Source organism: Peromyscus maniculatus, chromosome X, assembly GCF_049852395.1.
Source record: "Peromyscus maniculatus bairdii isolate BWxNUB_F1_BW_parent chromosome X, HU_Pman_BW_mat_3.1, whole genome shotgun sequence".
In the NCBI taxonomy this organism is placed as follows: Eukaryota; Metazoa; Chordata; class Mammalia; order Rodentia; family Cricetidae; genus Peromyscus; species Peromyscus maniculatus.
In genome coordinates, this window is record NC_134875.1 from 143,377,209 (window position 1) to 143,438,156 (window position 60,948).

Consider the following 60,948-nt stretch of genomic DNA (forward strand, 5'->3'; position numbering starts at 1 on the left):
CCGTGCTCTTATCCTCCTGAATTCTTGGGCATGATGGCATGTTCCCTCACACTGACAGCCAAAATAAAACCTTCCTTCCTGAGTTGCTTATGTCATGACTTTTGTCCCTGAGATGAGTCAAGTATCTAAAATGGTGGATCTTGTTAAGAGGGTGGAAGAGCAAGATACACTGAGAGAAAAATATCCATGTAAAATAATACACGTAGAAGGTGACCATGTGGAAGAATTGGAACTGAAGTTCCCAGGAAGCAAGTCAGGGCTGTAATAAAGATCCTCCAATGGACACTGATAGACTAGAATTTCATGATTGTTGACACTTGATATGGAAAGACCAGATTCTCTCTAAGTATCAAAAAGCTCTAGAAAACATCAAAAATCTTTGTTCAAAATCTTTATAAAATATTCAGTGTCTCATAATTATGGGTATCTGTAAAATTAAAAATCATAAAAGCAAGTTGAATACTTCCTTTTCCCAAATAGAGGGCATTAGGATACTGTTACAATTAAATCAAAGCAAAACAAATAGCTGATTGCCCTGCATCTGGTATTCCTCCAGGAACTCCTGGGTTCCAAAGGACCTAGTAACTCCCTATTCTCCAGATTTGCAATCCATAGCATGCACCTTATATCTCGTAGGCTCAGGTGGCTCTACTGCACACCTGTTTTTATATTTGGTGGTCATACCATGGTAGTGGCATGTCCACTAATTTGAGGTCTCCAAAGCAAGTGGGCTGCACTTTTACAAATAGCCTCTCTTGTGCCCTTTTTAGAGACTTTCACGCTGCCAGATTGTGTCTAGATGCAATCTTTTTGTTACCCATTGAATCTTGGAGTTTGTATCTCCATTAAGGCTGCACATTCAACAAAGGATTCTTATGATCCTCACAGTCCTAAGCCTCTGATTCTATACATGTCCCCTTCATGCTTTCAAAACCAGTACCTTCTAGGAGGATAATATATATTTTTAGGTTTGTTTGTCAGCACAATGTATAGTATTGCCCCCCTCTTGAACATAACACATGTGTGATTATCCCCAGAAAACACTTCCCAGGATATTTTCCTTCAGAGATGCTGAACTCTTTCAATTACAGATGATTACTCCACCCCAGCCAAGTAAAAACAAAATGCTAACTCAAAAATTCTTCAAATTGTCCTGTTAGAATCTTTCCTTCCTGGCTAAACTTCAAAGGCCAGGCCTCCATTATCTGTGCTGCTCTTACCATGATAATCTTCCAAGATCCCATAAAACAGCACACTGAACTCTTAGCATTGAACACCTTTTCAGCATCAAATACTAAGTTCACCATAGTCTTCCCAAATAGAAACAGTGTGGTCTACCTCAGCAATACAGTGTTCTGGCACCATTTTCTGTCTTTGTTTGGATGTCAATTGCTGTAATAATATAAAACCATACACAAAAGAAACTTTGAGATTACAGGATTTCTTTGATATTACAAGTCTGGCTAACAGTCTATCATTGTTGATAATCTGAGCAGGAACTCAAGAAGGGCAGAAACCTAGAGGCAGCAGCAGAAACAGAAGCCATGGACTAAAGCTGCTACTGGATTGTGCCTCATGGCTTGTGTATCCTGCTGTATTATACACATCAGGACCACCTGCCAAGGGGTAATATTATGCACAATGATTTGAACACTTCTATATCCATCCTTACTTATGATAATGCCCCACAGTCTTCCTTATAGTTCAGTCTTATCGAGCCACTTTCTCATTTGTTAGTCTCTCTTTCCTGGAATCAGCCATACACCCACACATCAAGGTAGTGAAGAATACAGAAAGCATATGTGAACCCTCTAATGCCCTCTTCCTCAAAGGGGGCACAGATTATTTTTATGGGTTTTTTTGGAGGAACAGTAGTCAGGAGCTACCAGCAAAATTGTTTCATGACACAGACAAAAAGCTGTACATATTGGAAGAAGACACACTCTGACAGATATTGGCTGACATGCCCATTGACAGGCAGAGTTGGAGATATGATATTTAGAACGGGAATACAACAGCTACAGGAGAGAGAATAGGGACATCCTAAGGCTCTCTGACATAACATGACAGTGGAAGACCCTAAGGGCAGCTGAGAGTGAAAGTAAATGACAGATTGATATAGGAGCAAAGAAGCAGTAATCACAGAGATAAATAACAAAAGCACGAACTTTATAAGAACAGACAAACAGCTGCCATCAAGGGGATGGGAAGGCACCCCAGAGGTTGAAGTCTGCCCTAGGGCTCTCCAGGCTCTTCCCCTCAGGAAGTCATCTCCTCCATGATTGGTCCTTCCCCAGGAAGGACCAAGAGGCTGTTTTCCCCCTTTATTATCCACTAGCACTTTCTGAGTGTGACAGCCTCCTGTGGAAGGGAACATCAAGGACAAGCAACATCCCTTATTAATGGGATCTTTTTCCTTTTCTAACCATCACAAGTTCCCCTGAACCCTCTCATCACATCCCTGTTAGAGATGAAGATTGAGTGTCATTATGTTTTTCTCGGTATTTCCTCCTGATAGGAGATGAAGTTTTAAGCATAGACCAGAGAAAGGAAGGCCATCCAAGGATAGTTCTTAGTTACAATCCAGAGGGATACAATAAAATTCTTTGGTTTGCATAGATCCATGGCTCCAGGCAGTTATTTGATGACAGTGCATTATTTGATATAGGTAACAGTTCTCACCTAGAAATAGTACAAGCATTAGAATAACTATAAGTCCCGTGATTAAAAAAAAAGTTTATCTTCTTTAGAGGAAGAATAAAGGATGCAGGCTAGAAAATCATCCAAAACCCTCTACAACAGTGGTTCTCAACCTAGGAGTTGGGACCCCCTTTGGGGCTGCATATCAGATATTTATGTTATGATTCATAAAAGTAGAACAATTATAGTTATAAAGTACTGATGGTATAATGTTATGGATGGTGGTCACCAGAATATGAAGAAATTTATTAAAGGGTCATAGTGTTAGGAAGGTGAAAGTAGGTTTTGAGGTTTACCACTGTTCCAAAGGTTTCACAGAAATCAAATGACTTTGAAGATTTCCTTGTGGATTTCATCAGTTGCAAGATGTGCATGAGGAAGAGAGCACAGGTTTGATTCAAGAGGTAAAAACCTACTCATCTCCCAAGTCAAGTTGAAATTTTATCCATCCTATTGTCTGACAGCTATAAATTTCCATTGATGAACATATGCCAACAACATGATTGATGTCATGGAGAATTTAACGATTCAAATGCTTTCCTAGAATCAATGTGTATGCTTGAAGGATCAGATTTCCTGCTGCTGCAATTCCATTCCAGTATTTTGTCTACACTAAGATGTTAAATGTAGTTCTTTGCCAAAATGTCTCATCATCTGTGGTGTTGATCCTATTGTTTGTGTTAGGACAACCAAGATAAAGTGCTATACTTTGAATTCCATGAACAAAAATTGGGGTTGAATTGGCAGCCCTAAAGCATAGAAGGTGCCTGTGTGAGGACATTCGTGAGTCAATGTGAAGAGATTTAAGGCTCTGTTCCCTCTCCAGAGTGACCAGGAGAATATTTATGGTTATGTAAAAGATGTCTGTAGAGAGATTACCAGTTCTGAAAATCTAGGACTCCAGAATCTGAAGAAACCATCATCATAAATAAAACCTCAGTTGATTGACAGTCTAGGAGAGTGGATGTTAGTACATGCTGAATTTATTTAGAACTTGGGTATATTTTCTCCTCTACCATTCCCTAGTAATTAACTCAAAGCTAGCACAGGTAGGCCTTTCACCAAGAGGCCTTTTATCCACTCTTGAGATCATCAATCTGTATTCTGTTTTTACATTACACTTTTCCTCTCTGAGACCCATAAAGGAGCTAAATGGACAGTTAGACTTGTTGTATTTTTACCCTCATCGCTCTTCACAATTAGATTCCTCAGAGGCTCAGTTCTGGTATCTTTTCCCTTTGTTTTACAGTTTGTACAGTGGAAGATGTACATTAGCCTTATTCTTGGTTTTGAATGAGTATGAGCATCAAAAATAGAGATGTGGCAGATACATAGCAAAACCTCCTTTAATCCATGCTAATAACTTCCTGAAGAAAGTTACAACAAATAATTCTAATTAAAATTAGGCTTCTGTATTTACTGACTGAGAAACTTCTAGGTTGAAGGCCCTCTATGCCTTCTCCACAGATAATCATCCCAGGACCTTTTATTAATGATGAATGATTTTATGTCAGAAGATAAACAAGAGTAGTTTTTATTTGCAACAAGTTATCCCTAAGCTGTCTTTAGGGGTCATAGTGTCTAGGCTCTTACACTGTTTGTAGTTCTCTTTCCTTGTCACAGTGTCATGCTATGAACTTTGCAGGACATTTTGAAATAGACATGCTTGGACCTGAAATGGGAATGTCAACTCCCATTTTCAGAGCCATCTTCTCTCTGAGATTAATTAGCATCAGACAATTCACTAACATTTCCCATGTACAAAGGCATTTGCTTCTCTATAAATCAGAACTCCAAAATGTATTAGAAACAGGAAAATGGCTGTTGATTTTGGTGACAACTGGCTGAACACAAAGGGCATCTCTTCCTCATGACTTTCCTACCTAGAATTATATACAAGATTATCTGTATGACCAGGCATTGATAAAGGAGGCAGACAAGAGGAAGACAATTTTTCCTTCAATTCTACAATGCTTCAAGGAATGGAACATTTTTACCTCAATAGGTCAAAATCTTATCCATTCAAAGTTCTTTAGTCAATGTGTGCTTGGCATCTTGGGAAATAATCAGAAGAAGAAATCAGTTGTTAGATAGGGAAAGATGCTCAGCCTTTTCACAAGAAAGTCTCATCTCACAGACAAAATCTAGGACAACAGAATATAACTGGCATATCTTATTTAACTCAGAGTGATTCTTAAAGTAGATGGTGCACAAGACAACTCTAACATCTTTACTTTTCCTTTTCAGTTTCAGGATGGTATATTATAAAATTTAGGCTCCCTGTACAGAGTCTTTCTTTCATTTATTTGATACATTTCTTTTTGCTGCTATAGATTAAACAGCCATTTAGTAGCTTCTTATCTATATCATGTCTGGAAATACCATGATAGATTAGCCAGCACCAAAGGTCCAGACCAATCATGCCACCTTAAAATTCACCTTTTCTTTGCTGACAATTATGGTTCAGGCAGTTATGAACATTGCTTTGGCTATACTGCCCAATATAATATGTATAATCACTTTGCCTTTGGCAATTCTGTACTGCTGCCTGGTCCCATCTACCTTGGTGCCCAAAAAACAATTACATTTAATTCATCCAACTGAGCAGCAGAGTCTGCAACCCTATCTGTCTGGCATAAGAAAAATAAAGACAACAAACTTCAAATATGCTAGTGCCCCTCTCACAATTTTGTGTTACATAGGATTAGTGAAGGGCAGTTACCAGCCAGCAGGCAGGGCTCCTGTGGGAAAGCTCCCAATTCACCAAGACCCATCAGCAGACCCTGCAATCTAACACTCTGCCCTCATACCTATCGAAGAAATTATTTTGGCCACTCCACGTAGTTAAAAGGATATTTATTAAATGGCATAACTCACAAATTAAGTAATGGGTAGGTCACAGGGTCTGGGGAAGGTGTAATGCAGTCCAGCGGTGTTCTCCAGAGCTCTGCACAGTAAATCTGCACCGGTCAGCGTTCCGGCACCGAGAGAGCGCCCAGAGCGAGCGCTGGCCCATCCAGCTCTCGGGTCCCCAGGCGCCTCCCCTCGCCCCGCCTCGTAGGCATGACAGTTGCCAGAGTCTCAATGGGGGTTGGAACTTCCAGAACCAAGCTGGAATGGCTACCCACTACATCTCCCCCTTTTTGTCTAAATAAGAAGGTTCTAAACTAATACAAGACTATATACAAAGGAATGGTTATCAAATATTGTCCAGAAATAATGAGAGATAATGACCTAGATAAGATGTCACTACAACCAATGCAAACAATATCAAGCAAGAAACACATACTAAAATCCAGAGAAGTATAGAGCATAGGTAAACAGCATGTTATAAAGATCATTCAAAGGTGTCCTATCCTAAAGAACCTGAACCTAATTCTTAATATGTTCTATCTAAGATATATATACTAAGTTGTAACTATAACTGCTAGTCTTCAGTCCCATCAAAGACCTGAGAAGGAACATAATGGTCGCTGAAAAATGGTAGATGGATGCAAGCAACTTTCGGGAATCTTGCAAGAGTAGACCAAGACAGCTGGCAGCCTGGACAGTCACCTAATGTTTCTCAGCATTGTTGGTGCATTCAAATTGGCTACAGGCCTAGAGTATCTGACAGACCATTTTCAGAAGCAGGATTTCTGAAAGACCATCTTACCCTGTCTTGGCAGAGTACAGTGGTCGCTTTCCTTGTGTCCCGCTTGTCCAGAAAGGACAGCATTGCATTTGTACTGTCAGCCATCAAGGCAAGGGCAGTTCTTTGCCCAGTAGGCCATTTTGTGCCAAAAGACAAACTTCCAAATGGAAATGTCTTAGGAGCCCAACATTCTCTCGGGATCAATTGGTGCAGCCAGGAGCAATTGTGTCTCATGTCAACAGAATTCTAAGTTATTTAAATGCCATATTCTCTAGGTCTATGAAGTGTTTGAAGATTACCTGCCCATCTGACCTATGTATCTGTAAATCTGGATAACCTAACTAACGTAACTATAGAGATGACAGGCATAGGCAACTATAAATCTATAAATCTTATCTATCAAAATAACCTAAGGACTAAGGCTTCAAATAAATAAGGTAAACAGTCTATAAGCAAATGTATGGTGAAGAACGATGACTTCAAAATTGTGACAATACACAAGATATTTATAACAGAGGTAGGAATATATAGTGCGATATGCAATATGACAATAATATTAAATATATATCAATATACCGAATATCCTAAACAGAAGTAGAGCATATATAAAGTATGACAGATATAAATTTACATTTGTATCAATATAAAAATGTTTCAGCCGGGCGGTGGTGGCGCACGCCTTTAATCCCAGCACTTGGGAGGCAGAGCCAGGCGGATCTCTGTGAGTTCGAGGCCAGCCTGGGCTACCAAGTGAGCTCCAGGAAAGGCGCAAAGCTACGCAGAGAAACCCTGTCTCGAAAAACCAAAAAAAAAAAAATGTTTCAAATAAGAGTAGAAATATATGTACATTATAACAAATATAGTTCTGTATTTGTATCAATATACAAATTATCTTAAACAGGAGTATAAAAATAGTTTACATTTGTATCAACATATAAGAATCTATAACAGTACAAATTACAGTGCAAATTATCTAAGGTTGCTATTTTACTAAGTTTGTTTACTAGTATATACAATGATTTACCATCATATCTTATACCTATCTGTTCCATTTCTTCTCCCCCCACCCCACCCCCCTTTTTTTCTCTTTTTTTTACAATCCTGAGTTAATATTTTCTTCCACCCCCAACCCTATAACCGTCATCCATAACCCTGAGAATTATGAAACCTAAGGGAGAAGGGGCGTCGTTTTCTTAGAATTGCTTCCTGCCATTTAGGGGGTGATGTTATCTCTGTTGGGTACTGTGAGAAAGCTCAGATAGTTAAATCTCAGTTAGACTAACTGTAGGTTCTGCAGCAAGTTTTAGAGTAATGGGTAAGATTGTCTGAAATTCTGGCAAGAAGTGTAGTATGATGATGATTACCATGGCATCATTCTGGATTGGGTAGAGTTGTTGTTGTTGGGGCCCCATCTTCCTTCTGGTGACTTCTGAGATTGCTATTGGAAAAACTTATTTGTTATCAAAAATGGGAGGTTTGGATTTAAAGAGGACATAGCATGTAAGAAAGGATTCTGAGAAATCAAGAGTAAGCATGGAGAGAATTAGAATTTAGAAGACAATGGTCCCTTTTTATTGGTTTCCTTCTGTCTCACACCAGAGGGCTCTTCTGATATGGGACTGAAGAATCTCTTAAACTTTTCTTTTAGCAATATGCTTGGGTTTAGAGAAGGAGTGAGCCAATTCCATCTCCAAAACCAGCTTGGCTATAATTGAATTGGAACCACAACTTTTCTAGATTGATAGAGAGAAAGATGTTAGACAGTGAGATTTTACCATGTGTAGATTGGTACCAATAGATTCTTCCTTTCTGCTGTAAACATCCGGATATCCAAGGCCTTATGAGTTTTGGAAGATGGGTATTTCCATTATCCTGGAAAGACAAAAACAGAACCCTACCCCACCCTTTGATTGTTAAATTTTTCTTACAACTTGTAGAGATGTCACATTGGTGGATGATCTTTTACTAGTCTTCATCAAGGGGTTTTTCCTGTTCGAATTGAATTTTTATTAATTTTGTTGGTATCCATAGCTTTTCTTCTCCTGCAGAAACAAAGGCAAAACCCCTTCCCCAACGTAGAACATATCCAGGTTTCCATTCTGAGGTCAGCACATCCTTAAAATAAACTGGTTGGTTTAGCTTAGGAGTTTTGTCTGTTGTCCAATGTCTCTCCGCAGCTGTTATTCCTTTCTCATTAGCATTGAGAAAATTCAAGGTTAATAAAGCACTATGCAGTCTATTTCTAGGAGTCATTGTTACCTGTTGCTGTTTATTTAGCATATCCTTTAAAGTTCGATTGGATCTCTCTATGACTGCTTGGCCTGTGGGATTGTGTGGTATACCTGTAACATGCTTTATATTATAATAAGCAAAGAACTGTCTCATTTTATTGGAGACATATGCTGGGGCATTGTCTGTCTTAATTTGTACAGGTATTCCCATGATGGCCATAACTTCTAATAGGTGTGTAATCACAGAATCAGCCTTTTCAGAACTCATAGGAGTTGCCCATTGAAATCCTGAATAGTTGTCAATGGTATGATGTACATACTTTAATCTTCCAAATTCTGCAAAATGAAACACATCCATCTGCCAAATTTCATTTCTTTGTATACCTTTTGGATTACTCCCTGCAGGTAATGGAGTTTGGTTATAGATGGAACAAGTAGGACATTTTTTCACAATATCCCTAGCCTGTTGCCAAGTGATGGAGAAATCCTTCTTCAAACCTTTGCTATTTATATGGTGTTTTTTATGATATTCTGAAGCTTCTAGCACATTACCTATTAGTAACTGATCAATCTCATCATTACCTTGTGCTAAAGGTCCTGGCAGACCTGTATGGGATCTGATATGTGTTATATATATAGGATGTTCCCTTTTTCTGATGATTTCCTGCAATTGTATGAATAATGAAGTTAATTCTGTATTATCAGGAATAAATTCAGCAGTTTCAATATGTAAAACAACTCTCTCTGCATATTGAGAGTCAGTGACTATATTGAGGGGTTCTGTGAAGTCCATCAGTACCATAAGAATGGCATACAGTTCTGCCATTTGTACAGAGCTATATGGACTTTGCACCACTTTACTTAAGTCTCCTGATTTATATCCTGCTTTCCCTGATTTATTTGCATCAGTATAGAATGTGAGGACTCCAGAAATTGGCTTTTGTTGTACAATGTGAGAAAGGACCCATTCAGTCTTCTTTATGAATTCTATTCTCTTGCTTTTGGGATAGTGGTTGTTAATCTCTCCCAAAAAGTTACTGCAGGCTCTCTGCCAGTATTCATTATCTTTCCATAGTGATGAAATTTCCTCATTAGTTAATGGTACTACAATTTCTGCTGGGTCCATTCCTGTCAACTGGCAAAGTCTTAATTTACCCTTTTGAATCAAATCAGAGATCTTTTCTATATAAGTCTTTAACTTCTTATTTGGTTTACGTGGTAGGAATATCCATTCCAATATAATATCTTCCCTCTGCATCAAAATACCTGTTGGGGAATGTCTGGAGGGGAATATGACAAGAATGCATTTAAGTTCTGGATCCACACGATCCACATGTGCTTCTCGAATTGTCTTTTCTACTAGAGCCAATTCCTTCTCAGCTTCGGCTGATAATTCTCTTGGACTATTTAATTCTTTGTCCCCTTCTAGAGTATTTGCCAAATTTTGTAGTCCATCTTTGGGTATTCCCATGATACCCAGTTAGTTGGAAATGCTTCCTAATAACTTTTGAAAATCATTAAGAGTCTTCAATCTATCTCTTCTTAGTTGTACCTTTTGGGGTCTAATTTTTTGTAGCTCTATCTTATATCCTAAGTAATTAATAGAATCTCCTCTTTGTATTTTTTCAGGAGCAATTTGCAGTCCCCAGCGAGGCAAAACTTTTTTTACTTCTTCAAACATGCTTTCCAATGTATCTAACTTTGGATCAGCTAATAGGATATCATCCATATAGTGATAAATTATGGATTGTGGAAACTTTACACGAATTATCTCTAATGGTTTCTGCACAAAGTATTGACACAAAGTAGGGCTGTTTAACATTCCCTGTGGGAGGACCTTCCATTGATATCTCTTGACTTGCTGAGAATTATTATAATTAGGTACTGTGAAGGCAAATTTTTCTCTATCATTTTCCTGTAAGGGTATGGTAAAGAAACAGTCTTTTAAGTCAATAACTATTATAGGCCATTCTTTTGGTAGCATAGAGGGCAAGGGCATCCCAGTCTGTAGGGAGCCCATTGGCTGAATTACTTTATTAATAGCTCTCAGATCTGTCAGCATTCTCCAATTACCAGATTTTTTTTTTAATAACAAATGCAGGAGAATTCCAAGGACTGGTAGATTCTTCAATGTGTTGAGCATTTAACTGCTCTTGAACCAGCTGTTCTAAAGCTTGTAGCTTCTCTTTTGTCAAAGGCCATTGTCCAACCCAGACAGGTTTATTAGTTAGCCATTTTAAAGGTAAGGCAGTTGGTACTTCTGAGAGTTCAACAACAGTCGTGCTCTGTTTGTGAACAGCCTGAATGGTTGGTGACTGATTTTTATAGCATGTTATGATATTATTCCTAGAAACATGCATTGGTCTGTATTCCTTTTCTGAAAGTGTAGGAATTTTAATCTGGGTATTCCACTGTTGTAACAGATCTCGGCCCCAAAGATTTACTGCTACATTTGCTACATAAGGCTTCAGCCTTCCTCTCTGTCCTTCTGGCCCTATGCATTCAACCCATCTCGAACTCTGTTTTATCTGAGATAGGGTGCCAATCTCTAACAGTTGGACATCTACCTCTTGAAGAGGCCAATTCGGATGCCATGATTGTGGTGTAATTATAGTCACAACTGCACCTGTGTCTACCAGGCCCTCCAGAACCAGGCCATTAATTCGAATTCTAAGCTTTGGTCTTTGTTCATTTATGGAAGTCTGCCAAAATATTTGTTTTATAGTGTTCTTTGTAAACTGTGATCCAGCTATCAAAGCTGTTTTATCATCCATTGCAGTATCGGTTTTTACATTAGGCATTGGTTTATTCAGTTGTCCTGGAGAGGAATTTCTTCCACAGTGGCAGGGAATGTTCGTACTACATTTGGTTTGGGGGCCTGCAAGAGGCCCCCTGAGGCGTTTCCCGCCAGTAAAGGGTTGCCTTGTATATCTATTTTTGATCTGCACTCACTGGTCCAATGTCGGCCTTTGCCACATCTTCTACATAATCCAGGAGGTGGTTGGGGTCTCCTGTTTAGGCTATTCCTAGAAGGAGTATTGCTTCTAGGAGTACCCCATGTACAGTTTTTACTTATATGACCTGGTGTACCACACTTAAAACATTTGGTAACACGGGGCCTTCTTTCACCTCTGGGATTTGTCTCTCCTATCCAAGCCTCATTACTGTAGTTAAGAGACTGAACACCATTAGTATATTGAATCCATTCTTCCAAAGGAGCTGATCTGATCTTTAATGGTGTAAGTATTCTTCTGCATTCTGCATTAGCATTGTCAAACGCCAAGGACTCAGTTAATACTTTTCTTAATTCTTTGTCTGACACAGCTCTTGTTATAGCTCTGTTCAGTCTTTGTAAAAAAATCAGTGAAGGGTTCATGCAGTCCCTGAAATATCTTTGTGTATACCTCAGTTGGTTTTCCAGGTTCTGGAATTTTTTCCCAAGCATTTAGAGCTGCTGTACGGCATAGGGATATTGTATGCTCATCATAAGTGGCTTGTACATTCCTGTCAGGGAAACATCCCTCACCAAGTATTTGATCTTGGGAGATCACAAAACCTCTGATTTTACCTTGTTGTTCTAAATTTTTTGCCTCTTCTCTCAACCAGCTTTTCCACTGTAACTGCTGACTATATTCTAGAACAGCTGAAATTAACTGATGCTAGTCATCTGGAATGATTCTATGTGAGGTAGACCACGAATTTAACATCTGTTTTACATATGTGGATTGTATCCCATACGTAACTACTGCTTCCTTTATATTTTTAAAGTCCCTTGTTGAAATTGGTTGTAATGTATATGTCATATATGGCTCGGGGCGTGTGTCATCTGCTGGCTTCTCATGGACAATAACAGGATAAGCCATTGTATGAGAGCCATTTGGAGATGTTACAACCTCTATGGTCTTGACCTTCTGCTTATTAGTTCCCTTGTCATGTTTACTGAGAGTTCCTTCTAGGGCTTGCAAACGAGCACCTAGGGTCTGTTCTAGGGAGTGAACCTCCTCTCTTGCAAGGGACTCCATATTTCTCATGGAATCATAGAAGTTTTTATGTTCCTCAGAAACACATGATTCCATGGAACTTATCCTATCAATTAACGATAATCTTTCTTCCTTATATACTGTCTGAGTAGCCACAACTTCACTCTGGAGAGTTAGTGTTCTATCCATTAAATATTCATATTTATTATCAATAAAATCAATTTTGGGTACAAGCCTGTTTTGTAAATCCTGATTAGCAGATTCTAGAGAAAGAATCTCTTTCTCTAAGCCTTCATTGCTATCTTTGAAAGCAAATTCCAGAGAGAGAATCTTTTTCTGTAAGCCTTCATTGCTATCTTTTAAAGCCTGTATCAGTCCCAATAATGACTCATCTTTGTTCTTAAACCAGTGTTTGAACACTGTGTGAATTATTATGATGAATGCCAAAATGGTATAACCCAGATATGCCTTAGGAATGTCGTATATTTCCAGGAAGATGTCATTCATCATACAGGCAAAAAGGTTTTTAAACTCTTGTGAGGTAATGTTGTCGGCCATATTACACGAATTACTCAAAATTTGTTAGTCAATTTTAAGGTGTAAAATTATCAAGTACCTTTACTTGAAACAATATGCTTACCTTTCGTGTAGTAGCACTTTTCAGCCAGCAGGTGGCATTGGTACAGCTCCGAAGCAGGGCCTGCTGGCGATCTTGGCTGGAGTCAGAGGGAGATGGCAGAAATTGGAGCTAGCACTTTCCTGCCTCTTTCGCTGGTCTGGGGCTAGGCTAGGGAATTGAGATCGGACTAGCTGCTCCCTTTTTCGGGAATGGAACCCTGTAGGTGTTCCCTGGTTATATGGAACTTTGCAGGCGTGTTTAGGTACCCGCCAGCTAGGGAGGAGATGGCGGGAGCCGCCCAGGCCTTTGAAGTTTGCCCCACGTGAGCGCCAGATATTGGAGAAATTATTTTGGCCACTCCACATAGTTAAAAGTATATTTATTAAATGGCGTAACTCACAAATTAAGTAATGGGTAGGTCGCAGGGTCTGGGGAAGGTGTAACGCAGTCCAGTGGTGTTCTCCGGAGCTCTGCACAGTCAATCTGCACTGGTCAGCATTCCGGCACCGAGAGAGCGCCCAGAGCGAGCGCTGGCCCATCCAGCTCTCGGGTCCCCAGGCGCCTCTCTGCCTTGTAGGCGTGACAGTTCCCAGAGTCTCAATGGGGGTTGAAACTTCCAGAACCAAGCTGGAATGGCTACCCACTACACATACCCATCTGCCCAAGATCCTAGCCACTTCCTGAGGCTTAGAAACCAACCCCCATCTCTCATCGGGCTTACGGAGAGAGCTCTCATTAGTCAGAGAGCTGTCATTGGACCAAGAGTAACCTCAGGAGAGAGGGAATCAGGCAGCACTCATTAGACCAAGAGTGGCTTTCTGAGAAGTAGTATCTGCCACCTCTCATTGGACCAAGATACCCTTCCTGAAAGATAAAATCTATTGGCTCTGAATGGGCCAAGAGCCTTGATAAGACCAAGAATGGATCCATGAGTCACAGAATCAACTAGCTTGGGCCAACCCAAGAGCAGCTCCCTAAGACACAGAATCTGCCTGTTCCAATTTGACGAAGAGCTAATGTTAGACTCAGAAGGGTTCCCTGAGAAACAGACACAACAAGCTCAGAGGGGACCAACAGCAACTCGCTCAGACACAGGCACCTCTTATAGCTTTTAGAGGAGGAGAAGAACAGATGTCAAAGCAGAAGTACATAAAACAACACAAAGAACAATACAGCATCACCAGAACCTAGGCCTCCTCCAACAGCAGGACCTGAATATCACAATGTACCAGAAGCAGAAGAGAGCAATCTTAAGAATAGCATCATGAAGATGCTAAAGTCATTTCAAGAAAAAAATGAAAAATGTAATTGAGGAAAAGACAAACAAAAAAGTGGAAGAAATCAATAAAGAAATTGAGAAAAGGACAAAAAATTGGATGAAGTCTATAAAGAATAAGAGGAAAGACAAATAAAAATTGGAAGAAAGAAATAAATCCCTTTTAGAAATCATGAAATAGCTATTAAACGGGTGAGGGAAACAGTTCAAGACCAGAAAAGGGAAATAGAAACAATGAAGAAGACACAAACAGAGGGAAAGCTGGAAATAGAAAATCTGAGTAAACAAACAGGAAACACAGATGCAAGCATATCCAACAGAATACAAGAGATGGAAGAGAGGATCTCTGGTGTAGAACATTGAATAGAGAAAATGGATTAGTCATTCAATGAAAATTCCAAAGCCAAAAAAAGACATAACACAAAATGTCCAAGAAATGTGTCATACCATGAAAAGACCAAACCTAAGAATAATAAGGATAGAGGAAGGAGAACAATACCAACTCAAAGGCACAGAAAATATATTGAACAAGATCACAGAAGAAAACTTTCCCAACTTAAAGAAAGAAATACCTATGAAATACAAGAAGCCTATATAAGAGCAAATCTGAATAGACCCCCTCCCCCAAAAAAGTCACCTGGCCACATAATAATTAAACAACTAAACCTACAGAATAAAGAAAGAATACTAAGAGCAGCAAAGGGAAAAGCCAAGGTGACTTATACAGGGAAACCCATCAGAATAACACCCAGTTTCTCAATGGAGACTTTGACAGCTAGAAGGACATGGACAGATGTAATGCAAACACTAAGAGACCATGGATGCCAGCCTAGACTGATATACCCAACAAAGCTTTCAATCACCATAGACAGAATGAACAAGACATTCCAAGTCAAAACCCGATTTAAACCATACCTATCTACAAATCCAGCCCTACAGAAAGCACCAGAAGGAAAATTCCAACCTAAGGAAGTCAGATACATCCAAGAAAAACAGGCAGTAGATATCACCACATCAATAAAGCCCAAAGAAGAGAAGTACACACTCACACTACAACCAAAAGATAACAGGAACTAACAATCATTGGTCATTAATATCCCTTAATATCAATGGACTTAATTCACCCATAAAAAGACAAAGGCTGACAGAATGGATATGAAAGCAGGACTCATCGTTCTGCTGCATACAAGAAACACACCTCAATTTCAAATTTAGACACTACCTCAAAATTAAAGGGTGGGAAAAGTCTTTCCAATTAAATGGTCTTTTTTTCTTTCATTTTTCTTTATTAAGAAATTTTCGACTCACTCAACGTGTTATCCACAGACTCCTCCTCTTTTCTCCTACACCCCCAGCCCCTTTTCCCAAACCACCATGCATCCTCACATTCCCAAAATCGAGGTCTCCTTTGCAGAGTCAACAGAGCCCAGCACACCGATCCTAGGCAGGTCCAGGACATTCCCACTGCACCAAGGCTGTGCAGGGTGTCACTCCACAGGACCTGGTTCCAGAAGCCTGCCCATGCAGATCAGACAGATCCCAATCCCCCTGCCTGGGTGCCCCCCAAACAGTTTGAGCCAAACAACCATCTTTCATTTTCAATGGGCCTAGTCCAGTCTCATGGGTGCTCCACAGACATCAGTCCACAGTTCATGGGCTTCCACTATTGTGGCCAGTCATCTCTGCAAATCCTCCCTTCATGATCTTGATGCCCCTTGCTTGCAGTATCTCTCCTCTCTCTCAACAATTGGATTCCTGGGGCTCAGCCGGGTGCCTGGATGTGGATCTCTGTATCTGCCTCCATCAGTCACTAGAAAAAGGCTCTATGATGACATCTAGGTTATGCAACCACTCTGGAAATCAGTATGGTGGTTTCTCAGAAAATTCGGAATAAGTCTTCCTAAATACCCAGATATACATCTCTTGGTCATATATCCAAGAAATGCTCAATATTACCACAAGAACACATGCTCAACTATGTTCATATCAGCATTATTCGTAATAGCAAGAACCTAGAAACAACATAGATGCCCTTCAACTGAAGAATCAATAAAGAAAATATGGCACATATACACAATGGATTACTACTCAGCCGTAAAAAACAATGACATGAAATTTGCAGGCAAAAGGATGAATCTAGAAAACATCATCTTGAGTGAGGTAACCCAGACTCATGAGGACAAACATAGTGTGTACTCACTCATAAGTACATACTAAATGGGAGAGAAGGAATTGCAACCCACAAATCCAGAGAGGCTATCTAACAGGAAAAGAACCACGGAGGGACACATGGATGACACTGTGAAGAAGTGGATGAGATCTACATGACTGAACTGGATGAGGGGTTGCCAGAGGGCAAGTAGTGGGTGATGAGAACATAGAGAAATGGGAGGGGAAAGCTGGAACAGGGACAGAGTTGGAGGGTAGGGACGAAGATAACATGATAGATGAGGACATCATGGGAATAGTAAGAGGCTGGGTGCTGAGGAGGCTCTCAGGATTCCACAAGGATGATCCCACATGGGAGGCTGGCAGTGGTCTAGAGGGTGTCTGGACTGGTCTATTCTGGTGAATACCCTAACAGTCATCTTAGAACTTTTGTCCAGTGACTGATGAAGGCAGGTGCAGATACCCATGGACAGGCACCTGGCTAAGTTCTGGGAATCTAATCAAAAAGAGGGAGGAGGGATTCTGCATGCAGGGGTCATTGAGATCATGATGGGAAAACATGCAGAGATGACTGGCCACAGTGGTGGAAGTCCAAGAATTGTAGACTGGTGGCTGTGGAGCCCCCATGTTACTGGAAAAGGCCCTCTGGATACAGAGGGAAGTTGTTCGGCTCAAACTGTTTGGGGGTTACCCATAAGGGGGGATTGGGATCTGTCCCTGGTGCATGGACAAGCTTCTGGGTACCTAGTGTCTGTGGTGTGACTCCTTGCACAGCCTTGATGTAGTGGGACAGGGCTTGGAGTTGCCTAGGCTTAGTATGCCAGGCTCTGCTGACTCTGCATGGGAGACCTTGATTTGGGGGTTGTGTGCATATGGGGTGGCTTGGGAGGATGGGATGCGGGATTGGAGGAGGGGGATATGGGATCTGTGGGTGTTATGTAGAGTGAGTAGAATATTTCTTAATAAAAAAATGAAAATTGAAAATTTTTAATTAATACATAAAAAGTAAACTTGAAAAATAAAACCCTGAATGGCCAATAGCTAAGCAGAGGAGGGATAGGCAGGGCTGGTGGAAAGAAAGAGAGAAACACCAGAGCCAGCCAATGTCCAGCCAAGCAGATACAGAGGAAACAGGAAAACAGGATGGACAGTACACAGATGAGGTAAATGAGCCTCAGGGCAGCACATAAATTAATAGATACAGGTTAATTTAAATTAAAAAATAAGCTGGCTAAAAATAGGCCTAAGCTAAGGTTTTGCATTCATAATTAATTAATAAGTCTTTGTGTTATGATTTGTGCTGGCATTGCAAGAAAGCCTCCTATATTATATGTTCTTTACACTCAAAACAGGGCTGCATAGTGTGCAAGATGGTACAGGGAAGTTGATTCAAGAGGATCTCACTAGGAACACCCAGTCCTGGAGGTATATGTATAGAGCCAGGCCATATGAGGTAGAATGGGGCAGATTGCCTTGCTTCTTGGAGAACTCACCTCAGAAATCCTCCATTGGCTCCTTGAAAGGGAGCAATGGCTGGGAGAAGAGAATTGTGACAGATTTCAAGTTTCATTGGAATGTCGTAGGGAAAGCCAGTGTGTGGTCTCTGAATTCAGAACAAGGCCTGGGGCTGAAGGGGGACAGATATAGGTGGTTCTGGGGGCACTTGCCAGATAACGTTGGTGCACATCCTGCTTGAACACAGCTTGATTCCAGAGTGGAGTTTATATGCTGACAGTTGAGCATCTTTTTAGCTCACCAGGCAAGTCTGCTATGCAAGGTGTAGAGTATGGAGGGAAAGGCACCAGATCAGTTCTCAGGGTACTCAGCAGAGAAAGCAAGTGAAGTAACTGAGTCTTAACTGGCATTCAGAGCAAGGCCAATGTGTATATGCATAGCCCAGGCAGGAGAGGTTCTGTAGAACATCATCATGTAAATCAGTGCAGGATTGGTACGTCTAGAACTTGGGAGTGTGTTAATAGCATAGACAGGCTTGGCTCCCAGAGTGACCAGGGAATGCTAATGCAGGAGCTCAGTTATGGGTGCTAAGCCTCCGAGTGTACATAAGGCACTGGCATGAAAGCTAGGAGGAGCACACCAGGCAAAGCTGCAATCAGGATATCAGGACATGCTGTGAAAATGGCACAGGCAGCCTTCATTCTCAGAATCCTTTTCAGGGAAATCCAGTGCAATGACTGTGAGACAGAAGAAGCTTGACTTAGAAGTGTGGTGATATAGAGGCCTTGCAAGATCCTGTGGTGTTTCATCAGACTAGCCAGTACATACAGACAAAGAATGTGGGTCCATGATTCCACAAGTACCAGAGAAACTCACGAAGGTAACCCAAGCAGGAGGCAAGTAACCCAAGTCTTTAACTAGGACTAGAATGAGGGGTTAGTTCTTGTGGGTGTGTTTCTGGGGAGCTCATCATTCAAAACCTTTGTGCTACCTGCACACCCAGAACTAGGTTTGGGAGGATGTAGGTATTTCTGGCAGGCTTGGTTCTGTGGAACTTAACAGGAAAATCTTCTATAGGAGCTACTTGCTGGATAAGTGAAAATGGATCTAATGGGCAAATTTGTGGTCATAGGGAAAATCTGATGTACATGTGTGCATCCAGAGTTAACATTGAACTGTGGAACTGGTGCAGGTATTTTTGGTTCTGGGTGAACTCTCCAGGAAATGAAGCTTCATTAACAGTTTGAATGTGACCTGGACTAGGTCTGTGAGTGTGGAGAAGGCTCTGGCTATGTGCTTTAAATTCATGGGGCAAATCTGGCAAGCAATATGAACATCCAGAAATAGGTGTAGGGAATAAAGAAATGGTACAGGCCTGCTCAGTTTAGTTGGTATACAACAGAACAGAGAAGTGAGGGAAATCTACAAAAACAGCTAGGCTAGGAACTGGGTAGATGGTGCTGATGGGAGAGGTTCTTTGAACCTACCAGGCAAAGCTGATATGAGTCTGCCCATCTGTAACTAGACCTCAAAATCTGGGAGTGCCAGGGAGAAGCTGGAGGAAAAAGTTCAGGTAGCATCATCAGGCAACACTGCTGTGCAATCTGTGAATCCAGCTCTTGGCCTTGGATGGTAGAGATGGTGCCAGTGTTCTTGGTTCTGTGGTACTCACTTGGGAAAGATGGTTAACATGAATTGCTAAATGGTCTTAGTAATACAAAAGCCTGGAGCCAGATATTGGGGGAAAAACTGAGATCACAGGAATAGTACAAGCCACAGCCAACCTCATCTCACCAACTTCCAGAGAGAGTCACTTCCTGTTTACTCATGCCTATATCCTTTCTGTCCCTGCCATCTTACTGCCTCTCTCCTCCATGCTACACGACTTTCTCTTACTGTCCAGCTCTTTCACTTCCTGTCTGTATAGACTTCCACAACTTTATAGCTAAATAGTTTTGGAATTTAAAGGTGTGTGCCACCATGCCTGGCTCTGTTCCTATTGTGGCCTTGAACTCCCAGAGATCTGGATGAATCTCTGCCTTCCGGATGATGGGAATAAAGGCCTGAATTGTATGTTTAATATAGTGGCTGGCTTTTTCCTCTGAACATCATGTAAGCTTTATTTATTAGAGAACAAATAACACATCACCACAGAAAGCTGTTGCAAGAGCTGCATGACCTGAGCTAGGGCTGAGAGAGCAGATGACTCTGTTAAGCAAGCTTCCAGGGAATGCCAACAGGCACACCCAATCTTTGATCTATGCAACGAGTTTTATGTGTTAAGACTTTGAAGATGGTGCATGGGTGCTTGGTTGTGGAATAACTATAAGGGAAAGCTATCACCAGAGCTTCATGACACAAGGTAGATATTGGAAAAAGTAGATGTCTCTGAATGTGAGATATTGGATAACTCAACAAGCCAAATCTGGGTGCATACAGACCTTGGTATGGAGTATGGTCATCACCCAGGTTGGAAGGCTTCTTGAAGAACTAACCAGGAAAGGTGGTTCAGGAACTATACCACCAGAGATAGCCATGGGAGTGTGGTGATGTCATTGGTGGCCGAGGTTCCATGGACTTTCCCAGGTTAGACCAGTGCAAGACCTGTAAGTTCAAATCAAGAATTCACAGATGTGCTTGCTCAAGAGAGAAATCACCAGTGAAATCTGGTGTGGCATTTGTTTGGCTAGAGCTTAGCCGGGATATAAAGTGATGTTGATTGCACGAAAGGCTATGGGGAGATGACCAGAAATAGGGGGTGAACAACATAGACATGCAGACTTAGGCCTAGGAGAGTGCAGACAGCAGGAGTGAGCTTGGTTCTGGGAGTACAATAGGGAAATCCAGGGTGACCTGCTCAAGGTCTGGGGAGTTGGGTATAGTGCTGACAGGGGAGGCTAAGACTTCCTCACAAAGTAAACACTTTGCTTGATCTACACAAACTTTGCTATCTAGGCCTCTTAGTAGGCATATTGCCCATCTGGGCTTACTACTGGGGGAACTCATCAGGAAATTTGGTAAAAGAGCTGTCTGATTAGGACCAGGCTTGAAAGAGTAAACATTGCACAAGCAAGGGAATATCTGTGGACCGTTCAAGCAAAGTTGCTACAAGATCTGTGCATAGGAGGTAGGCCTAGTGTGTACAGATAGCATAGGCAGGGTGGGATGTAGGGGAACTACACATAAATAGCAAGTGCAGGAGCTGCATTATGGGACTTAGGTTTGGGATTTCATAGATGGTGCTGGCAGGAGAAGTTCAGGGAAATTCTATGAGCAAAGCTGAAGTATAGGCTTCATCTAGAGTGTGGGGGTGGTACTGGCTCTTAGGGAATTCACCAGCTACAGTTAAATGAAGGATCCATGTGACCAGCTCTGGGCCTGGTACAGTGTGGATTGGGCTGGCAGGAGAGCTTGTGGAAATCTCACTAGGTAAAGACCATATCTGAGCTAAGCATCTCAAGGTAGGCCTTTGAGGGCAGAGATAGTGCAGGTGTGTTTGATTCTGGGGAAGTTCACCTTAGAGAAAGCCAGAGCAAGAGCTTCACAGTCCATCACTGACAGAACACATAGGTAAGGAACCAAGGCAGAAACTTGGAGACAGGAACTGAAGCACAGACCATGAAGGAACACTGCTTTCTCTCCATGGCTACCTCAGCTTGCTTCCTTATTCAACTCTCGAACACATGTGTCACACACAGTGAACTAGATCCTCCCAGGTTAATCATTGCTCAAGAGAATGATCCACACACTTTCTCTTTTGCTTAGTTTTGCTTTCTTGAGACAGGGTTTCTCTGTGTACCTTGACTGTACTGGTACTTGCTCTGTAGAATAGGCTGGCCTGAATCCATAGAAAACCACTGCCTCTGCCTTCTATGTGCTGAGATCAATGGCATGATCCACCACACCCAGCTTCCACACACTCTCTTAAAGGCCAGTTTCCTGAAGGCATTCACTCAACTAAAGTTTACTCTTTCAGATGAATCAAGATTGCATCAAGGTGACAAAAAAGCCAAAAAACAAAAAACAAAACAAAAAAACACTATCCAGCATAGCCAGGTTCCATCACATTCCATCACAACCTGCAAAAGAGTTGGGGAGAATATTCCATGTGGAACTGAATTTTCAGTAAGCACAAACTCAAGATTACATGGTAAATAGAATCTTGATTCACAATTTCAGAACCCCTAAGGTCATGTAATGCATATCATGACTGGAGACCCATGAAGGCCATCCAGGAAGTCTAGAAGCCCCCTTCATGAAACTGAATATGAACTTGATGCTTCAATGGAGACAGTAGAATGTTGGAAGACAGGCCCTTGATGTGCTTGGCCTAGAAAGCTACATGTATATATTGTAGAGAGCTCAAGAAAGAGGCTTCAAGCCGGGCAATGGTGGCACACACCTTTAATCCCAGCTCTCAGGAGGCACAGGCAGGTGGATCTCTGTATGTTTGAGGCAAGCCAATTCTACAGAATAAGTTCCAGCACACCCATGACTGTTTCACAGAGAAACCCTATCTCAAACATCCAAAAAATGAGAGAGAGAGAGGGAGAGAGAGAGATACAGATAGAGACAGAGAGAGAGACAGAGAGAAAGGAAGGAAGGAAGAAAGCAAGAAAGAGAGAGAGAGAGAAAGAAAGAAAAAGAAAGAAAGAAAGAAAGAAAGAAAGAAAGAAAGAAAGAAAGAAAGAAAGAAAGAAAGAAAGAAAGAAAGAAAGAAAAAGGGATAGAGAGAAAGAAAAAAGGAAAGAGAGAAAGAAGGATAGGTTATTGTGCTACAGCCAGTAAAACTGGAAGGCCAGGGTTCCTTCAGCCCCTTGAATCCAAAATGATACATACCATCATATCACTAGATGACAGGTATAATATAGAGCTTCGGGATTCAGAGTATTCTCTCTTGGGTTTAGGTCCTCATTCAAGACACTCATCCCTTACCATGTCACCACTCCTCATTTTTATAATGGTAATGTTTACACTGTACCATTTTATGTTAGAAGTCTGGGAGTTGATTTATGATTGTCCAGGCTCTCACAGTTGAAAACCTGCCGTGTCCCAAAAAAGACACTGGACTCCCAAAGAAACATGGGACTGTTTTAAAGATGGAATAAATGTATTTTGCATAATGAAATGAACTTCAACTTATAGCAACAAGGGGGAGAATATTGTATTTTAAAAGCAATAAACTTGAGGTGGGTGAGATTGCTGACTGTGTAAGAGTGTGTGCCATCAAGCCTTATAATGTGAGATTGAACACAGTGGTGGAGATGATAAAACAAGAAAACCAACTCTGACAAAGCTGTCCTGTCTTCTGCACACCACATGGCCCATCAGAGCACATTGGAGATGCCTGGCCTTTTGTGATCTTCACAACCAGGGAATTAGGAAATGGCTACTGCTTTCTAGTAGAGACAGGCTGCAGATAGCAATGGCATCTTCAGTGTGCAGCATTGCCTTCTTACTTCAAGAGAGCATCCCATGCTGCCAGCAGTGCTAAGGCTGAGACATCCAGCTCTACCCTCCACAGATCTGAGTACTTAAGTGTTTCCACACATGAATATGGGGTTCTTGTGTATGTTTGTTGAGGTATCAGCTTACTTACAAACCCTCTTTCACCTTGTATATGTCATGTTTATTTAAGCAACTTACATTTAACCTGTACTCTTGCCTGCCACTTCTTGTTGGCAGCATCCAAAGACATGATCATCATCCACAGAGTTTAGAATGAGAACACAATTAAAGAAAGGAGTGTATTTGACAGGAAGGGAGGATATACAATTTAGACACACCCCAAAAAACAAGTTGATATTTTATTTGGAATGAGTTGGTGATTACACATTACTGTGTGAAAAAGGGCAATTTCTTCAAGGATTCTCCTGGCAGATGTTACAAATGCCAAAGCCCTCACTTCAGGCCTTTTGCTCAGCCAGTTTGGAAGCACATGGTGCCCTCACTTGACTCTGCATTTTCAAGGAGATCATCTCATAGAGGAACAAAATGAAACCAAAGTGTGACATCGTGGCTGTCAGGACACACATTGGGAACACATTGGGAATTGGTCTTCCATGCAGTTGATCTTAATGGCCACTGAAGTGAAAATCAGGACTAGGATTTTCATCAAAATGGCTCATGCTATCAGCACTTGTAAATACTGAAATTCCGATGACTTGTTCCAGGATTCATTGATAGGGGTGTGAACCAACATCCTGGTCATAGACCCAGAGATGTTAAAGTCCTGAGTGTAATAAGCTTCCCAGAGTCCAATTGACACAAATTGCACAAGCTTGTTGTTAAACTCCCACAGGCGCCAGCATTGGCTGTTTGCAAGGATGATTTCAAATACCAAAGCTGATGTACTGCAAATCAGGCCACTGAACTTGAAGATGTACTCCTTCATGTTGGCAAATCTGAAGAAGGCATCAAAGAAGAATAGAGTCGGTGAAAATATAAGGGAAAGCAGAAAAACAGAAGGAGTCATGGCTTAGAGAGCACTGAGCTCTCATACCTTTTCCCTGTTGTCACATGGAGATATTTCAGTGGTTTATGTGCAGATTACTATTCTGAAAATTGTAGATAATACTAAGAGAAGCTTGGACATCCATGAGTATAGTGGGAATAGCTACTTTATTATATTTTGGACAACAATTTCATAATATCCATCAAATGCTGAAATGTTCATATTTGTTGACCAGGTGTTTCAGTGCTTGGAATTGACAGTGAGATGGGGGTTGGCAATATCATACTAATTTCAAGTTTATTCACCTTTGTTTGTAATATGGAAAAATTATAAATAATGTAAATGAGGGTAATAAACAAAAGAATGCTCGAATTAAATATCACTTCTAAAATAATGTGATAAAATTTCCCATGACTATTAAAAAAGGAAGTAACCTACATGGCCTGCTGAAATTAAAAAAGGAAAACTATAATTCACATGGTATATCCAATCATGTGAGAATGCCATTCATACTGCGTACATGTGTATACAAGTATGTACACATATGTGTATTCATATGAATATATTTATTCACTAATGTATATTAACCCAAAAATCACACACCAAATAAAGTACTCTAGGTAGATCAATGTAATAGTGTACACTGTCCTTCTTATTAGTATTTTCTGAAATGTAATTATTACTAAAAAACCAAGAACAACATATATCTCATAATTAAAGCTAGATTGAGAATGACTTTCAAGACATGTAGGTATTTGGGAGCTTAGAGTTATAGTGATCACCTAAGATGAATAAGACTCTGAACTCATTCCTCAGTATAAGTAAATCTAAAATCTCTGTGTAAAATATTAGGTTTCATGGATATTTCCATCATTTGCTCTTCACATACTCTAATATCTTCTCTGAACATAAAACTAAGACTCCATGGGTTGCTGGCCAGTAGGGAAAACTCCCCATGGCCAGGCTCCCCTAACCCCCTATCAGACCCTGAAATCTACAAGACCCAAGCCCTACTCCAATACCCATGTGCCTGGGATCCCAGTAACTTTCTGAGACAAGGAATCTTCCAGCTTGCATTGGACCAAAGGTGACTGACTCCCCTCCCTCCCAGAGAGTCCTGCCTCTGGGACCCAGGCCCTGGGAAACAAACAGTCCCCAAGAACCCCTAGACAACTCTACCCCAAAACCTGGCTAGCAGGGAATATTTCCTTGGGCCAGGCTTCTCCACTAATCCCCCCATCGGACCCTACAATCTACACTCCAAGCACTACCCAATATCCATCTGCCTACAACCCCAGCAACTTGCTGAGACAAGGAATTCATCAGCTCTCATTGGATCAATTGTGGCTTCCTGAGACACATAATCTGCCAGTTCTCACTGAACCAAGAGAGGCTTCCTAAGACACAGATTCCACCAGCTCTGACTATACCAACAGCCCTGAGAAGTCCAAGAGCAACTAGGTGAGTCACAGAATCAGCTAGCTTGCATTGGGCCAAGTATACTGCCTGATAGTTAGAATCTGCCAGCTCCAATTAGACAAAGAGCTAAGACTGGACACAAAGGGACCCCCTGAGTCACAGACACAAAAAGCACAGAGTGGACCAATACCAGCTTGCTCAGACACAGGCACCTATTGCACCTATTAGAGGAAGAGATGGACAGATTTCAATGAAAAAATACATACAACAACATAAAGAAGAATATCGCATCAACAGAACCTAGACCTGTTCTAAAAGTAAGACCTAACATAATCATGTAGAACAATCAGAAGAAAATGACCTTAAAAATAGCTTCATGAAGATGATAGAGGCCTTTCAAGAAAAAAACTGAAAAATTCCCTTAAAGGAATTGAGGAAAAGACAAACAAAAAATTGGAAGAAATCAATAAAGAAATAGAGGAAAAGGCAACTGAAAAATAGGAGGAAATCAATAAATCCCTTAAAGAAAGCCAAGAAAACCTTGAAAAAGCAATTAAACATGTGAAGGAAACAGTTCAAAACCTGAAAAGGGAAATAGAAACAATGAAGAAGACACAAACAGAGGTAATGCTGGAAATAGAAAATATGAGTAAACAGGAAACACAGATGCAAGTAACTATCAAAATACAAGAGATGAAAGAGATAATCTCTGGTGTAGAGGATACAATAGAGGAAATAAATTAATCAGTTAAAGAAAATACCAGAGGCCTGACGGCTGCTGCTGGCAGAGACATACAGGCCCAGTGGTGGCCCACAGAGACAGACAGGCACGGTGGCAGCTGGCAGAGACAGACAGGCCTAGCGGCGGCAACAGGCACAGACAGGTAGGCCTAGCTGCAGTGGCCAGGAGACACATACAGGCCCGTGGGCAGCCTGAAGAAGCAGACAGGTAGGGCGCAGGCCAGCTGAGACAGACAGGCCCTGTGGCAGCCCACAGAGGTAGACAGGCACAGCAGCGGTGACAAGCAGAGGTAGGTAGACCTGCAGTGGTGGCCAGCAGTGGTAGACAGGCATGGCAGAGGCAGGCAGGCCCAGCAGAGGCAGATGGCACCCTGGTGGGGAGGCAGGAGGCGCAGCAGGCGGCAGCCAAAACACAGTTGCAATAAAGACCAGAATCTGAGCTATTACCCGCTGAAGAGCTAGTGAAAACAAGCTCTTAGTCAAGATCTTGGAACAGGGATGCTTCTAACCCCAACACTCGGGGAAGAAGCTATCTCTGTGGGATGGAACCAGAACGCATCTCAACACTCCATCTGAGACCAAACCAGGGCCCAGCTGCTGATCCTGCGAAACCCAACAACTTGGAGTTGTTGGTGAGACTACCCTGCTCAGCTGAAATCCATCTGGCTGGGAGAGGTTTCAGATCCCTACAGTTTGAAGTCTGAAGAAACAAGATCAGCTGAGGAGATGATGAATGAACAAAACGTGACCTGGGAACACAAAAGAAGGTGCTACCCAGCCACCAAACCAGATCACCAGAATCATAAGTATATGCTTCACCAACTGAAGTCAGCTGCTCCTGAAGAAACAGCCCAATAGCACCAATTTAACCAAGAAATCCTAGTGAACCAAGACTAAAAATTAGAATGAGAGGCACTCTCATAGACACCAGCTGCACCAAGCAGAGGAAGAGATGAGTAGACTCCAGTGCAAAAATACAGGCAACAACATTAAAACCTATATGGCAACATCAGAACCTAGTGATTCTACACCTACAAGACCTGAACATACCAAGACAGAAAAAAACAGAAATCAATTCTAAAATGTTTTTGAGAAGATGATAAAGGCCCTTAAAGAAGAAAAAATTCCCTTAAAGAAGAAATAAAAAATTCCTTTGAAGAGGAAATGAAAAACTCCAATAAAGAGGAAATAAAACTTCCCTTAAAGAGGAAATGAAAAACTCCATTAAAGAGGAAATAAAAACATCCCTTAAAGAGGAAATGAAAAATTCCATTAAAGAGGAAATAAAAACTTCCCTTAAAGAGAAAATGAATAACTCCATTAAAGAGGAAATGAACAACTCCCTTAAAGTAATGGAAGAAAAAATGAACAAAAAATGGGAAGAAATCAAAGAAAGCCAAGAAAAAGCAATTAAACAGTTGAAAGAAACATTCCAAGATCTGAAAAATGAATTTGAGACAATAAAGAAAACACATGCTCAGGGAATGCTGGAAATAGAAATCCTGACTAAACAAACAGGACCTACAGAAACAAGCATAACCAACCGATTGCAAGAGATGGAACAGATAATCTCTGACATTGAAGACACAATAGAGAAAATAGATTCATCAGTCAAAGAAAAAACACTAAAGACAAAAAAGTCATAACACAAAACATTCAAGAAATTTGGGACACCATGAAAAGACCAAACCTAAGAATAATAGGGATAGAAGAAGGAGAAGAATACCAACTCAAAGGCACAGAAAATACAATCAACAAAATCATAGAAGAAAACTTTCCTAACCTAAAGAAAGAAATACCTATGAAGATATAAGGAGCTTACAGAACATCAAATAGGCTGGATCCAAAAAAAAGTCCCCTCACCACATAATAATCAAAACACTAAACACACAGAACAAAGAAAAAATAATAAGAGCCACAAAGGAAATAGACCAAGTAACATATAAAGGCAAAGCCATCAGAATAACACAAGACTTCTCAATAGAGACTATGAAAGCTAGAAGATCATGGACAAATCTTAAGCAGACACTAAGAGACCATGGATGCCAACCCAGACTATTATACCCAGCAAAACTCTCAATCACCATAGGCGAAGTAAACAAAATATTCCAGGATAAAACCAGATTTAATCAATACCTGTCTACAAACCCAGCCCTACAGAAAGCACTAGAAGGGAAAATCCAACCCAAAGAATCTAAACACATCCATGAAAATCAAGCAATAGATAATCCCACACCAACATACACCAAAGAAAGACAACACAACACAACCACAAAAAATAACAGGAATTAATAATCACTGGTCATTTATATTCATCAATATCAATGGTCTCATCTCACCTATAAAAAGACACAGGCTAACAGAATGGATAAGAAAACAGGACCCATCCATCTGCTGCATACAAGAAACACACCTTAACTTCAAAGACAGACAGTACCTCCGTCCCAGTAAAGGGCTGGGAAAAGGCTTTCCAAGCAAATGGACCTAAGAAACAAAATGGTGTAGCTATCCTAATATCTAATAAAATAGACTTCAAACTAAAATCAATGAAAAGAGATCAGGATGCACTTTACATATTTATCACAAAAAATCCACCAAGAGGAAGTCTCATTCTAAACATTTATGCTCCAAATACAAGAGCACCCACATTCATAAAAGAAACAGTACTAAAGTGTAAATGCACATCAAACCCCACACATTAGTAGTGGGAGATTTTAACACACCACTCTCACCAAAAGACAGATCTACCAGACTGAAACTTAAGAAAGAAATAAAGGACTTAACAGATGTTATGTCTCAAATGGGGTTAATAGATATCTACAGAACATTCCATCCTAACACAAAAGAATATACCTTCTTCTCAGCACCCCATGGAACCTTCTCAAAAATTGACCACATGCTTGGCCACAAAACAAATCTCAACAGATACAAAAAAATTGGAATAACCTACTGTATCTTATCACACCACCATGCCTTAAAGTTAGAACTCAACAACAACAAAAATTATAGAAAACCCACAAACTCATGGAAACTGAATAATGCCCAGCTGAAACATCAATGCATCAAGGAAGAAATAAAGAAAGAAATTAAAGATTTCCTAGAATTCAAAGAAAATGAAAGTACAACATACCCAAACTTATGGGACATAATGAAAGCAGTGCTAAAAGAAAAATTCATAGCTCTAAATGCACACATAAAGAAGATGGAGCAGTCCCATACCAATGAATTAACAGCACAACTGAAAGCTCTAGAACAAAAAGAAACAAACTCACCCAGGAGAAAAAGACACCAGGAAATAATCAAATTGAGGGCTTAAAACAACGAAATAGAAAATAAGAGAACAATACAAAAAAAATCAATGAAACAAAGAGTTGGTTATTTGAAAAAATCAACAACATAGACAAACCCCTAGCCAAATTAACCAAAAGGCAATGATAGAGCACCCAAATTAACAAAATCAGAAATGAAAAGGGAGACATAACAAGAGACAACGAAGAAGTCCAGAGAATCATCAGATGATACTTCAAAAACCTGTAGTCCACATAATTGGAAAACCAGGAAGAAATTGACAATTTTCTGGATTAATACCACATACCAAATTAAATCAAGACCAGATAAACCATTTAAATAGACCAATAACCACTAAAGAAATAGAAACAATCATCAAATGTCTCCCAACCAAAAAAGGCCCAGGACCAGATGATTTCTGTGAAGAATTCTACCAGACTTTCAAAGAAGAACTAATACCAATACTCTTCAAAGTGATCCACACAATAAAAACAGAAGGAACACTACCAAACCCTTTTTATGAGGCTACAATTACCCTGATACCCAAACCACACAAAGATGCAACAAAGAAAGAGAACTACAGACAAATCTCCCTCATGAACATTGAAGCAAAAATAATCAATAAAATATTGGCAAACCAAATCCAAGAATACATCAAAACAGTTATCCATCACGACCAAGTAGAATTCATCCCAAGGATGCAAGGATGGTTCAACATACGAAAATCTGTCAGTGTAATACACCATATAAACAACCTGAAAGAAAAAAACACATGATCATCTCATTAGATGCTGGAAAAGCCTTTGACAAAATCCAACACCCCTTCATGATAAAGGTCTTAGAAAGATCAGGAATACAAGGAACATTTCTAAACATAATAAAGGCAATTTATAGCAAGCTAACAGCCAACATCAAATTAAATGGAGAGAAACTCAAAGCGATACCACTAAATTCAGGAATAAGACAAGGCTGTCCACTCTCCCCATATTTATTCAATATAGTACTAGAAGTTCTAGCTAGAGCAATAAGACAACAAAAGGAGATCAAAGGGATACAAATTGGAAAGGAAGACATCATACATTCACTATTTGTAGATGATATGATAGTATACATAAGTGACCCCAAAAACTCTACCAGGGAACTCCTACAGCTGATAAACTCCTTCAGTAAAGTGGCAGGATACAAGATCAACTCAGAAAAATCAGTAGCCCTCCTATACACAAATGATAAATGGGCTTAGAAAGAAGTCAGAGAAACATCACCCTTTACAATAGCCACAAATAATAGAAAATACCTTGGGATAACACTAACTAAACAAGTGAAGGACCTTTTTGATAAGAACTTTAAATCTCTAAAGAAAGAAATTGAGGAAGATATCAGAAATTGGAAGGGTCTCCCATGATAAAGAATAGGTAGGATTAACGTAGTAAAAATGGCAATCTTACCAAAAGCAATCTACAGATTAAATGCAATCCCCATCAAAATCCCAACACAATTCTTCACAGACTTGGAAAGAAAAATACCCAACTTCATATGGAAAAAAATAAAAGAACCAGAATAGCTAAAAGAATCCTAAACGATAAAGCAACCTTTGATGGCATCACCATCCCTGACCTCAAACTCTACTATAGAGCTATAGTAATAAAAACAGCTTGGTACTGGTATAAAAACCAACATGTGGACCAATGGAACCAAATTGAAGACCGTGACATTAATCCATGCACATGTGAACACCTGGTTTTGACAAAAGAGCCAAAACTATACAATGAAAAAAGAAAGAATTTTCAACAAATGGTGCTGGTATAACTGGATGTATAACTGGATATCAATATTGAAAATATTACAAATAGATCCATATCTGTCACCATGCACAAAACTCAAGTCCAAGTGGATCAAAGACCTGATCATAAATCCAGTTACACTAAACTTAATAGATAAGAAAGTAGGCAGCACTCTTGAACACGTTGGCACTGGAGACCATTTCCTAAATAAAACACCAACAGCACAGACCCTGTGCACAATAATTAATTGAGAAGCTTTTGCACGGCAAAAGACACAGTCAATAAGACAAAAAGACAGCCAACAGAATGGGAAAAGGTCTTCACCAACCCCACAATTAACAGAGGATTGATCTCCACAGTATATAAAGAACTTAAGAAACTAGACATCAAAATACTAAACAGTACAATTATAAATGGGCTAAAGAGCTAAACAGAGATTTCACAAAACAAGAATCACAAATGGCTGAAAGACATTTAAAGAAATGCTCAACACCCTTAATCATCAGAGAAATGCAAATCAAAAAGACTCTGAGATACCACTTTACACCAGTTAGAATGGCTAAGATCAAAAACACCAATGACAGTCACTGTTGGAGAGGATGTGGACTAAAGGGAACACTCCTCCAATGTTGGTGGAAATGTAAGCTTGTACAACCATTGTGGAAATCAGTATGGCAGTTTCTCAGAAAATTAGGAATCGAACTACCTCAAGACCCAGCAACCCCACTCTTGGGCATATACCCAAGGAATGCTGATTCAAACCATAAAGATACATGCTCAGCTATGTTCATAGTGGCACTATTTGTAATAGCCAGAACCTGGAAACAACCTAGATGCCTGTCAACAGAAGAATGGATGAAAAAAATGTGGTATATATATACAATGAAGTACTACTCAGCAGAGAAAAACAATGAAATTTGCAGGCAAATGGATGGAACTTGAAAAAATCATCCTGAGTGAGGTAACCCAAACCCAGAAAGACAGTCATGGTATGTACTCACTCATAAGTGGATTCTAGATATAAAATGAAGAACAATCAGACTACAACCCATAGAACCATGGAGGCTCTCTCTATATAGCATGGAGGTCCCTAGGATGACTGTGGCTTATAATAAATTTCGGTTTTAATAAAAAAAAGAAATTTATAAAAGGAATTTGGACAATGACCAGTAAAGTGAGAGAAAAATCAAAGGAAGAATCTCTTTCAAAGGTAACTTGCAGAATATTTCAAGGAGGATTCTAGCATTTTACGTGAGATGAAAAGTAAAGAATTAATTTCTAATCTATGTGTGTTGCTATGTTATTCAGGGATCTTCAGAGAAATGGAGCTATTGGTGTGTGTGCTTATGTTAGCAGACTGATCTTCAGTGTGTAGTTCATGGGACTGTACAAATTGGCAAGTCCAAAATCTTCAGGGTAAGAGTTGGCCTGAAAAAATCAAGAAAAAGTTGCTATTTGAGTGAGAAAGTAACCGACAGAGAGAATTCTCTTGCTGAAGACACTAGTCTCTTGAGAGTAAAGCCTTCACTGAATGAGGTCCATCCACATTATGAAGATCAATCTACTTAACCCAAGGTAAAGTTATTGGTTTATGTTAAGTTCATAGAAGAAATATATTTATACTGTGCCATGAAAGCTGCCAGTAGGAAAAAGCAATCAATAGTCCCACCAAGCTTTAAAGCCTATGAACCACAACAATGACCAGCCAGGCAAGGTACCCTCAATGGCACAATAGTGACACTTTTATCTTGAGAGTAACCAACAGCTTTTTATTGAGTCCAAGGCCTCCTTGGTAGTGGGGCACTCATGCTTAAAACTGTAAACCTAGCCAACCAGAAATGGTTAGAGAGGCCATAGACTCTACTACTGCCATCTCCTAATACAGTATGATTCCTAACTTCATTCTGAACACTTACCCTTGTATCTACAGAAGAGTATCTCTGACCCCTGACAAAGAAGCTTCTTAAAACAGATAGGGCTATTACAGAGATCCACAAATCAAAGAATTTGTTGAAATCAGAGGGTAAGTGACCATAGGGTACCCAACTATGATTGATACATCTATGACATAATTTTTATACCTAAAGCTCAGGAAAAATCATAGAAGAAGGAGGTGGAAAAATTATAAGAGCCAGAGAGACCAGAGGTTAAATATCAAGCAGCTCAACGTAGAAGTAATGGGACTATAAAAAGTCTTTGACACATTTAACACCCTTTCATGATAAAATGCCCTCGGAAAAATGTAACCAGAGGGAACTTGAACAACTTCATAAAGAACATGTGCAGAATGGTTACAGGTGACATCACAGTGCTGAAAGAGGAAGCGGTTTCCTTTGGAGGTCAGGAACATGACTGTGAAGGTGGACTGTTCCCAGTCATATTGGACACATTAATAGACATTCTGGAAACTACAACACGCAAGGAGAACAAATAAAAGCCACAACAAGCAGTAAGAAAGAAACTGTCTTTAATTGAAGAGCATTTTATCATCAAAACAGAACATAAGAAATCTCAAAAAATATTACCAACACTCCTATGACTAAGTTATAGATACAAAAAAACAAAATAAAATCAAAAAACAAAAAAAACCCCAAACCACAGTTTTTCTCTATACTAACAATAAACATGATGGGACTAAAATTAAAAAAATAAATAAATAAAAAAAGAAAATACCAAAGCCAAAAAAGTAATAACACAAAATGTCCAGGAAATCTTGGACAACATGAAAAGACAAGCCTAAGAATAATAGGGATAGAAACAGGAGAAGAATACCAAATCAAAGGCACAGAAAATTTATTCAACAAAATCATGGAAGAAAACTTTCCCAACTTAAAGAAGGAAATACCTATGGAGATGCAATAAGCTTATAGAACACCAAAAAGACTGTGCCCCCCCCAAAAAAAATGTGCCCTCACCACATAATAATTAAACCACTAAACATTCATAATAAAGAAAGAATATTAAGAGCAGCTAAGATAAAAGGCCAAGAGATCTACAAAGGCAGACCCATCAGAATAACACCCTACTTCTCAATGGAGACTTTGAAAGCCAGAAGGACATGGACAGATGTAATGCAGATACTAAGAGACCATGGATGCCAGCCTAGACTAACATAACCAACAAAACTTTAAAATAACCATAAACAGGGTGAGTAAGACATTCCCAAAAAAAACAGATTTAAACAATACCTATCCACAAATCCAGCCCCACTGAAAGCACTAAAAGGAAAATACCAACCTAAGGAAATCAGATACAACCAGTGAAAGACTCAGGCTAACAGAATGGATATGAAAACAGGACCCACATTTATGTTGTATAAAAGAAACACACCTCAATTTCAAAGATAGATACTACCTCAGTATAAAAGGCTCAGAAAAGGCTTTCCAATCAAATGGTCTTAAGAAGCAAACTGGTGTAGCCATCCTAATATCTAACAAAATAGACTTCAAATTAAAATCAATCAAAAGAGATGAAGAAGGACCTTACATACTCATCACAGGAAAGATCCACCAAAATGAAGTTTCAATTCTGAACATTTATGCCCCAACGACAAGGAAACGCACATATATAAAAGAAACATTAGGAAAGCTTAAATACACATAGAACCCCACACATTAATAGTGGGAGACTTCAACACCCCACACTCATCAATGGACAGATCTGCAAAATTGAAAGTTAACAGAGAAACAAGGGGCTTAACTGATGTTATGATTCAAATGGACTTAATAGATATCTACAGAACATTCCATCCTAACAAAAAAGAATATACCTTCTTCTCAGGACCCCATGGAACGTTCTCTAAAATCTAACACATACTCAGTCAAAAAGCAAATCTCAACGTATACAACAAAAATTGGATTAACCTCCTGTGTTCTATCAGACCACCATGGTTTAAAGTTAGATTTCAACAAAAAAAAAATACAGAAAACATACAATCTCATGGAAACTTAATAATGCTCAACTAATCATCAATGGGTCAAGGAAGAAACAAAGAAAGAAACTAAAGACTTCCTAGAGATCAAGGAAAATGAATATACAATATACCCAAAATTATGGGACGTTATGAGTGCAGTGCTAAGAGGAAAATTCATAGCACTAAATGCCCACATAAAGATGTTGGAGAAATCTCACACTATCAACTTCACAGCACAACTGAAAGCTCTAGAACAAGAAGAAGCAAAGTCACCCAGGAAGAATAGGTGCCATTAAATAATCAAATTGAGGGCTGAATTCAAAAAAATAGAAACAAAGAGAATAACGCAAACATTCAATGAATCAAAGAGTTTGTTCTTTTAGAAAATCAACAAGATATACAAACCCTTATGCAAACTAACCAAAAGACAGAGAGAGAGCTTCCAAATTATTAAAATCCAAAATAAAAAGGGAGACATAATATATGACACAGAGGAAATCCAGAGAACCATCAGCTCATACTTCAAAAAACTGTACTCCACCAAACTAGAAAACTGAAAAGAAGTGGATAATTTTCTGCATAGGCACCACATACCAAAGTTAAATCAAGACCAGATAAACTATTTAAATAGACCAATAGCTCTTAAGGAAATAGAAACAGTCATTAAAAGTCTCCCAACCATAAAAAAAAGCCCAGGACCAGATGTTTTCAGTGCAGAATTCTATCAGATCTTCAAAGAGATACTACCCATTCTCCTTAAATTGATCCATACAAGAGAAACAGAAGGAACGTTACCACACACCTTCTATGAGGCTAAAATTACCCTGATTCCCAAACCAAACAAAGATACAACAAAAAAGAGGACTACACACCAAGCTCACTCATGAACATTGATGCAAAAATACTTAATAAAATATTGGCAAACAGACTCCAAGTACACATCAAAACAATTATCCACTATGATTAAGGAGGATTCATCCCAGAGATGCAAGGGTGGTTCAACATATGAAAGTCTGTCAAGATAATACACCATATAAACAATCTGAAAGACAAAAACCACATAATCATCTCACTAGATGCTGAAAAGGTCTTTCACAAAATCCAACACCCCTTCATGATAAAAGTCTTGGAGATATCAGGAATACAGGAAACCCCCCTAAACATAGTAAAGGCAATTTACAGCAAGGCGACAGCTAACTTCAAAGTAAATGAAGAGAAACTCAAAGAGATTCCACTAAAATCAGGAACAAGACAAGGCTGTCCTCTCTCACCATACTTATTCAATATAGTACTTGAAGTTCTAGCTAGAACAATAAGACAACATAAGAAGATCAGGAGGATATAAATTGGAAAAGAAAAGTAAATCTTTCACTATTTCCAGATGACATGATAGTATACATAAGTGACCACAAAAATTCAACCAAGGAACTCATACACCTCAAAAACACCTTCAGCAGTGTAGCATGATACAAGATTAACTCAAAAAATTAGTAGTCGTCCTATATATAAATGACAAATGGGCTGAGAAAGAATCAGACATATATCACCCTTGAAATAGCCAGAAATAATGTAAAATACCTTTGGGTAACTCTAATTAAACAAGTGAATGACCTGTGTAACAAGACCTTTACCCCTGAAGAAAGAAATTGAAGAAGATATCAGAAAATGGAAAGATCTCCCATGATCACGAATAGGTAGGATTAACATAGTAAAAATGGCAATCTTACCAATAGCAATGTACAGATTCAATGTAATCCCCATCAAAATACCAACACAATTCTTCACAGACCTGGAAAGAATAACACTCAACTTCATATGGAAAGACAAAAAACCCAGGATAGCCAAAAGAATCCTGCACAATAATACAACCTGTGGAGGTATCATGATCCCTGACTACAAGCTTTGCTATAGAGCAGCAGTAATAAAAAACAGCTTGGTACTGCCATAAAAATCGATGTGTGGACCAATGGAACCGAACTGAAGACCCTGACATTAATCTGCACACATATGAACAAATGATTTTTGACAAAGAAGCCAAAAGTGTACAATAGAAGAAAGAAAGTATCTTCAACAAATGGTGCTGGCATAACTGGATGTCAACATGTAGAAGACTGCAAATAGATCCATATCTGTCACCATGCACAAAACTTAAGTCCATGTGGATCAAAGACCTCAACATAAATCCAGCTACTCTGAACCAGCTAGAAGAGAAAGTAGGAAGTAGTCTTCAACCCTTTGGCATAGGAGATAACTTCCTAAATATAACACCAGTAGCACAGACACGGAGAACAAGAATTAATACATGGGACCTATTGAAACTTAGAAGCTATTGTAGGGCAAAGGACATGGTCAATAATTCAAAATGACAGCTTGCAGAAAAGATGAGCGAAGCTCTTCACCAACCCCACATCTGACAGAAGGTTGATATCCAGAATGTATAAAGAACTCAAGACACTATACATCAAAATACCTAACAGTTCAATTAAAAAGTGGGATATTCAGCTAAACAGAGAATTGTCAACAGAAGCTCAAATGGCTGAAAGACATTTAAAGAATTGCTCAACATCCTTAGACATCAGGGAAATGCGAATCAAGACAACTCTGAGATACCATCTTACACCTGTCAGAATGGCTAAGATAAAAACCCCTGAAGACAGCTTATGTTAGAGAGGATGTGGAACAAGGGGAACACTCCTGCACTGTTGAAATGAAAACTTGTATAGCCACTTTGCAAATCAATTTAGTGCTTTCTTAGAAAATTGGGAATCAACCTCCCTCAAGACCCAGCTATAACACTCTTGGACATATACCCAAGGAATTCTCAATCATACCACAACTACACATGCTCAACTATGTTCATATGTTCATAGCAGCATTATTTTTAATATCCAGAACCTGGAAACAATCTAGATGCCCCTCAACTGAAGAATGGATAAAGAAAATGTTGTATATATTCACAATGGAGTACTAGTCAGAAGAGAAAAAACAATGACATCATGAGGATTGCAGGCAAATAAATGGAATTAGAAAATATCATCCTGAGTGAGGTAACCCAAAATCAGAAAGAAAAACATTATATATACTCCCTAATAAGTTGATACTAGATGTAAAGCAAAGGATAACCAGACTTCATCCTACAGCTCCAGGGAGGCTAGCTAGTAAGGAGGACCCTAGAAAAGACACAAGGATTGCCAACAACAGAGAAATCGAATGAGATCTACATGAGCAAACTGGGTGTTAAAGGGGTAATGGAGGGCAAGGGATGGGGAAATGAGAATTTGTGGGAGTGGGAGGTTCAGTCTGGATCAGGAACAGAGTGGGAGAACAAGGAAAGAGATACCATGATAAATGAAGACACCATGGGAATAGGGAAAGCAGAGAGCTAGGGAGGTCCCTAGGAATCCACAAAAATGACTCCACCATAGACTACTGGCAGTGGTTGAGAGGGTGCCTGAGCTAACCTATTCTGGTGTTTAGATGGCTGAATACCCTAACTCTCATCATAGAACCCTCATCCAGTGACTGATCGAAGCTGATGAAGTGATCCACACCCAGGTCCCAGGCAGAGCTCCAGGAGTCCATTCGAAGAGATGAGGGATTCTATGAGCAAGAGATATCGAGACCGTGACTGGAAAAAGTACATAGACAACCAGTCAAACTAGTGGAGACACATAAACTGTTCACCAATAGCTGAGGAGCCCCCATGGTAATGTACTAGGCCATCTGGATAAGTGAGACAGTAGTTTGGCTTGAACTGTTTGGAGGGCCCCCAGGCCATGGGACTGGGACCTGTTGCGTGTGCATGAGCTGGCTTTAAGCCTATGCCTATGGTGAGACACTTTGTGCAGCCTTGGTGTAGGAAGGAGGGGCATGAACCTGCCTCATTGGAGTATATGGGCTCTGCTCACACGCTATGGGAGACCTTGGCTTGGAAGATATGGGAATGGGGCGTGTGTTGGGTGGGAAGCCTGGGAGGGTAGGAGGAGGGAAGATGGGAAATCTGTGGTTGACATGTAAAATGAATAGAAAATCTCTTTTTTTTAAATGCAGGAAACTAGTTCCAAAAAAAGGAAATCCATTTTCACTTTTTTCTCTTCTCTCTTCACTCTTTTCTTCTGCTTCATTTTGAGTATGTATCTAGAGTATGCGAGGTTCTCAAACTTTAACTGTACCAAGAAGGATTACTAGATATATATTTATAATCACCTGCATAATAGGTGACAGCCATCTCTGGGGAAACTTTTGATTTTTCTTTGGTATTGTTTGTAAATTGATACAAGTTAATCTGGCAGGAGGAACCCCAGTTAATATATTGCCTACTTCTGATTGCCTACAGGCAACCCTATAGGGAATGTCTTGATTAATGATTGACATAGGAGGACCTAACTCACTGGGCAATGTCACCTCTGGGTGTCTGGGCCTGGAAGGCGTGAAAAAGCAAAATGAGAAAGCTGAACCACCTGTGGGAAGGAACCAGTATGCAGTGGCTTCTTCATTTAGTTCCTGCCTCCAGTTTCCTCCCTGGAGTTCCTGTCCTGACCTCTGACTATGATGTGGAAATATAAGCCACATATACCATTGCCTCTCCAAGTTGCTTTTGGGAAACAAAATTTCCCAAGATCATAGTAACTATGGACTTCTCATATCTAATCTGTTTCTGTATCTAAGAGGTTTATGGAAGAAAGGTGGCACCATACTCTCCAGTGAAGACATTTTGCTTTTATCATTGAACGTCTTTCTTCCCTTCCACTATGGTAGTATTTTTTCTTTTGTTTTCATCAGTTTTTTTTGTAAAGCCACTGGGAATTATAATGACAAATTCATGCATAAATTCAAAAGTAAACTACTTTTTAAAAAGGCTATTAAAACATCAGAGGGCTGTTTAAAATGTTGTTCCATTATGACTGTATATTCAGTGGTCATAGTCCACCATTCAGCCTTAGTAGCCATGGAAACATAAGAATTTTTAAAGTCAGTTACTTTCCTGACAACTACCAGTCACTTATCTTCGTAGAAGAGAAAAAAGAGGCAAGTATTTTACATTTCCAGGTGGTTTTATTAATCACATTCAATTTCACAGGGCACAGAATGCCAGAGAGGGTCATTGACATGCGATTAAGTATGTATAAGTCTTGCTGAATATCATAAGTGCCTGGGATACGTGTGTGTGACTACAGGAAGCCAGGGAGCTGCACTGCTGTCTGTGTAGCTTCCTGAAGTTGAGTGTATGAATTAGCTTTCCTGTGTTGTTTCCTTAACTACAAAATGGGGATAATGATTGGGTGGGTAACATTGCAGGGCCAGTGATAACAGATATACCAATACTCCTGAAGTGTTAAAATGAGACTCCAACTAAGCCAAGATCAGGAGGGGAATGAAAAGGATTGTGGCATCCAGGGGTTGGGGAGAATACTGGTCTGAGCTGAAATGTCTGCCTAACAGAACTTCTTTTTCTGAAGGTGTTTCTGTTCTTCCTGTGACTCCATTTATGGGCATTTCCTATTACTGAGAAGACCATCTGTGGTCTTGCTACCTTCCAAATGGATCTACTTATCCAGAATACACAAAGGTAAAAATTTTACATTACATGGAAGCTTTCACATACAGTCTTTATGAAACATAGGAATCCACTCCATGGCTTTCAAACATAGGCAGAAACAGAGCCTTACAAGCTAGCTCAGTGTTTTGGAACAACAGCAACCTTCATCCTCTTTCCACTATTTCTGTAAAACTCCCCATTCCTGTAGTCCACTGCCTCAAACGTGCCTTGGCAAGGAAGAGAATGTGGGCAGAGTGTTACCCAAGCTACTATCAATTGAAGACCCATCTTGCTGATGGAACTTCCTTAGTAGAACAGCTACTACCTCCACTAAGTTAGAAAGTACATCTCATAGAGAATATGAAGCCAAGCATAGCGGCTAGGGAAGGTTTCCTGGCAAGAGATCCCATTTGTAAGTCCCTCAAACCTCCTTCAGGGACAGTAGTAATGACATTATCCACATGCCTAGTGAGTTAATGATTTTGCCTCCATCCTTTCTGATAAATTATCATCCCTCAGGTAAATTTTTTTCCATGATGACAGTACATCTGAGGATTTGAATTGATGATTGATTTAAATAAGTTTGTGCAGAGAGTTAATGTGGAGTCTTAGTTTTTTTATTAAGAAAATTTTTCATTCATTTCACACACCAATCAAAGATCCCCCTCTTTCCTTCTTCTGCCCCCCCAGCCTCCCCTTCCAACCCATCCCCCACTCCCTCCCACAAGAAGGTAAGGCCTCCCATGTGGAGGTACATTCAGTAGAGGCAAGTCCAAGCTTTTCCCCCTGCCTCAAGACTGCACCATCATAGGTAGTGGACTACTGTTCAAGCAACAGAGATGGATTCTGATCCTACTGCCAGGGGGGCCTCCCAGGCAGATCAAGCTACACAACTGTCTCACTATGCAAAGGGTGTCCATCCCATGTAGGCTCCACAGCCATTGATCCAACTTTCATGAGTTCCCTCTAGTGTGGTTTTGGTTGTCCCTGAATGTTTCCCCATCATGATCCTGATATACTTGTTCATTGAATCCCTCTTCTCTCTCTCTTTGACTGGACTCCTGGAGCTCGGTCTAGTGATTGGCTGTGGATCTCTGCATCTGCTTCCAACAATCATTGGAGAAAAGTTCTGTGATAACAGGGTATTCAGCAGTCTGATCTCTGGGGCAAGCCAGGTCAGTTCAGGCACCCTCTCCACTACTGCTAGTATCCCAGACTGGGGTCATCCATGGGAATTCCTAGCAACTTCCCTAGCACCAGGCTTTTTCTATCCCCATGATATCTCTCTCTCTCTCTCTCTCTCTCTCTCTCTCTCTCTCTCTCTCTCTCTCTCTCTCTCGTATTTATTTCATTTCATTTCCCCTCCATCCCTTTTCCAGTTCAATCATCCCATTCCCTTATGCTCTCATCCCCTATACCCTACTCTCCATGGCCCACCCTTCATTCCCAGTTTACTGATGAAGATCTCATCTATTTCCCCTTCCCAGGGCAGTCCATGCTTCCTTCTTTGATTCTGCCCTTTTAGTTAGCTTCTGTGGAATTGTGGGTTGTTGCCTCATTACACTTTGCTTTATATCTAGTATCCACTTATGAGGGGGTACATGCCATGTTTGTCCTTCTGAATCCTTCTGGGTTACCTCACTCAGGACGATATTTTCGAGTTCCATCCATTGGCCTGCAAACCTCATGATCCAACATTTTATTGGGACTTATGCAGGGACGCTTGGCTCGGTCTGGGGCGGGGGGGGGGGGGGGGACTGGACCTGCCTGGACAGAGGTGGTTTTATTGTACAGGATTTTTTTTGCAGTGATGTGTATGTTTGAGAACTTTTTTAAATAAATATTTTTTTATAATTAACAAAATTTTACATATCAACCACGGATTAACCTGTCCTCCCTCCTCCAACTCCCCTTCATTCCAACCAAACCACCCAACAATTCCCACATCCTCCAATGCAAGGTCTCCCATGGGGATTCAGCCCAGCCTGGTAGATCCAGTTGAGGCAGGTCCAGTTCCCTGCACCAAGGCTGAGCAAAGTGTCTCAGAATTGGCCCTAGTTTCCAAAAAGCCAACTCATGCACCAAGGATAGGTCCCAGTTCCACTTCCTAGGGGCCTCCTAAACAGTTCAAGCTCATCAATTGTCTCACTTATCCAGAGGGCCTGCTCCAGTTCCATTTGAGCTCCTCATCTATTGGTTCACAGTTCATGTGGTTCTGTTAGTTTGTCTATTTGTCCCTGTGCTTTTTCCAATCATGGTCTCAATATCACTTGCTCATATAATCCCTCCTCTTCCTCACTGGTTGGTCTCCTGGAGCTCCACCTGGAGTTTGGCCATGGATCTCTGCATCTGCTTCCATCAGTCACTGGAAGAGAGTTCTATCATTACAGTTAGGGTATTCGGCCATCTGATCACAAGTGGAGGTCATCTAACTCTCTTTACTATTGCCAGTAGTTTATAGTGGAGGTATATTTGTGGATTTCTAGGGGCCTTCCTAGCACTCTGTTTCTTCCTATTCCCATGGGGGTCTTCATTTATCATGGTATCTCTTTGCTTGTTCTCCCACTCTGTTCCTGATCCAGCTAGGACCTCCCATTCCTCTAAGCGAACTTTCCCATGACCCTTGCCCTCCATTACCCCCACCCCCACCCCCAATTTGCTCAGTAGATCTCATCCATTTTTCTGTCACTTGGCAATACCTGTGTCTTTCTTGAAGTCCTCTTTACTAGGTAGCCTCTATAGAGTTGTCTGTTGCAGCCTGGTTATCCTTTGCTTTACATCTAGTATCAACTTCTGAGGGAGTACATACCATGTTTGTCTTTCTGAGTCTGGGTTACTTCACTCAGATTTTTTTCTAGTGCCATCCATTTGCCTGCAAACCTCATGATGTCATTGTTTTTTCTCTGCTGACTAGTACTCCATTGTGTTTATATACAACATTTTCTTTATCCATTCTTCAGTTAAAGGGCATCTAGATTGTTTCCAGGTTCTGGATATTAGAAATAAAGCTACTATGAACATAGTTGAGCATGCATAGTTGTGGTATGATTGAGAATTCCTTGGGTATATGCCCAAGAGGGGTATAGATGAGTCTTGAGGGAGGTTGATTCACAATTTTCAAAGAAAGTGCCATATTGATTTGCAAAGTGGTTGTACAAGTTTTCATTCCCACCAACCGTAGGAGTGTTCCCCTTGATCCACATCCTCTCCGACATAATCTGTATTCAGGGATTTTTATCTTAGCCATTCTGATGGGTGTAAGATGGTATCTCAGAATCATTTTGATTTGCATTTCCCTGATGACTAAGGATATTGAGCAATTCCTTAAATGTTTTTCAACTATTTGAGACTCTTCTGATGAGAATTCTCTGTTTAGCTGTATAGTCCACTTTTTAATTGGGACTGTTGGGTATTTGGATGTCTAGTGTCTTGAGTTCTTTATACATTCTGGATATCAGCCTTCTGTCAGATGTGGGGTTAGTGAAGAGCTTTTCCCATTCTGTAGGCTGTCGTTTTGTCTTGTTGACTGTGTCCTTTGCCCTACAATAGCTTCTAAGTTTCAAGAGGTCCCATGTATTAATTGTTGTTCTCAGTGTCTGTGCTACTGTTGTTATATTTAGGAAGTGATCTCTGGTGTCAATGCGTTCAAGACTACTTCCTACTTTTTCTTCAATCAGATTCAGAGTAACTGTATTTATGTTGAGGTCTTTGATCCACATGGACTTAAGTTTTGTGCATAGTGACAGATATGGATCTGTTTGCAGTCTTCTATATGTTGACATCCAGTTATGCCAGCACCATTTGTTGAAGATGCTTCCTTTGTTCTATTATACAGTTTTGGCTTCTTTGTCGAAAATCATTTGTTCATATGTGTGCAGATTAATGTCAGGGTCTTCAGTTCGGGTCCATTGGTCCACATGTCACTTTTTATGACAGTACCAAACTGTTTGTATTACTGTAGCTCTATAATAGAGCTTGTAGTCAGGGATTGTGATGCCTCCAGAGGTTGTTTTATTGTATAGGATTCTTTTGGCTATCCTGGGTTTTTGTTTTTCCATATGAAGTTGTGTATTGTTCTTTCTTGGTCTATGAAGAATTGTGTTGGGCAATTGATGGGAATTGCATTGAATCTGTACATTGCTTTTGGTAAGAATGCCAATTGTACTGTGTTAATCTGCTTATTCGTGATCATGGGAGATCTTTCCATTTTCTGATATCTTCTTCAATTTCTTTCTTCAGGGACTTAAAGTTCTTGTCACACAGGTCATTCACTTGTTTAGTTAGAGTTACCCCAAAGTATTTTATATTATTTGTGGCTATTGTAAAGGGTGATATTACTCTGACTTCTGTCTCAGCCCATTTATCAATTGTATACAGGAGAACTCTTGATTTTCTTTGAGTTAATCTTGTCTATTGCCACATTACTGAAGATGTTCATCAGCTGTATGAGTTCCTTGGTTGAATTTTCATGGTCACTTATGTATATTATCATATCATCTGCAAATAGTGAAAGTTTGACTTCTTACTTTCCAATTTGTATCCCCTTGATCTCCTTTTGCTGTCTTGTTGCTCTAGCTAGAACTTCTAGTACTACATTGAATAAATATGGGAATAATGGACAGCCTTGTCTTGTTCCTGGTATTAGTGGAATTGCTTTGAGTTTCTCTCCATTTACTTTGATGTTGGCTGTTGGGTTGCTGTAATTGCCTTCATTATGTTTAGGTATGTTTCTTGTATTCCTGATTCTCCAAGACCCTTTTCATGGAGAAGTGTTGGATTTTGTCAAAAGCCTTTTCAGCATCTCATGAAATGACCATGTAGATTTTTTCTTTCAGTTTGTTTATATGGTGTATTACTTTGACAGACTTTCCCATGTTGAACTCCTTTGCATTTCTGAGATAAAGCCTACTTGATCATGGTGGATAATGTTTTTGATGTGTTGCTGGAGTCAGTTTGCCAATATTTTATTGATTATTTTTGCTTCAATGTTCATGAGGGAGATTGGTCTGTAATTTTCTTTCTTCATTGCATCTTTTTGTGGCATGCGAATCAGAGGAACAGTAGCCTCATAAAAGGAGTTTGGTAACATTCCTTCTGTTTCTATTGTGTGGAACAATTTGAAGAGTATTGGTAGTAATGCCTCTTTGACAATATGGTAGAATTCTAAATTGAAACCATCTGGTCCTGGGCTTTTTTTGGTTGGGAGCCTTTTAATGATTGTTTGTATTTCTTTAGGGGTTATTGGTCTATTTAAATAGTTCATCTGGTCTTGATTTAACTTTGGTATGTGGTACCTATCCAGAAAATTGTCTGTTTCATTTAGATTTTCCAATTTGGTGGAGTACAGGTTTTTGAAGTATGACCTGATGATTCTCTGGATTTCCTCATTGTCAGTTGTTAAATCTCCCTTTCATTTCTGATTTTATTGATTTGGATACTCTCTCTCTGCCTTTGGGTTAGTCTGGATAAGGGCTTGTCTATCTTGTTGGTTTTCTCAAGGAACAACTCTTTGTTTCCTTTATTCTTTATATTGTTCTCTTTGTTTCTATTTTATTGATTTCAGCTCTTAATTTGATAATTTCCTCACATCTATTCCTCCCGTGTGACTTTGCTTTTTCTTGTTCTAGAGCTTTCAGATGTGCTGTTAAGTCACTAAGGTGAGATTTCTCCAACTTCTTCATGTGGGCATTTAGAGCTATGAATTTTCCCTTTAGCACTGCTTCCATAGTGTCCCATAAGTCTGGGTATGTAGTACATTCATTTTCATTGAATTCTAGGATGTCTATAATTTCTTTCTTATTTCTTCTTTAACCCATTGGTGATTCGTTTGAGCATTATTCAGTTTCCAAGAGATTGTAGGTTTCCTGTAATTTTTGTTGTTGTTGAAATTTAACTGTAAACCATGGTGGTCTGATAGAATATAGGAGGTTATTCCAATTGTTTTGTATCTTTGAGATTTTCTTTGTGACCAAGTATGTGGTTGATTTTAGAGAAGGTTACATCAGGTGCTGAGAAGAAGGTATTTTGTGTTAGGGTGGAATTTTCTGTAGATATCATTTAAGCCTATTTGAGTCATAACTTCAGTTAAGCCCCTTATTTCTCTGTTAAGTTTCGATTTTGCCGATCTGTCCAGTGTTGAGTGTGGGGTGGTGGTCTATCACTATTAATGTGTTTGGTTTGATGTGTGATATAAGCTTTAATCATTTTGTTTTCATATGTGGGTGCCCTTGTATTTGTGGTATAAATGTTCAGAATTGACACTTCATCTTGGTGGATTCCTGTGATGAGTATGTAATGCCCTTCTCAATCGCTCTTGATTGATTTTAGTTTGAAGTCTATTTTGTGAGATAATAGCATAGCTATACCAGATGTTTCTTAAGTCCATTTGATTGGAAAGACTTCCCATCCTTTTACGCTGAGGTAATGTCTATCTTTGAAATTGAGGTGTGTTTCTTGTATGGAGCAGAAAGATGGGTCTGCTTTCATATCCATTCTACTAGCCTGTGTCTTTTTATAGGTGAATTAAGACCATTGATATTAAGGGATATTAAAGACCAGTGATTATTAATTCCTGTTATCTTTTGGTGGTAGTGTGTGTGTATTTCTCTTCTTTGGGATTTACTGCTGTGGGATTATCTATTGCCTGTGTTTCGTGGGTGTATCTGATTTCCTTAGGTTGGAATTTTCCTTTTAGTGCTTTTAGTAGGGCTGGATTTGTGGATAGGTATTGTTTAAATCTGTTTTTTTTCTTAGAATGTCTTATTCACTCTGTTTATGGTTATTTTAAAGTTTTGTTGGTTATGTTAGTCTAGGCTGGCATCCATGGTCTCTTAGTGTCTGCATTACATCTGTCCAGGTCCTTCTGGCTTTCAAAGTCTCCATTGAGAAGTAGGGTTTTATTCTGATGGTTCTGCCTTCATAGGTCTCTTGGCCTTTTATCTTAGCTGCTCTTAATATTCTTTCTTTATTATGTATGTTTAGTGGTTTAATTATTATGTGGTGAGGGGACATTTTGAGGGTGCACAGTCTGTTTGGTGTTCTATATGCTTATTGTATCTTCATAGGTATTTCCTTCTTTAAGTTGGGAAAGTTTTCTTCCATGATTTTGTTGAATATATTTTCTGTGCCTTTGATTTGGTATTCTTCTCTTGCTTCTATCCCTATTATTCTTAGGTTTGGTCTTTCCATGGTGTCCAAGATTTCCTGGACATTTTGTGTCATTCCTTTTTTGGTTTTGGTATTTTCTTTTTTGTTGTTGTTGTTGTGTTTTTAATTTTAGTTCCATCATGTTTATTGTTAGTATAGAGAAAAAAACTGTGGTTTGTATTTTTTGTTTGTTTGTTTGTTTGTTTGTTTGTTTTGGTATCTATGACTTAGTCATAGGACGGTTGGTATTTTTTTTGAGATTCCTTACGTTCTGTCTTGATAATAAAATGTTCTTCAATTAAAGACAATTTCTTTCTTACTACTTGTTGTGGCTTTTATTTGTTCTCCTTGCGTGTTGTAGTTTCCAGAATGTCTATTAATGTGTCCAATATGACTGGGAACATTCCACCTTCCCAATCATGTTCCTGACCTCCAAAGGAAACCACTTCCTCTTGCAGCACTGTGATGTCACCTGTAACCATTCTGCACATGTTCTTTATGAAGTTGTTCAAGTTCCCTCTGGTTACATTTTTCCTAGGGAGTTTTATCATGAAAGGGATATTGAATAGGTCAAAGCCTTTTTTTTTTGGTTTTTCGAGACAGGGTTTCTCTGTGTAGCTTTGTGCCTTTTCTGGGACTCACTTGGTACCCCAGGCTTGCCTCGAACTCACAGAGATCCGCCTGGCTCTGCCTCCCGAGTGCTGGGATTAAAGGTGTCTGCCACCACAGCCCGGCTTAAGACTTTTTATAGTCCCATCACTTCTCTGGAGAGCTGCTTGATATTTAACCTCTGGTCTCTCTGCCTCTTATAATTTTTCCACCTCCTTCTTCCATGATTTTTCCTGAGCTTTAGGTATAAAAATTGTGTCATAGATGTATCAATCATAGTTGGGTACCCTACGGTCACTTACCCTCTGATTTCAACAAATTCTCTGATTTGTGGATCTCTGTAATAGCCCTATCTGTTTTAAGAAGCTTCTTTGTCAGGGGTCAGAGATACTCTTCTGTAGATACAAGGGTAAGTGTTCAGAATGAAGTTAGGAATCATACTGTATTAGGAGATAGCAGTAGTAGAGTCTATGGCCTCTCTAACCATTTGTGATTGGCTAGGTTTACAGTTTTAGGCATGAATGCCCCACTACCAAGGAGGCCTTGGACTCAATTAAAAAGCTGTTGGTTACTCTCAAGATAAAAGTGTCACTATTGTGCCATTGAGGGTACCTTGCCTGGCTTGTCATTGTTGTGGTTCATAGACTTTAAAGCTTGTTGGGACTAGTGATTGCTTTTTTCCCCCTGGCAGCTTTCATAGCACAGTATAAATATATTTCTTCTATTAACTTAACATAAACCAATAACTTTACCTTGGGTTAAGCAGATTGATCTTCATAATGTGGATGGACCTCATTCAGTGAAGGCTTTACTCTCAAGAGACTAGTGTCTTCAGCAAGAGAATTCTCACTGTCGGTTACTTTCTCACTCAAATAGCAACTTTTTCCTGATTTTTCAGGCCAATTCTTACCCTGAAGAATTTGGAATTGCCAATTTTTACAGTCCCATGAGCCACACACTTAAGATCAGTCTGCTAACATAAGCACACACACCATTAGCTCCATTTCTCTGAAGATCCCTGAATAACATAGTAACTCATGTAGTGCTGCCAAGATCAGTGAATAATTCTTTACTTTTCATCTCACGTGAAATTCAATAAACCTCCTTGTAATATTCTGCAAATTACCTTTGAAAGAGATTCTTTCTTAGACTTTTCTCTCATTTTACTGGTCATTGTCCAAATTCCTTTCATAAATTTCTTTTTTTTGTAAAACCAAAATTTATTATAAGCCACAGTCGTCCTAGGGACCTCCATGCTGTATATCTAGCCTCCATGATTCTATGTGTTGTAGTCTGATTGTTCTTTATTTTATATCTAGAATCCACTTATGAGTGACTACTTACCATGACTGTCTTTCTGGGTTTGGATTACCTCACCCAGGATGATTTTTTCTAGTTCCATCCATTTGCCTGCCAATTTCATGCTTTCATTGTTTTTCTCTGCTGAGTAGTACTCCATTGTGTATATGTACCACATTTTTTTCATCCATTCTTCTGTTGACAGGCATCTAGGTTGTTTCCAGGTTCTGGCTATTACAAATAGTGCTGCTATGAACATAGCTGAGCATGTATCTTTATGGTATGAATCAGCATTCCTTGGGTATATGCCCAAGAGTGGGATGGCTGGGTCTTGAGGTAGTTGGATTCCTAATTTTCTGAGAACCTGCCATACTGATTTCCACAGTGGTTTACAAGGTTACGTTCCCACCAACAGTGGAGGAGTGTTCCCTTTGCTCCACATCCTCTCCATCATTGACTGTCATTGGTGTTTTTGACTGTAGCCATTCTGACAGGTTTAAGGTGCTATCTCAGAATCATTTTGATTTGCATTTCTCTGATGATTAAGGATGTTGAGCATTTCTTTTAATGTCTTTCAGCCATTTGTGATTCTTTTTTGTGAATTCTCTGTTTAGCCCTTTAGCCCATTTTTAATAGGACTGTTTAGTATTTTGATGTCTAGTTTCTTGAGTTCTATATATACTGTGGAGATCAATCCTCTGTCCGATGTGTTGTTGGTGAAGATCTTTTCCCATTCTGTTGGCTGTCTTTTTGTCTTACTGACTGTGTCTTTTGCCCTGCAAAAGCTTCTCAATTTTGAGAGGTCCCATTTATTAATTATTGTGCTCTGGGTCTGTGCTGTTGGTGTTTTATTTAGGAAATGGTCTCTGGTGCCAATGCATTCAAGAGTGCTTCCTACTTTCTTTTCTATTAAGTTTAGTGTAACTGGATTTATGTTAAGGCTTTTGATCCACTTGGACTTGAGTTTTGTGCATGGTGACAGATATGGATCTATTTGTAATATTTCTCTATATGTAATATATGTAATAATTCTATATGTAATATTTCTCTTAGTGTCTGCATAAGATTTGTACATGATCTTCTAGTTTCATAGTCTCTATTGAGAAGTCTGGTGTTATTCTGATGGGTTTGCCTTTATATGTTACTTGGTCTATTTCCTTTGTGGCTCTTAATATTTTTTCTTTGTTCTGTGTGTTTAGTGTTTTGATTATTGTGTGGTGAGGGGACTTTTTTTTTCCTTTGGAGCCATCCTATTCGGTGTTCTGTGAGCTTCTTATATCTTCATAGGTATTTCTTTCTTTAGGTTAGCAAAGTTTTCTTCTATGATTTTGTTGAATATATTTTCTGTGCCTTTGAGTTGGTATTCCTCTCCTTTTTCTATCCCTATTATTTTTAGGTTTGGTCTTTTCATGGTGTCCCAAATTTCTTGGATGTTTTCTGTTACGACTATTTTGTCTTTAGTGTTTTCTTTGACTGATGAATCTATTTTCTCTATTGTGTCTTCAGTGTCAGAGATTCTATGTTCCATCTCTTGCAATTGGTTGGTTATGCGTGTTTCTGTAGCTCCTGTTCGTTTAGTCAGGATTTCTATTTCCAGCATTCCCTGAGCATGTGTTTTCTTTATTGACTCAAATTGATTTTTCAGATCTTGGAATGTTTCTTTCATCTGTTTAATTGTTTTTTCTTGGATTTTTTTGATTTCTTCCATATTTTTGTTCATTTTTTCTTCCATTTCTTTAAGGGAGTTTTTCATTTCCTCTTTAAGGGAAGTTTGTATTTCCTCTTTAATGGAGTTTTCATTTCCTCTTTAAGGGAAGTTTTATTTCCTCTTTAAGGAAGTTTTTCATTTCATCTTTAAGTGAACTTTTTATTTCCTCTTTAAGGAAATTTTTTTCTTCTTTAAGGGCCTCTATCATCTTCTTAAAGTCATTTGAGGATTGATTTCTTCTGTTTTTTCTGTCTTGGTATGTTCAGTACTTGCAGGTGTAGAATCACTAGGTTCTGATGTTGCCATATAGGTTTTAAAGTTGTTGCCTGCATTTTTACGCTGGTATCTACTCATCTCTTCCTCTGCTTGGTGCAAGTGGTGTCTATGTCTGAGAGTGCCTCTCGTTCTAATTTTTAGTCTTGGTTCACTAGGATTTCTTGGTTAAATTGGTGCTATTGGGCTGTTTCTTCAGGAGCAGCTGATCTCAGTTGGTGAAGTATATACTTATGATTCTGTTGATCTGGTTTGGTGGCTGGGCAGCGCCTTCTTCTGTGTTCCCAGGTCATATTTTGTTCATTCGTCAACTCCTCAGCTGATCTTGTTTCTTCAGACTTCAAACTGTAGGGATCTGAATCCTCTCCCAGATGGATTTCAGCTGAGTAGTGTATTCTCACAAACACCTCCAAGTTGTTGGGTTTCGCAGGATCAGCAGCTGGGCCCTGAGTTGGCCTCAGATGGAGTGTTGAGATTTGTTCTGGTTCCATCCCACAGAGATAGCTTCTTCCCCAGGTGTTGGGTTTAGAAGCGTCCCTGTTTCAAGGTCTTGATTAAGAGCTTGTTTTCACTAGCTCTTCAGTGGGTAATAGCTCAGTTTCTGGTCTTTATTGCAAATGTGTTTTGGCTGACACGTGCTTGGCCTGCCTGCCTCCCCACTGGGCTGCCGTCTGCCTCTGCTGTGCCTGCCTGCCTCTGCCAGGCCTGTCTACCTCTGCCGGCCACCACTGCAGGTCTACTTGCCTCTCCTTGTCACTGCTTCTGTTACTGTGTATCTGTGCAGGCTGCCGCCAGGCCTGTATGTCTCTGCTGGCTGCCACCACTGGGCCTGTATGTCTCTGCCAGCTGAGGCAGGGCCTGTCTATCTCTGTGGGTCACCACAGGGCCTGTCAGTATTTGCCGGCTGCCACCAGGCCTGTCTGTCTCTGTGGGCCGCCTCCAGGCCTGTATGTCTCTGCCAGCCTGCTGAGCCTGTCTGTCTCTGCCAGCCGCCGCCACTGAGGCTCTGGTATTTTCTTTGACTGATTAATTTATTTCCTCCATTGTATCCTCTACACCAGAGACTCTTCCATCTCTTGTATTCTGCTGGTTACTTGCATCTGTGTTTCCTGTTTGTTTACTCATATTTTCTATATCCAGCATTCCCTCTGTTTGTGTCTTCTTCATTGTTTCTATTTCCCTTTTCAGGTTTTGAACTGTTTCCTTCACATGTTTAATTGCTTTTTCATGCTTTTCTTGGCTTTCTTTAAGGGATTTATTGATTTCCTCCTATTTTTCAGTTGCCTTTTCCTCTATTTCTTTGTTGATTTCTTCCAATTTTTTTGTTTGTCTTTTCCTCAATTCCTTTAAGGGAATTTTTCAGTTTTTTTCTTGAAAGGCCTCTATCATCTTCATGAAGCTAATTTTAAGGTCATTTTCTTCTGATTGTTCGACATTATTATGTTAGGTCTTACTGTTAGAAGAAGGCTAGGTTCTGTTGATGCAATATTGTTCTTTATGTTTTTGTATGTATTTTGCATTGAAATCTGCCCATCTCATCCTCTAATAGGTGAAAGAGGTGCCTGTGTCTGAGCAAGCTGGTATTGGTCCACTCTGTGCTTTTTGTGTCTGTGACTCAGGGGGTCCCTTTGTGTCCAGTCTTAGCTCTTTGTCTAATTGGAGCTGGCAGATTCTAAATATCAGGGAGTACACTTGGACCAATGCAAGCTAGCTGATTCTGTGACTCACCTAGTTGCTCTTGGTCTTCTCAGGGCTGTTGGTATAGTCAGAGCTGGTGGAATCTGTGTCTTAGAAAACCTCTCTTGGTTCAGTGAGAACTGGCAGATTATGTGTCTCAGGAAGCCACCATTGAACCAATGAGAGCTGGTGGATTCCTTGTCTCAGCAAGTTGCTGGGGTTGTAGGCAGATGGGTATTGGGTATTGATTGGGGTGTAGACTGTAGGGTCCGATGGGGGGGGTTAGTGGAGAAGCCTGGCCCAAGGAAATTTTCCCTGCTAGCCAGCATCTGGGAAAGAGTTGTCTAGGGGTTCTTGGGGACTGTTTGTTTCCCAGGGCCTGGGTCCCAGAGGCAGGACTCACTGGGAGGGAGGGGAGTCACTCACATCTTGGTCCAATGAGAGCTGGAAGATTCCTTGTCTCAGGAAGTTACTGGAATCCCAGGCACTTGGGTATTGGAATAGGACTTGGGTCTTGTAGATTGCAGGGTCTGATAGGGGATTAGGGGAGCCTTGCCATGGGGAGTTTTCCCTACTGGCCAGCAACCCATGGAGGCTTAGTTTTATGTTCAAAGAAGGTATTTGAATATGTGAAGAGAAAATAATGAAAATATCCATGAAACCTCATATTTTACACAGAGATTTTAGTTTTCTTATACTGAGGAATGAGTTCAGAGTCTTATTCATCTTAGGTGATCACTATAACTCTAAGCCATATCCCTATCCCAAATACCTTCATGTCTTGAAAGTCATTCTCAATCTAGGTTTAATTATGAGATATAAGTAGTTCATGGTTTTTTAGTAATAATTACAATTCAGAAAATACTAATAAGAAGGACAGTGTACACTACTCCTTTGATCTACCTAGAGTTCTTTATTTGGTGTGTGTCTTTTGGGATAATATACATTTGTGAATAAATATATGCATATGTGTACATACTTGTATACACATGTAAGCAGTATGAATGACATTCACACATGATTTGATATACCATGTGAATTATAGTTTTCATTTTTTGATTTCAGCAGGCCATGTAGGTTACTTCCTTTTTTAATAGTCATGAGAAGTTTCATCACATTATTTTAGAAGTGATAATTTATTTGAGCATTCCTTTGTTTATTACCCTCATTTACATTATTCATAATATTTCTATATTACAAACAAAGGTGAATAAACATGATCTTAGTGTGATATTGCCAACCCCAATCTCACTGTCAATTCCAAGCACTGAAACACCTGGTCAACAAATATGAACATTTCAGCATTTGATGGATATTATGAAATTGTTGTCAAAATTATCATAAAGTAGCTATTGCCACTATACTCATGGATCTCCAAGCTTCTCTTACTATTATTTACAGTGTTCGGAATAGTAATCTGTACATAGACCACTGAAATATCTCCATGTGACAACAGGGAAAAAGGTATGAGAGCTCAGTGCTTTTAAAGCCATGACTCCTGTTTTCCTGTCTTCCCTTGTATTCTCACTGACTCTATTCTTCTTTCATGCCTTGTTCAGATTTGCCAACATGAAGGAGTACATCTTCAAGTTCAGTGGCCTGATTTGTAGTACATCAGCTTTGGTATTTGAAATCATCCTTGCAAACAGCCAATGCTGGTGCCTGTGGGAGTTTAACAACAAGCTTGTGCAATTTGTGTCAATTGGACTCTGGGAAACTTATTACACTCAGGACTTTAACATCTCTGGGTCTATGACCAGGATGTTGGTTCATACCCCTATCAATGAAACCTGGTACAAGTCATCGGAATTTCAGTATTTACAAGTCCTGATAGCATGGGCCATATCGATGAAAATCCTTGTCCTGATTTTCACTTCAGTGGCCATTAAGATCAGCTACATGGAAGAACCATTCATTGAGATCCAGCTGTTTTGCTACAAGATGTCTGCCATAATTTTGGCTGTGAGCAGCCTTTTCACACTTGTTACTGTGACCTTGAACCACCTTGTAGACATGTATGGGCAAACCACACTTGAATTTCCACCCGACTTTCCAGTAAAGAAAGAAGACATTATAAAGAAACACTGCACAAAGGTGTTCCCAATGGGTGTCCTGACAGCCACAATGTCACTTTTTGGTGTCATTTTGTTCCTCTATGAGATGATCTCCTTGACAATACACAGTCGGGTGAGGGCACCATGTGCTGAGCAAAAGGCCTGAATTGAGGGCTTTGGCATTTGTAACATCTGCCAGGAGAATCTTTGAAGAAATTGCCCATTTTCACACAGTACTATGCAATCACCAACTCATTCCAAATAAAATATCAACTTGGTTTCTGGGGTGTGTCTAAATTGTATATCTTCCCTTCCTGTCAAATATACTCCTTTCTTTAAATGTTTTCTCATTTTATCCTCTGTGGGTGATGATCATGTCTTTGGATGTTGCCAACAAGCAGTAGCAGGCAAGAGTACTGGTGAAATGTAAGTTGCTTAAATAAACATGACATACACAAGGTGAAAGAGGTTTGTAAGTAAACTGACACCTCAACACACATACACAAGAACCCCACATTCCTGTGTGGAAACACTTAAGTACTCAGATCTCTGGAGGGGAGAGCTGGATGTCTCAGCCTTGGCACTGCTGGCATTATGGAATCCTCTCTTGAAGTAAGAAGGCAATGCTGTACACTGAAGATGCCATTGCCATCTGCAGCCTGTCTCTACTAGAAAGCAGTAGCCATATCCTAATTCCCTGGTTGTGATGATCACAAAAGGCCAGGCATCTCCAATGTGCTCTGATGGGCCATGTGGTGTGCAGAAGACAGGACAGCTTGTCAGGGTTGGTTTTCTTGTTTTAACATCTCCACCACTGTGTTCAATCTCACATTATAAGGCTTGATGGCACACACTCTTACATAGTCAGCAATCTCACCCACCTCAAGTTTATTGCTTTTAAGATACAATATTCTCCCCCTTGTTGCTATAAGTTGAAGTTCATTTCATTATGCAAAATACATTTATTCCATCTTTACAACAGTCCCATGTTTCTTTGGGAATCCAGTGTCTTTTTTGGGACTTGGCAGGTTTTCAACAGTGAGACCCTGGACAATCATAAAAGCTTGAACCTTCCACTCCTCTAATTTCTCATTCCCTGTCTCTTGCCCTCCCTTCCCCCCCTTGCCCCCAGTCTGCTCATGTAGATCTCATCCATTTCTCCATTGTTGGGCAATCAATGCACCCTTGCTAAGTTCTTCCTTACTAGATAGCCTCTCTGGAGCTGTGGATTGTAGTCTGGTTATCCTTTGCTTTATATCTAGATCCACCTATGATTGAGTACATACCATGTTTGTCCTTCTGAGTCCTTCTGGGTATACCTCACTCAGGATGATCTTTTCTAGTTCCATCCATTTGCCTGCAAACCTCATGATGTCATTGTTTTTTTTTCTGCTGAGTAGTACACCACTGTATATATATATATATATATATATATATATATATATATATATATATATATATATATCACATTCTCTTTATCCATTCTTAAGTTGAGGGGCATCTTGGTTGTTTCCAGGTTCTGGCTATTACAAATAATGCTGCTATTAACATAGTTGAGCATGTGTCCTTGTGGTATGATTGGGCATTCCTTGGGTATATGCCAATGGCTTAAAGTTAGATTTCAACAACAACAAAATTTACAGAAATCCAGCAGTCTCAAAGAAATTGAACAATGCCCAAATGAATCACCAATGGGTCAAGAAAGAAATAAAGAAAGAAATTAAAGATTTCCTAGAGATCAATGAAAATGAAAGTACAACATACCCAAACTTATGGGACATTAATAAAGCAGTGATAAGAGGAAAATTCATACCACTAAATGCCCACATGAAGAAGATGAAGAAATCTCACACTAGTAACTGAATAGGACACCTGAAAGCTCTAGAACAAAAAGAATCAAACTCACCCAGGAGAAATTGATACCATGAAATGATCAAATTGAGTGCTGAAATCAATGAAATAGAAACAAAGAGAACAATACAAATAATCAATAAACAAAGAGTTGGTTCTTTGAGAAAATCAACAAGATAGACAATCCCTTATCCACAGTAACCAAAAAGTAGAGAGAGTGAGAGAGCATCCAAATCAACAGAATTAGAAATGAAAATGGAGACATAACAGACAATGAGGAAATCCAGAGAATCATCAGGTCTTACTAAAAAGCTTGTACTACACAAAATTGAAAACTCTAAAAGAAAAGGAAAGTTTTCTGGATAGGTACCACATACCAAATATAAATCAAGACCACATAAACTATTTAAATAGGCCAATAAACCTTAAGGAAATAGAAACAGTCACTAAAAGTGTCCCAACCAGAAAAATCCCAGAACAGATGGATTCAGGGCAGAAATCTACCAGAAGAGCTAATTCCAACTCTCTTCAAATTGTCCCACACAATAGAAACAGAAGGAATATTATCAAACTCTTTTTATGAGGCTACAGTTACCAGGATACCCAAACACAAAGATGCAACAAACAAAGTGAATTACAGTATTAAAGGCTCTAGAAAACATCCAAAATCTTTGTTCAAAATCTTTATAAAATATTGGATGTCTCATAAATATGGGTTTCTGTAAAATTAAAAAGAATAAAAGCAAGTTGAATACATTCTTTTCCCAATGGAGGGCATTAGGATACAGTTACAATTAAATCAAAGCAAAACAAATAGCTGATTGCCCTGCATCGGGTATTCATCCAGGACCTCCTGGGCTCCAAAGGACATAGTAAGTTCCTGTTCTCCAGATTTGCAATCCATAGCATGCATCTTATATCTCATAGGCTCAGACTGGTTCTACTGCACACCTGTTTTTGTATTTGGTGGTCATACCATGATAGTGGCATGTCCACTAATTTGATGTCTCCAATGCAAGTGGGCTGTATTTTACCAATAGCTAGTCTTGTGCCCTTTTCAGAGACTTTCACGCTGCCAGATTGTGCCTAGAATGCAATCTTCTTGATACCCATTTAATCCTGGAGTTTGAACCTTCATCAAGTCTGCACATTCAACAAAGGATTCTTATTCTCCTCATAGTACTGAGCCTCTGATTCTATACCTTTCCTTTGCTGACAATTATGGTTCAGGCAGTTAAGAACATTGCTTTGGCTATACTGCCCAATACAATATGTACAATGACTTTGCTTTGGCAATTCAGTACTGCTGCCTGGTCCCACTCTGGTGTCCAAAACCCATTACATTTAATTCATCCAACTGAGCAGCAGAGTCTCCAATCCTAACTGTCTGGCATAAGAAAAATAAAGACAACAAACTTCAAATGTGCTAGTGCCCCTCTCACAATTTTGTGTTACATAGGATTAGTGAAGGGCGTTTAACAGGCAGCAGGCAGGGCTCCTGTGGGAAAGCTCCCAATTCACCAAGACCCATCATCAGACCCTACAATCTAATACTCTGCCCTCATACCCATCTGCCCAGGATCCAAGCCACTTCCTGAGCCTTAGAAACCAACCCCCAGCTCTCATCAAGTTTAGGGAGAGAGCTCTCATTAGTCAAAGAGCTGTCATTGGACCAAGAGTAACCTCAGGAGAGAGGGAATCTGCTAGCCCTCATGAGACCAAGAGTGGCTTTCTGAGAAGTAGCATCTGCCACCTCTCATTGGACCAAAAGAGGCTTCCTAAAAGACAGAATCTATTGGCTCTGATTGGACCAAGAGCCCTGATAAGACCAATAATGGTTCCAGGAGTCACAGAATCAACTAGGTTGGGTCAACCCAAGAGCAGCTCCCTAAGACTCAGAATCTGCCTGTTCCAATTAGACCAAGAGCTAATGTTAGACCCAGAAGTGGCCCCTGAGAAACAGGCACAAAAAGATCAGAGGGGACCAACAGCAACTCGCTCAGACACAGGCACCTCTTATAGCTTTTAGAGGAGGAGAAGGACAGATGTCAAAGCAGAAGTACATAAAACAACATAAAGAAAAATACAACATCACCAGAACCTAGCCATCCTCCAACAGCAGGACCTGAATATTACAATGTAAAAGAAGCAGAAGAGAGCAACCTAAAGAATAGCATCATGAAGATGCTAAGGGCATTTGAAGAAAAAAATGTAACTGGGGAAAAGGCATACAAAAAAGTGAAAGAAATCAATAAAGGAATTGAGAAAAAGACAAAAACATTGGAAGAAATCTATAAAGAATAAAAGGAAAAGAGAAATAAAAATTGAAAAAAAGCAATAAATACCTTTAATAAACCATGAAGAGCAATGAAACAGGTGAGGGAAACAGTTCAGGACCAGAAAAGGAAAATAGAAACAATGAAGAAGACACAAACAGAGAAAAAGCTCGAAATAGAAAATCTGAGTAAACAAACAGGAAACACAGAAGCAAGCATAACCAACAGAATATAAGAGATGGAAGCAAGGATCTCTGGTGTAGAAGATAGAATAGAGGAAATAGATTAGTCAGTCAAAGAAAATATCAAAGCCAAAAAGACACAACACAAAATGTCCAAGAAATCTGGGATACAATGAAAAGACCAAACCTAAGAATAATGATAGAGGAAGGAGAACAATACCAACTCAAAGGCACAGAAAACATATTTAACAAGATCACAGAAGAAAACTTTCCCAACTTAAAGAAAGAAATACATATGAAGATACAAGAAGCCTATAGAACAGCAAACCGAATAGACCCCCCCCCAAAAAAAATGCCCTGGCAATTAATAATTAAACAACTAAACCTACAGAATAAAGAAAGAATAAGAGTAGCAAAGGAAAAAATCCAAGTGACTTATAAAGGCAAACCCATCAGAATAACACCCACTTTCTCAATGGAGACATTGAAAGCCACAAGGACCTGGACAGATGTAATGCAGACACTAAGAGACCATGGATGCCAGCCTAGACTGAAATATGCAGCAAAACTTGCAATCATCATAGACAGAGTGAACAAGACATTCCAAGACAAAACCAGATTTAAACCATACCTATCTACAAATCTAGCCCTACAGAAAGCACTAGAAGGAAAAT

General features: G+C 39.7%; 1 protein-coding gene across 1 annotated transcript; it reads left to right on the plus strand.

Moving 5' to 3' along the window:
* The first annotated feature begins 41,117 nt into the window (after positions 1-41,117).
* Positions 41,118-56,244, plus strand: LOC143270938 (uncharacterized). Its single transcript, XM_076562315.1, has 2 exons — positions 41,118-41,229; positions 55,471-56,244. The coding sequence occupies exons 1-2, from the start codon at positions 41,201-41,203 to the stop codon at positions 56,129-56,131; spliced, it is 690 nt and encodes a 229-aa protein (XP_076418430.1). The 5' UTR covers positions 41,118-41,200; the 3' UTR covers positions 56,132-56,244.
* The last annotated feature ends 4,704 nt before the right edge of the window (positions 56,245-60,948 follow it).

Excerpts from the sequence above, each read along its gene's own strand:
- LOC143270938 (XM_076562315.1), top strand. The coding sequence starts at position 41,201 with ATGGATCTACTTATCCAGAATACACAAAG. Across the intron at positions 41,230-55,470 it reads CTTATCCAGAATACACAAAG|ATTTGCCAACATGAAGGAGT; the intron begins GTAAAAATTTTA and ends TGCCTTGTTCAG.